This window comes from Gavia stellata, chromosome 5, assembly GCF_030936135.1.
Source record: "Gavia stellata isolate bGavSte3 chromosome 5, bGavSte3.hap2, whole genome shotgun sequence".
In the NCBI taxonomy this organism is placed as follows: domain Eukaryota; kingdom Metazoa; phylum Chordata; class Aves; order Gaviiformes; family Gaviidae; genus Gavia; species Gavia stellata.
In genome coordinates, this window is record NC_082598.1 from 16,316,528 (window position 1) to 16,388,616 (window position 72,089).

Consider the following 72,089-nt stretch of genomic DNA (forward strand, 5'->3'; position numbering starts at 1 on the left):
GTACACCTCTGTCTTAAATTTACTGCTAACTCTCAGCAGAGTTATGTTAGTGCCTGTGAACGCTCGATAAATAAAACCTAAGCAAAGCTAACAGCAAGCACAGAGGTGCCATTATAGCCACCAGTCGTAGCAAAGTACTTCTAATAATTTTTCAGTACTTGCTTTTCACTTCTACATTCTAGTCTGTGTTTGCTCTGCCCATCATATCCTGCATAAGTTTTTTACGTTGTACTAATAAAGATCTAGATCTCAGTGCTAGGCAGGGATCAGTAAAGTAACCCAGTCTGTCCTCCTGCATAGTTTAGGTCACTGGTTGCCTGTCTTGTCATTTCTACATCACACCCACACTGAGGTTGCAAGTTTCACAAGCGGTGGTTGTGAGATGTTGAAAAAAGTAGTACATCAAAAAGCCAGTAGCATCTCCCCCGTGCTGCTCCCACTGGGCCTTTCAAGTACCAGTATATGTTGCTGTCAACCCAAAACAAATACACAAAACAAACACACAAAACAAACAATAAAACCTCCTTGTTGGTCATGCTTTCTTTTTTCTCTATGACCTTTTTTAAAATAATCTTCACATAAGCTGTTTCCAGCATGGGAAAACTGAGCTGCCCTGACCTAGAATGTATCTCTAGAAAGCAGCAAAGGAAGAATTTCCATAATGTTGAGGACACAGAGAAACAGGGGCCTGTGATTATAAGAGGATTTACATTAATAATAATTACTATTGTGGTATCTTCCTTGGAGGTAGATACCTACTGGGTGTCACACCACCTCAGCAGGAATCCTGCACAGTGCCCAGGGAAGCAGCCAGACTCCTGGTGAGATGTCCGAGCTGGACAAACAACACTTCACAGTCTATTTTAACACGTAACTTGGGGTGGAAGGAGATGCCTCGTCCTGTTCAGGAGCCACAGACATGGAGCCTACCTTGGAATGAAAAGCCTAAGCATTTCTTTTTGACAAACGTTGAATGAGATGGTGGTACACATATGCCCCTAACATCCATTTCCTCAATATTCTGTGGAGTGGAACAGTCATCTGGAACGTGGACAGTGAGACTTGGTTCCTAGCTCCTGTTTCTGCAAACAGGACATGTACATGGGATGTGAAATACCTTAACAGGAGAGAAAGTAGTATCCCCCTTCGGATACCCTGCAGCCTTGCCTTCCTCAGACGTGTGGGTTCAAGTCTGCCCATGCTCTAACCACAGCACAAAAAAAGCCTTCTTCTTTCTGTCTTTGGAAGAAAGGCCAACAAAGGTCCATCCTTGGTGAAACCTAAGCAGAGGGTAGATACCATCTTCCAGCACTACAAGCTGTCCTTGAGGAGCTAATCCTAGATGTTTCCTACAGGCCAGTGCTGTCAGCTTCTAGGACAGCTTGCTCAGCTTTGTGGCTCGCATCTGAGGATCTAAGTCTCCTAATACAGGAAGCTTTGATGCTTCATTTGGATTCCTAAATTCTTCAGAGAGCCTGCTGGCTTAAATTCATATGTTTCAACATTAGATCCAGTTTAATCTTTGAGCACGACCTCAACCTTTACATCAGTTTTAGAAATGGGACTTCAGTTCCCAAAGAACCCTGAGAAATCTTGTCCCATGTCAGAATTTAAGGCATCCCACTAGGGGGGAACCCATTGCACCCCTGCAAGTCATTTCACTGTTAAAACTACCTGCCCTGCTGAGAAGTGACACAGCACTAGCATTAGACTAGCATTATAGCTAGTCTAAATTTGTCTGGCTTCACCTTTCAAAAACTGCATGATCTCTTCTTGGTACATGGTAGGCAGCAAGGATCCCTGACTAGTTGGATAATCCATGCTTCTTGCAAGAAGAAAAAAACCCCGCAAATTAGCTCACTGTCCATTTATACACCAATTACTTGATACAGAGGTACCATAAATGCATGTGAGAGCTAATCGTGCACCTGGATGACTGACTTAAGTGTAGCCAAATCCATGGTACAATGGAAGGGTGATTCCACATCCCCTCTTTGCCACATGGCCATCTTCTTTGCGTGGGCAGCAGTGTTCGCAGAGCCCCATCAACAGCTGGTTTAGTAAACTGACCACATAAAAAACTAATCTGCAGTTTGGTTTTGTAGAGGAAATTCCAGACTTTCTGGTCCAGCAGTCTGTGACTGTACAACTCAACGCTGGCATGGAGGAAGGCACTGGCCAAGGGGCAGAAGAAGAGGGAAGGTGAAAGGTGCCTTGCAGTCGCAGCCTCACCATGAAACCCCACCCTAGGCTAATTAATTGCACAGTCAGTGCCAAAAATCTATTCCTGCCCTACTAAGTTACAGCCGTTTCAAACCATATTTTTCTTCCCTGGTTGTTTGGCAAGAGTGTTATGTTCCTAGCTTTAAATACAGCTATCTAGGGACTCCCAGAGAGACATTTATTTTTATTACATTTTTCTTTTGGACTTTATTCACAAAGCCAGCAAGGATAAGAGCTAAAAAGCAGAGACTGGAAAGAGGAAGGGGGTTTAAATCAGAAATAGCCTTTCAAGGAATTTTGGTGAAACATCAGAATCTGGAAACAAAGACTACAATGTAGATAGAATTTCCTTGGTGTTTAAAGTTTCATGTTTTAGTAGAAAAAAAACACCCTGCTTGAAACAGACCCAGGATTTTTGAGAAGCTGATGGAAGTAATGGAGTGTGACGTACATAGCTGGGACAAGGAATCTACTGGAAGAAGCAAGCACAGTATCTTTAGGAAGTTGCCAAAACCTGCAGAAGGCTGACACGGACAATTTCCTCTGAACTGAAGCTACAAGCAAATGAAATAGATGGAAGGCTGTTGAAGCCGTGAAGATGAGAGTCTTCTGAGATGGTATATGAAATATATGACCGAGCGGGCAATGTTGAGAATACTTAAGTTATCAAGAGCTTGGAGTAAGTGTATGCTATATGAATGTGCAGTCACCATTGTTAAGATGTTAAAATTAAATCCTAAAACTGAAAACATTTTACATGGAATGACTTTAATGGGAAGAGAACAAAAATCTACTAGTTAAATTCGCTCTTTACAATATGAACAGGTACAGCTTCAAGGAAATCAAATGCTGCTTTGGAAGGACATGCAGAAGTCACTCAGTGTATCCCAGCTTCAGGGCAGCAATTCCCTTCAGACCAGTGCCTCTCAGCATCAGAGAAGTCCCACTACCTCTTCCATAAGCAAGGAATGACAGAAGTCTGTGGTGGCAAATGATCTTTTCCCAATGCAGATCTTGATACAGGTATCAGACTTTGACCAGTTTTAGTGTTGACACCTAAGCCTGTATTGGACTTGCATCATAGCGGACATCTGTTGACAGTCACTATGACCAGGAGCACTTGCTGCTCTTGGTTGCCAAGTTTTGTGGGACAAATTTTTACTGAGTTTCTGGACAGATGAAGGCAGCTCAGGATTGCAGCCTCTGAGGGATCAGGGCCAGAGGTTGTTCTGTACACGTGATGCTCTCAGAACATAGGCTGAGAAGGCAGAAACAGTGGACGTGTGTATTTGGGATGGATGTCCCAGACTCAAAAAAAAAAAACCAACAACTGAGAAGTAGATGTGTTACTAGAGAAGCTGTTGGAATAGAAAATTGAGGCATTCAGAGATCTGCCAGCATCAGCAAAAACTTTGCCCCAGCTGCTGACTGCACCTACTGACTTTAGATCAGGTTCTAGAGGGAAATTTCAACAGTTGCAAGAGTTACAAGCTTGCCATCAAAAAACGAAAACTGCAAATGAATGCTTACTGATGACGCTTTAGCTGGTTTAAAAAAAGACCCCCACAAAATAACCAACCAAGCAAAATCCATTTGTGTGACTTAAAATCTATATAGTAGATAACCTCCCCCCATAGTATTTTAGGTTGAAGACAGTAAGGAGATGTAAATACCTTTAAGTAGAATGCACTAGAAAATATGAAGAGGTACTGACAGCTAGCCAACAGCCAGCTGGTTAACACAGGCAGCTGAGGTATGGTAAGCAGGACTCAAGTTCTTGTGCTGTAAAACTCAGCAGGTGGACTTGAACTCATCTTCCACCAGGACATCTCTGGTTCGCTCAATATTTTAATATTCAGAGAAATGAAGCAGTTCCAAGAGAAGGAACTGGAAGAAAAATCAGCCATTGTAACATAAAAATATAGCCAAGTGGTTTAGAAGTTTATTTGGGTTGCAGGGTAGCCATGTTCTTGCACTAAAGGTGGCAACAAACTGCCTTGAGCAAACGTCTCCATGAAACCCTTCAGGACATTCTGTTTCACCACAGTGCAGTATTTTTTTCCTGTACTCTCTAAATTTGCATGGGGTAGGGAAGTATGGTTGCTTTATACATACGTCAAGGTTCAAGATGGACAAGCCTAACTTCTGAACAAGATAGATATGCCTCCTGCTGCAGCCAAGGGAAAACTGATTCCTCTGCCCCACCTCCTTCCTTGTGCTCAGGAAGGACTCTGGGAGACACAGTGTATGAAAGACTTAGAAACTGTAAACATTCAATGGCCAAGTTATGCTGAAATACAGCAGACCACTACTGTACCTGTAAAGTATAATACTAATTTAAATGACAGGCACTTTAAACAACTAAGCAAAAAAACCCAAACTTCCAAACATGGATTGACAGTGATGTGGCCTGGCAGAAATATCTATCTTGTTGACAAGGAATAAGAAACTGGTGTGCTCATACATGCATGCTTCACTTGCTGCATCGTAAATTAAAAGTTTGTGGAACTGACACTTTTTCTCCCACCCTTTAAGTAAAAGTGGCTCTCTTGCTGGAAGATAATTCCTTTAATGCATTCATATTATGGAATAATTTAACAAATGATCAAAGATACATTCCATAGACAAGAGGATTTTCCTCAATGTTACTCCTAAATGTTATCCATGGCTAAGGGGCAGGACAGTAGAAGACCTAGGAGGTTAGCTCTGAGAGACTGTCATAGACCTCAGGGTTGTGTTTCTCTACTGAGATCATTTGACAACAGTCTAGAGGATCTGACACAGTAGGAACTTTGTCAATCATTATAATCCATCAGAATAGATGTGCCTGTGAACCAGGTAAATATAAACTGTACTGTGGCAGGAGAGGTACTACCAGCAGAGAGAGAGAACAAATGATAATAACGTACAGTGCAGTGGGGGGGCTTCCTTAGGAACCTCCTGAGCAATCTCACTACTGAATTCAGGTGTGAGGAAACAAAACCAGAACAGATGCAGGGAAGGACTCCTAATACAATCAAAAGTCTAGGAAGCACTGACTGAAAAACAAACACTTCAGCTCGTTCAGCCTTACAGAGCAAAGGCTGAGAAGAAATCTACAATTTTGGTCTATGCATACTGCAGGGGGCAAAAGGGGAAAAAAGGAAAAAAGGAGAAGATTCAATTTATCCTACAACTGCGTATGACGAAGTGCAGTAACATTAGCGTTAGTAATATATAGGTATATATCAGCAGTATGTTAGCAAGGTATGTATTAGTATGGCAGCAGAGTTAAGGTAGAAATCAAAATGAGTTAATTATCAGAACAAAGAGGTTTTCTTTTTTTAGACTCAAGTTTGCTTAGGAAAAAAAATTATGTGTGCTCCTGCTTTTATAGCATACTAACCTGGGTAAATGGTTAGGTCCTTTCCCTGCTGTTTATATACCTAAAATATAAGGACCTGTAAACATTTAAAGACATTAATCAGGTAAAGCTTATGACTCCAACCAAATACATTCGTAAAAACAAATTCCACAGCAATACAATTAAAGGATAATAAAATATGGCAACTCAGATTTTTGGCAAACATTTTATAATTTTTTTATATAAAAATCTCAGTAAGAAACCAAGCAGAATATCTGACGGAAACATCTGCCTTACAACAAGTTCAAAAAAACCTCACAAAAAGAGAAAAAAAGAAAAAATGAAAAGTAAATTCCATCCCCCCCAAATCCTTTTTAATTATAAACCAGAATATCAACAAAACACTTAAAATAATCTCAGATTGTTTGGCAACTCATCACATCATAACAAGAGACACATTTGATCATAAGAAAAGTTTAACTTTATATACAACTTCACTTGAACGTTTGCTCTTACCAGAATTAATATACATTAAAAAAAGATTCTGGCAGTAATACCAGGTTCTATTTTTAATACCTGTGTATAAAATGTAACATAAAATGCTGAAGCTCTATAATTAGGAGAAGTAACATTTGATTTCAGTGGGTCCCTCTGTCGAAAAAGACAAATACTGAAAGAACAGGTGTTTAGTTGCAAAATAAAACTGTTTCATTTCAGGGTAGTGTTGGCTGACTATGAATAAATCTAACCTAATATTATTTATTTCTTGAGGTTGGTAAGTAAATTCACAAGTGAAAATATAATCAAGTAAGATTCCATTTTAAATTTTACACTTTGTCACAAATGTGAACAGAAAGGAGCCGAGTCCCTTTTACTATGCTAAGCTACTTTAATGCATGCGAGAAAAATACTTTACCAACTGTCTGAGCATATTTTAGAGAACTTCAGGTTTAAGACAGCCCTGGGGGAGTGGAGGGGAAGTTTCCTACTGACATCTGCATAGAATGTAAAATATATAATTAAAAAAACCTAAGGTATATACTAAAGTTTACAGACCAATGCTTTCCATATAATAAATAAAATGTCCATCATTGATTAGATTCATACACAGAGTAAAATACAACCTATTTTTACAAGTTTATATACAAAGTGTGTTAGTCGGCCCAGGGGTGCCTCATGGGTTGGAAGCATCTGCATTAGCATGTCACATTGGGAAACCCCAACTTTCCAAGTCAGTGATAAAATATATAACTACTTTGTTTTTCATTCAGATACAAAGTAAACTTATTTTTCATCTGAAATAAATGTACATAATATTCTGTATAAACAATAGTTTATAAAGCTGTTTAAAATGTAACTTAAAAGTACTGCATTGATTAACTTAGAGCTCTGAAACAAGCACGTGCAAAACCCTTTGCTTTAAAAAAAATAGAAGCACAGATGTGTTTTGTTTTTTTTTTTTTTTCTTTTGACTCTTCGATGAACAGTACTAGCTGGTAAAGATTATCGTTTTGCTTTCTTTACTGGCGTTTCCTCTATTTTCTGCTGGCCTTTTCTCCGTACCACTGTTGGGCTGTCTTCCCTTTTACGCTTGGTAGACTGCACCTTTAACCTGAAAAGCATTATTAACGATTATTTTAACAATGGTAGGACCTATAAAACAGAAAGGGTGGTCAGGCACAATCCTGTTTAGAGGATACAACTTAATTGTCTGTCTCTGATGAATTACCAGGACACATTATTTAAAAGCTTACTACTAAAACACAGACCATAGGGAGAACTTGCACACTCCCACCACATCTTAGCAGGATATCGCATACTAATTCTGTGTGTTGGAGAGCGCTTCGGATGTAGAATTTGGGGCTAAAACTCTCCTCCTTCTTCCTCTTTCTTTTGTAAAGATTTGTGGATTACAACAGAGTACCATGAACTACATTATCTTGTACCCTGTCTCACAAAGACAGAAGAATAGCAATAGTGGCTCAAGTCTTGCATACACAACAGGGAGTAAAGGGCAGACATCACATACCCTTATCTCTAAGCATCCCTATATAAGCCCACCACATTTCAGCTGCAACCAATTGTAAGTGTGGCTTAAACTCTTGGCCATTCATAACCATGCGAAGTAATTAACATGAGGTGAACTGTGACAGTGGATCAGTGCGTGTTCCTGAGGTTCAGTCTGAAGACATTGCCACATTTCAGAGTGGATGACAACTAAATGCATTTGGCATATAACTCATTTTACAGGAAAACTACAAGATGAATAGCAAATGTGCATCATATTTATTACTCCCTTGTGATTTTACACTGTGATCTCATCTTTAAAAATTAAAAAGTGTACCAGGGAAGGAGGGAAAGGGAAATATTTTCAGAACTTGATATCAAGACTCTCAGAGTTTCTCCTCTTTTATCAGCTGATCTTCGAAAGATCTTTGAAGCATTAGAACCATGTCATCATATGTTGCTTTAACCTGAACTACAGCTGCTCTTCCCCCCCATTCAGGAAAGAATCACAGCTCAAGTTAAAATACTGCGTAACAGCATTTTCAGATTCTCCCAAGAGGCTTCTGAGGACGGAAAGAAAAAAATTCTAGTCTTCCAAATGTTAGAGAAAGGAAAAAAAAAAAAAAGAAAAAATGTAAACAGAAGAAAATCCTTTAAAAGCTTTTATATATATCACAAGAGAACAGAACAGAGCAAAGCTAGACTGCTGTTCAGATTTTGAAGCAGTATATTACATATGAGGAAAGGATCAATGTAGTGGCTTCCAAAACAAATAATAGAAGTGGATTCAACTTTAATACTTACTGTGTCAATGGAGGAGATTTATTGATTTTTGTATCACTTGGAGATCTTTTTTTTGCTGCTAGGTTCTGTCGTTTTCTAGGAGAAACTGAACTTGGACTGCTGCCTTTAGAAGTTGCACGTGTGGTTGGCTTGCTGGGCTGCTTTCTGTAATACAAAAGAATGATGAATGTATATATAACAAAATACTTTTACCAAGTCACTTTCTTCTCACATTCCAAGTGCAGAAAATTAAGACTGTACAGTATTTGCAACAAGTAAATCAGAGTTGCCAAAAGAAACAGTGAAAAAAAACCATTTGCATGCTTCAAGACACAAACTGCAATGCCGAACTGTGTATTTTCACATGAAATGTAGAATCAAAAGGCTACTTTACTGACAATATTTAGTATTTAACTAAATAAAAATCCTAGTTCCAAATCGGCAATAATTCTGGTACATAAGTGTCCATGTTTAAAAAAATAGCTTGTAGTACCAGCAGAAAAACCAAAGAAGCAAAGGTGAACAGGCTGCAGAAGAAAAGAGAACTTGCTTATCCAATGTAAAGAAAGAACACATATTAGCTTCAGTATCCACCAGTTCAGACATGAAAAACTTGTTACTGGCAATCAGCTTCATAGTTTGGAAAGCAGGTTAATTAAGTCAGAAGAACTGATGACCCAGCAATGCTGAAGATGAACAAGCAGCCCCTTCCACAGAATTATTCCCAAATGCTACTTATAAAATGCAGACTGTTTGCAGCACCTTAAGATAGAGATGCTTTGTTACAGTCAGAGCTAGAAAGATAGCATTGGAAACCTGAGACACAAAACAAACCAACCTATAAATAAAGAAGTAGATTTACAACACAAGCGATTAGAATGAAAACGCTAATGCTTAAACTTTTATTACAATTTTAGAGTTAACAATTACATGAGACTACAGGAAGCCCCTTTGCCTTTACCAAAACTGTTGTTTACTAAGTGGAAGTGGTAAACCTTCACAGTTTTTATTTAAATGAAGACTACATAACTACTTTCTGATTCAGCTCTGAAATTATGAATTCAAGAGCATACTGTGAACAGTGCTTCAAATGAATCCCAAAGGCTAACATATAATATGATATCTTTAGGAATAAAGTAAATCTGGTGAATTTACAGAAGTCTCACCACGAACATGAAAAAAAAGCCTGGACTCCAATACTGTTCTGGAAGGGAGCAACAAAAATTACAACTTCCCAAAGCTGGTATCTTTCTTTGTTTCCACAACAAAGTCAAGAGGATGAGCTCTGCTATTATTCAGTTTGCCTACAAAAAGGCAGACCTATGCTAAGGGAGATGGAGAACAGCTTCTTGAAAACAGAACTCTTGCTACCATGCTAGTCTTTTGCAGTAAGATTGCTTTCTGAGCTTGCAGATCACCATACTAGAAATTAAATCCCCCAGTACTGCAGATTCATGTATTTAACTTGGATAATATTTGGAAAAAGAAACGGACATGGATAATTGTATTTTCACCTTGTTCCAACTCCAAATATCAAATGGCGAACTGCACAGTCAAGTCAGAGGTCCCTTGTTACCTACCAGAACTAAGAGCCCTTAGCCTCAACTTCTGAGACATCACTAGGATAAAGACTGCCAACAGGATCAATTCTTACTTTATGACATATTCAAGTATGTCTTTTGAGACCCTAACAGTTCCCCCACCTCCCCTTTTGTCTCTTCATCCCTCGAAGAGTAGTACTAGAATTAGAACCAAAATTGTTTGGGAAGCTCTCATCAATTAAAAAAAAAAAAAGGCAAAAAGGAAAAAAAAAGCAAGCAACAAAAATATCCCAAAAACAAACCCCACAACAACTGAGAACAATGTAGAAAAAAGCCTGCTATTGGTGTTTCTACACACAGTTACCTTTGAGCCTCTAATCTTGTGGCTGATCTAGTTGTGGCCCCGGAATGTGCTTCATCATCTTCCTCACCATCTTCTTCCTCATCTTCCTCCTGCTCTCTTAGTTCATCTTCAGAAGACGTTAATTTCCGACGTTTTCTTTCTGGCTCCAGTGTTTCTGTCCATGTAAAATTTTACACATGTGCTATAATTTTCCAAAAGCCCTCCAAAAGGATATGGACACTTAGTTTAGAAAAGGTATTCTATTCACAAATCCCATTTTAAGTAAGTAATTTTCCATTTCCTTTATGCTTCAACATTTTTAATTTACACTTGTTTGACTTAATCTTGCTAACATATTCACCATAGTTTACTTATGCAGCTCATAGCCAGAATTCATAGAAAATTCATGAGGCTTTATAGAAGCATCTGGCATGTAGCAATTCTGACACGAGATTACAGCAATTTACACATATTTACATAATATTTACACTAGCTGTAACTCAATGATTTTTCCTCAAGAAAGGAAAATTGAATAAAGCTTATCATGTTGCTATTAGTAAACAGAAAGGCACAGTAATATCTTCTCATTGTGTTAGGAGTAGCACAGTTTCATGTTTTTACCAGTTTCCTCTGATTGAACCAGAGAACGCCTAGGCTTTCTTCCCCTTTTACGCGAAATCATTTCTGCTTTCTCAGCTTCATCTTCCTGAAGAAATAAAATGGAAGCAAGTAAGGCAAGAACAATTTCATTTAAATAGACGACAGACATTTTTCATTACATACTGCTTATAAACTCACAAATTAAAATGGTTGCACTTACATTTGTTGCTTCTTTCTTATTAGATATGTCTGTACCTAAAAAGAAAAGAAAGAACAAAACTTAATCCTGAACTTCAAATCTTTTGCCAATCAGTTTAAAAAGTTCTTTCAAACTCTGTCAACTTTTCATAAACATCACAGAAACTCAGAAAACATTTAAAGTTTCTATCTAATTTAGAATATGGCTTTGTTGTATTTTGTTACACACAGAGACTGGGACAATGATTTTTTTTTTTTTTAAAGTAGTAAGGCTTTATATATATGACTGACATTATTTATTGCTTTGTTGCATATGCTGTTTCGTTTTAATGGAAAAGCGAAAGTTACTTACTCCTTTTAACTACTGTCAACCAATTACAGAATCACAGAAACAATTTAGCATGGAAGTGGCCTCTGGAGGTCATCTAGTCCAACCTCCTGTTCAGAGCATGGCTAAATTAATTGATCTGATCATACTGCTCAAGGTCTTGCTCAAGCCAATTTTGAAAGTCTCCAAGAACACGGTCCCTCCAGACAATCTGTTCCAGTACTTAACTATGCCCATAGTGAAGCACCAAGATGGCTGTAGCTCAAAAAGACAATATTTAAAACCTGTCTAATACCTGATATGCAGATTATGTGACTTTCTCTGTTGAAGTACTTCTTATTTCTAATTCAGTACTTCTTACAGACTGGCCTGTGCATGTTAAAATACATTTATAAACCTACAACCCATGACTCAACCTGGCCTCTCTCCGTGGTAGATGCTTACTTCTACACTGACTAACTCTATGATAGGAAAGAGATTATTTTATAAAGCTTTTGAACTTCGTCAAATGGAATTATCTGCAACACTGCAAGAATAAAAATCCTTAGCAACAGAAGGAGAGAAGCAATGTAAACAAAAGCAAGTTTTTATATGTTTTTTCCCTGCCATAAAATTGCTGCCTATTTTTGTTTTCTGAAAGCTACATAAAAGACAACACAACCTCCAAACCCATCACCAATTAGACTGATAGAACAAAAAGAAAAATGTCAATGCAACGGATCAAAATAGATCTCAAAGAGCAGAAACATATTCCAAAATTCACACACAAGTTTTTTTGGTGTTCCTTTGTTAAGGTTATGGGAGAAACTTCTACACAAAAGCAAATGAAATAAAATGCAAATATGTTTAACTACTCAATAAGGAAATGCAAGAAACATAGGACTGTCCACTGTATTAAGTATTTTACACAAAATAAGTCTAAACATATAACCAACATTTACTAGTTCTGTTGTGTTCAAAAGACAGATACTTCAAAATTCTGGTACGTTTTGGAACATTTGTAGCAAAATAGTTTTTGATTGACGAATACTCCGTGTAAGTACAAGACACGCCTTTCTTAACAGACACAACCCTCTCTTTACAGAATCACAGAATCACTAAGGTTGGAAAAGACCTATAAGATCATCAAGTCCAACCATCAACCAACAAACACCACCGTGCCCATTAAACCATGTCCCACAACGCCTCATCCACACGTTCCTTGAACACCTCCAGTGATGGTGACTCCACCACTTCCCTGGGCAGCTTATTCCAATGTCTCACCACTCTCAGTAAAGAATTTTTCCTCATATCCAGTCTAAACCTCCCCTGGCGCAACTTGAGGCCATTTCCTCTTGTCCTGTCACTCGTCACTTGGGAGAAAGAGAAGTATAAAAATGATAAACTATAGTATTTAAAAATCTTACTAACTTTACAGCAGCAACCACTGGTTAGCACAAGATAATTTTAGCTTCCAGTTCAGTGTCAGTGCTATGGGAGGATGCTGCCTTCAGAAACTAGATGTCTCTTAACTGCATGAGTTGTACTGACTGAAAAGAAACTCTCTGCTTCCCACTCTATATGCCAGTCTGTCCCTATTGTAAACCTTTGTGCAGAACACCCAGAAATTACCAGAATAAGTGAACTGCACAGAGGGATTCCACTTGGTTTTCTTCTCACTGCCAGGGGTTTTCAACCCCTTTTCTCATATGAACGCTAACATATGATGAAAAGTTTAACAGGCTATTTCATCCACTTTATACACTCCTCTTAATATCGCTGTGACATCAACAGCCTTTTACCTGGAAAACAAAATGTTACTTAACACACTAAATTAAGCTTTAAGTACACAGTCAGGCGTCTGTCCTTTTGATGTAAAAGCAAACCAGAAAGCACTTTTACACCTTTCTCGCATTCTTGTCTGTTCTCTTTGCAGTTGATAGAAACCAAGTACCACACAACCAGCTAACCTTCCAGAGACAATTCTGAAGCATACGGATTAAAGCTGACATTTTAACAAATGTGGAGAATATAGGAAATAGTCCATATGTGCAGCCAGATTAATATCTCTGTAGAAACCTAAACTTTTGGAAATTCCAGAAGATTTGTTTTGAAGACTTGTTTTCTCAGATTTGTTGCATGAATGTTTGTATTTATTTACACACCATTTTTTAACCTGCCTTTCAGATTCGTCTGCTTCCCAAATGGATTTTAAAGTCTATTTTATGAATGGCCATAATTAAAAAGACACATTTAAATAACCAGTGCAGTTCAGACTCCATACATACGAAAAATTAACTATGCCATCTAAAATTCACCAAAGTTTGACCTCTTACAAATCACAAATGTTTGAACAGGAAAGAGAAATAGAAAAGTATCTCACTTTATTTGACTTTAGTTTGAAGCACTAAAAGTACATTTCTGAGTAAAGTTAAGCAATCATATTCTAAAGATCTTGCAGCAGTTGTGAAAGGGAAAAGAAATATCCCCTCAAGCTACCACTAAGCTCTTTACACACATATCCGCAGATAATCCAATTAACTGAACAAAATTTGAAATTTAAGAAGTTAATGTAGTAAGTGTGATTGATAGTCGCTCTATGAAAGAAAATAAGCAGAAATGGGAAACAGTCACCAACAACCAGTTTGATGGGGTACCTCTGGAGCTCTGCCATGTGCCTACCCACACAAACAGATTATTTGGTATATTCTGCAATGCATTATTCAGTACTTAACAGTGCTGCTGTATCTTTGACATAAGTTCTTATCAAGCTGCTCTTTTTTAAAATTAAAAACTCAGTAGGAATTTGGGACAGGTTTTCACTGTTCTGTTTACTCGGATGTTTTCAGTCGTTGATAATACTGACTGCCAGACATTATGTTTAGGAAGGACCCATGTGATTTTCTTGAAAACCCTCTTCTATTTCTTCCACCTTTTGTTTTATTTGTTAAAGCAGATATAATTTGCTTACCGGTTTGAGGTGCTTTTCCTCTACTTGCAAAGATAGGAAACTGCAGCTGAAATTAAAAAAAAAAAGTGGGTTTCTTAATTTAAAGAAAATCAGAAAAATCCAGGATTGTATTACATAAACACAGAAACTTGCTCCATTCATAGTAGAACATATCTGCAAATCTAAAAAACGAACATTCTAATGAGCATACAGGAAGTTTGTACTGAGTTTAACAGTAGCATGCATTTTTCCATTTATGATAAAGATTTGAAACGAGTCATATCAGCCCAGAAACAAAAGAAATCATAGCAGTTTCAGTAACCTAACCAACACTAAAGTCATTGCAATAAAAGGTACAAAGTTAAAAGCAGTTTCAGTCAAATAGATTTCTGAAAACGTAATTATCAACAATACAAAAAAGTTTAGTGCGGTCACTTTACATAATCACGCACACAGATTTGCAGAATCATTAAGTCACCAGAATTTTCTATTTATTCAGAATGCAGAAAGAGCTATGTATAATTACATAATTTCTTATGATGACTGTACAAAAAAATCCAGTTGCTTTCATCACCAAACGACTACATTAGGGTGTTTACACTTCCTTTGAAGTAGCAACATGTTCTCAAAGCAGCCTAGGGAAAACTGTCATGCAAAGATAATATGTCACCCTACAGAACCATTATCTCAGATGGGGGGCAGATATTGCTCCTCCTGCAGCCAGCCTGTAACTGACTGACACACCAATCAGTCATCACTAAAAGGTGCAAGACCTTCAAAATAGTAGAACTAGAACAAGATGATTCTGTTCTAGTACTGAAGCTGCCAATGCATATCTATTTATGAGGGGAGTAATTTTAAAACTAGTTTTAATTCTTATTTAAAAAAACCCCAACAACAAAACCCCCCCAAAACACAAACAAAAAACAAACACCCAAACAAACAAAAAAAAACAACAAAGAAAAACCAAACCAGAAAACCCAGAACACCAAAAAACACACCAGTTCGAATTACATTTCATTAAATTAATATAAGGGAAAAATAAAAATCGATTAGGAAAGATTAGGAATTCTGAAACAAAACTCCACCAGCAGACCTGTAGAAGGGCTCAAAAGGACTGCCTGAAATGCTGCAGGGACAGAACAAGCAGGGACAAGAACTCCTAACATCTACAGCCTAGGTAAATTCCCAAGACTTCTGACACCCATGCCAACTGGTGCCTTACCAGGCAAGCAGGCAGAAAACACAAGTTTCAATACAACACTGTTTTTAAAATCACCTCTTTTCTATGCAATAATGTTGATTCTGACATACAGGCATTCCCAAGAGAGGAGCCTTCCACCAGAATAAATCCAACCAGCTGTACTCCACAAATATGCCTGATCCACTACTACCCTGTGCTGTAATCCAACCGGATTGCTGAAACACTCCCAACAGAATACTTTCTTAGCAGTGAATGTACTTCACAGGGGTTAAGAAATAAAGTATTGCTGAGCTTTAAAAGACAGAGGCATGTTTAATGAGCTCTTAAGTTACTAACTAGCATGTCTCTCTCTTTTGAGCAAACTGTACACATTGTAATATAGGTAATACAACTGCATTACACAGTACTTTATTTTACAGATATTAAGAGTTACTATGAGTTATTATGATAGGTTCAGTAGAGAAAAAAAATCTCAAGTTTTCAAAACAAAGTCAACCTTGATCTTCAGGGCAAAATTACTCTCAGCACAAATTAAAAGACACGTGCACACGATCAGAATTTCACCCTGCGCACAAGTATATTGCTAGCCAGTGTAACACTTAGATTTCTATTACGTATGTTGTACTAAGTTTCATCCTGTTAGGTTATTTGTTGTGTTCCAACATAATAGTATATTTTGCTTACAAAGTTCAGTTATATTAGGAAATACTATTAATAGTTTTTATTTGCTTAGGTTGATCTCAATTATCAAGTTTTCCACAAGATGTTTCTGAAATACTGTTAACTGTTAAACAGATAAATGGCTCTTGAATTACTGTGTTTAAATGCACCCAAACAAAATAAAGGCACTTACATTCCCAGTGCTCATATCAGCTTTTGACTCCCCACCTGAGGGAAAAAATATGAATTCAGAATTTGAATGTCACTATTTTCTTTGTTTCTCCACAGAGGTATTATGAACTACTTACCACCAGGCTGTACAGCTTCAAGAGGGTATTTACGAGGCCTTCCCCTTTTCCGTTTCACTATTACAGGCTGATTTTCCTATTAAAAGTAATGGACAAAGATATTTTAGTTACTGCAATTGACACTTAGCATTTGAGCAATATCATACAAAGATTGCTGCTAACTTCATAATGTGATAGTGGCAGAAGTAGCGCTCCTCAGTTTAAAAATGTAGATGAGGCAGGTTTCATAGGAAGAGACGCTGCTTGTTATGAAATCCATTGATATAGTTGAAAAGAAACAAGACAACTCCCAATTATACAAAATGCTCTGTGGCTGGCCTCAGGCACAATGCATGCCTTAGAACACAGTGCCTTCTGCCCCCTTCCCCCCCAACAACTCTATCACTTGGTCTCACAAATGCTGCTGGCTTACCCTATATATCCCGCCACATCTTTTCAGTCTTACGAGAACTCCAAACTTCATATCTTGTGAGCCCCTTTTCCCAATGCCATATAGCACAGGCTACATCTTAAAACAGTTGAGCAAGTCCTATTAAACAGTCAATACTCTAGTTATCCCAATATACAGATTGGTGATGTTCTCTATATAAACAGGGCCTTTAGTAAAAAAGGTCCCTTACTTTGAAGCTTAAGCTTTGAAAGACAACTTTAAGCAATTAATATGGTCAGATCACAAAGATCCTCAATCTCAGATCATAAAATCCCCAATAACGGACTTTCTCTTATTTACAAGGAAAGAAGGTTAAGTGCCTCATTCAGCATTTACTGAAGTCTAGCAATGTCTCCCCCCACAATGGATCTTAGTGACTCAAGCCTTGAGTGAACAAATCTAACAATTTATTCTTCAAATTTTCTTCCGCTTCCAAATCAGAGGCAAAAAAAGCAAATGACAAAACCCAACAACTTTACGAGAACTGTGTCCATTTTTAGGGGCCAGCAACAATTTTAATCTCTAGGGTTCAGACATTTGCTTACAAGCACCACTGTAAAATATCACAAGTATATGCCTAAGAGATAACATAGAGTGTTTTAAAATTGTTGAGTGATAATATTTTTGTAAATCCAAGTCATATTTGCTAGTGATTAACCTGTCCACATCTCAATTACAAGGTTTTCAGAAAACATGATTTCTAAAGAACTCTATAGAATAGCTTTCTATACAATTTATAAGTACTATTAAATGTAGGAAGGGAGTTACTTCTACTTCAATAATCAGCCACTGATGTCTTATGGTCTGTGAGCTTGTACTTTGTGACACAGAACTACATGAGTCTTTGGTACTTTACAGTACCAAACATAAATTTTCACAGCTATTTCTGTGTTGGGGAAATCAAAGTTTTAATACTGCTGTCAACAAAATACAAAGACAAAGTACTTATTTTCAGTGTGAACCTGCATTATCTCAGTTAGTTAACATGAATAAGACCACTCACCTCTGGAGAATTTTCATTTGATTCTAGACCATGCTTTTCCTTTTCAGACATTTCCTGTTCGATGGTAAATTCATCTTCACACATACAAAAAAAATCAAGAGGAGAGAAACTGTACACCTTTGTTTTATTAGGCAAAGAAAAAGGTACAAGCCACAACCTCTGCATGAAAAGCATTATTTCATTCTGTAGCCCAAAATTCCCTAAAAACACCCATCAGAAATTAACACCATTTGCCATGTAGCAACAATATATTGGTCTGCCAGAATGCTTCCCTAACACTAGATGAGTTAGACAGGTCTTCTAATTTAAGGTAAAAACAAAAGCTCAAGAGTGTGACACACTGTAAAATGGTAAGATAAATACAAGCCACTATTCAATTTTCTCCCACATTCCATGGAACAGGAAGCTGAGGATACAAGCTCACTGCAGAACAGCTTCAGACTTGTCAACATGCTCACTGGAGAGACAAAACTATTCATAGGTCAAACTAACATTAGGGAAGATAGTCACACTGTTCACACAAAGACAGACTAGAGTTACGTCAAAGCCAATATTAATACCATGGACAAGCCATCTTTTATTATTTATTTTAGTGCAATTAATAAGTCAACTGCAACAGTGCAACTTGTGCGCTCTTTCCTGGTTGGTTTCTCTACAGAAACAAACAGGACTGATTTTGATGGTGAATATGCCATGTTTTTTTTTCATGGAAGTACACCTCTCACTTGTGGTCAGTTAGGAGAAGTTGTTCTTGTCATATACCCCATTCCCTATCCACCTGTTTATTTGCAATTAGCTTTCCCACCCAAGGTACATACTGAAGCAGAAACGGAGTGGATGGGTGATAACACAACAGAAACATCAAATCTGCTCTTACCATTAAAGGAACTAGGATTAACACATTATTTGATAGCAGTAATAGAACAGACAGCAACTAGAGAATATATGCAAGTATTTGCTGGGATCAAAGTTGCTGGGATCAAACTGGGATCAAGTTCCTAGTTTCTCTCAGAATCATTCAAATGAAAAGAAATTAGCATTCTGTACGGGTTCAGAAAATTGCCCAGAATGGGCAGTTTCATTACCTCTTTCTTCCACAGTACTTTTAGGAGGTGTATGCTTTACATCAATTTCTTTGGACACTTCTGCTGTATCACCTGAAATAACTTCCTACATTATTTTGAAACAACAAAGAAAAGAGCATCTTACTACAAATTAAAAGGTCATTGTCAGTTACTTACACTAAAAAAACCACATCCCAATACATGAGTAGTTATTTTATTCACCAAGATTTTGTAATGTCTCTTAAGAACTTTGATGCTGAGAAGCTTCATCAAAATCAATGGGTGAGATAGTCCCAATTATTTTGCATGTACTCTTAAAAGGAACATCTATTTTGTCCTAAATTCCTGTTTTGACTTTGAAGGTATCAGTGCAAACCCAGAACTCGGGTAAAGTCTGACACCCTCTTGCAGATCTCAGATCAGTATGACTGTGAAGATGCTGAACTGACTGGACAGCTGGGATCTAGCAATGCTCCATCTGATCCCAAGCTCCTAACGATTGTGCAAATCGGTCCACCACATGTCAAAGTGATTCAGGTGCTGTGCACAACACCACAGACCCCTGCCATTTTTTTTTTTTTTTAAATTGTCTCCCCCTTGAAAAATGACTATCATTCTACAGTCAGTTATTCTGTATTCAAGACAATGCAAAGTAGTTTACAGTTAATAATTAAAATACCTCCCAAAATAAACCGCTATAGAAATAAAAACTTAAGACTTCCATCTTATTTACATTACAATTGCAGAACATTTTTTTTAATGTTCTTGAAAATACCTTGATGTTATCAGGTCTCGTTTTGTAACACTGACTTTGTTCATCATCTTTTCTCACATCCTGAGCAATCAGTCGGTTGCCTGCAAAAACAAGCAACAGCTTAAGTGTTAAAAAAGCAGCTCCTGCATTTGTCAGATTTTGATGCCACTTTTATACCAGCTCATCATTAGTGTGATTCCAAAGATTCTGAAAAGCAGCATCTTATTTACAAAAATATTAATAGAAAGTTATGCTAAGCCCTCTTTGAAAAGGGAAGACAAAACAATAACAAAAAAGAATTCCACGTTTGTTGTATGTTATGGGTGGGGTTTGGGGGTTTTTTTTGTTTGTTTGTTTTTAAAGATAAGCTCAAAATTGAAATTTAACAGGTACCACACCAAGAAATAAAACATCAACCTTAACTTCAACTCACTCAGAGACAGAGAAAGCAGTTAATGCATGGCTTCTAATTACTCACTTCATAAAATCAAAATTCTCATGAGCAGAATAAAAACTGTTATCAAAAATGACATTATTAATTATCCTGTTTTTTTAAAAAAATTGTTCCAATGCTGAAAAGACAAAAGCACTTGAGGACAGAGCTTGAGTAGATATTACATAGTCAGTCTCATAATTATTATGTCAACAAAATGCCTAACTTTTTTCTAAATTAATTTTATCTCACTTTAACTTAGAAATGTTTATGTCATTCAATGGAATTACTTCCTTCTCACTTTTTGCCTCTAGACAGATAAAAGGTTACACTAAAACTTAGTTCTTTCCAATCTAACAGAAGGAAGCATCCAGCCTCACAAAGTCTACTGAATGGCTAGATTGTCCTCTGATGATCAGCTTTCCTCAGCTTTGTATTCCTTCCCTGTTTTTTATTTAAAAAGGATAAAATTAGTAATTATTTTAAAGACTAAACAAAAAGTTTGTTCACTTACAATTGAAAAGCTACAATACTACTCTTCCGTGCAGTATTAAATTTGTTACCATACTTTTATCAAAAATATTTAAGTGTAATATTAAAGTTATTTTGGGAAGAACAATTGCTTTGGAGTTTGGAATTCCCCATATTCCATTCTTTCCTCCAAAGTACCATTTTATGGCCTAATTGCAGCAGAACTTTGTTTTGCAACAGAAAAGCTTTACACAAATTCATGTAGTTCTGTATCACTTACATTTTTCTTTATCCATTGTTCCTGAAGATTTACATTGCATTCCTCTAGATCTATGCTCTTCAGGTATCTGGGTATCCAAGTTTTCCACCTACACATAAAACACAAAGAAAGATAACGCCTTACCTTCTTTTTTCCATGAAGTTTATAAACACAGAAAGGAGAAAGTTTTTCCTACTTGCTACTTTCAAGTACAACATGCATTAAAATGGAAAGTAGCAGTATTACAAAAGCAATTTATTCCTAGAGCTCAAGTAATGTTACTACTATAGGATAGCATCGTGAAAGAACTACTGACTTGTAGTCTTTCAGAATTTCTAGTTGATATTTTTAATGAAAAAAGTCTCAGTTTTAATTAAGCACCCTACTATGTGCTTTAAAAGCAGATTATCACGGCAATTCACATAAAATATTTTGGATTTAGCGGTACACTCTCCGACATGCAGGAACAGAAGTAGTATTTCACTAGCACCAGAAATGTGGCCAACCAGCATTACAATATAGTCATAAATAAATTTACTACTAAAGTTTAAGAAACCACAAACACATTTTTTAGCTTGTCATCTGTGTTAAATGTCTTGTTTCTGCTCCATAAGAAACACTTTACATTCGCAAGTTTCCCAGTCATCCCTTTTATACTTAATAAGCTCCAAGTTCTTGTGAAATCACAGTAGACTGCATTAAAATAACACGTTTCTAGTCCTGATCCATAGCCCCAAGAATAATCCCAATTTTTGTCCTCTGTTCTCAAGGAGGACAATCAAGCTTCTCTTTTCTGCCAGTTAACGACAGTCCTGAAATAGTCATAGACTGTGGAACTATACAGGAAGATTTATTTACTGGCAAATTTGAAAGAATAATTAGACATCAACCTACACAGCTGCACAGTCTCAATATACATAGGCTCTGAATATACAAAAATAGTATTTTCCTTTAGAGAATATTTAATGTAAATAGAAGTAAATGCAAGCAAGAAATAAAAGCAGCACAGACTTAGAGAGTAAATTTAAAACCCAAGAACTTACCTGAAAAGTTTCTCTTTCTAAAGCAATATTCCTTTGCAGCAAATCTATTAAAAATAATTACAAAAATAATCAGAAAAGCTAAGCAAGAGCAAAGTAACATAGTATCTTCTACTTCACCTCTCTGAAAGGGTTCCAGAGTACCTGATGCTACATAAAACTTATTTTCAATGTTGGAAATAAGAGGCATCCAATCTTCTCTTTAACAATATTTGAACAAAAAAAACCCCCCAAAGAATACCAATTTCTAAACGTAGGGTAACTGAGAATCGTTTTATGGCTAAAATACAGGCAAACACAGCACTGTCACCTTTGAAATATGTGGTAACTGACATTTCAAATATAGTTTAGCATTTGAATGAATCACAATTTTATCTGTCACAACCTTAGATGCTGGATCATGGGATGAAGTAAAATGTGATGAAAACTATGCTGTAACATCATGCTTCCAGAGAACTAAAGTTTGCATAACTGTACTAGTGAGACCTGTAGCTGATACAGTTCACACAAGGGAATTGTCCAATTGCCAGATTCTATTGTACTCTAACTCTGTTAAGTAGAGCCTTAGCCTTGCATATCACAAAAGCGTAGAAAATAATTATGAATTATGGGAGCTGATGAGTGCTCTGCACTTTTGAAGAAACTCCATCACTTTCAAAGCCATTTCATATAGACACATAGAGAATCAAAGAAGCTGCTCCATTGAGCATTCTACAAAACCCCTGTCTGATTCATAAAGGCCCTGAATTAATATTTTAATAAAAAAAAGCTGCTAAAACATTCCAAGCAGTTTTTCTTCCAGCTACTTTAAGAACATAAACCTGTGATCCAATAAAACCACTCTGTTCTACATACAATTTTATATAATTTGTAGCTCATTTCTTAAATCTACATGTTTTAGCAATAATTTTTCCACAGCTATACTGTTAAGTTGCACAACATCTTTCAATTTTTAAAGCAGTGTCAAATTAAGAGCTAGATCCTATCCACTCAAACAGCAATGATTTGTTTACATTCCAAGGAATCCTGGACTACTAAACCACTGTGTCTGCTGTTCATACTCATGACAGGACACACATTTGTCTTTTAAACAACTTCCTTTTACGTACGTTGAGCTGTATGTACATATGCATATATATATTATTGCGTGGTGGGGGAGAAAAAGAAAAAACTGTACCAAGAGCTAGAAAGCATTATTCTTCAGTGCATGTCATATCCAACACAATTTACACAACAAATGGATTTTTGTTAAACATTTTACATGGAACAAGATTATCACAGCTAGCTCAATCTGCACATTTTAAAGTACTGTCTGTCTGGGTGACTGAGTGATGTGAAGTGGCACAGTTTTTCAGGTACTTCAAAGAAACCTCACAGTACAGAAATACTGGTTCAAGTTTTGGATCTGCTGTTCTGAAGACAACATTCTTCTAACCCATTCTTATGGTTTACATTTTCTTTCTTGTGAGCAGAGCATGTCTCTTATCACTTAGATGAATATACACCACCATTAAACCAGGTATGTGAATTTGACCTCCCCCAAGAATAAAAAGGAATCCAAAGTTTTATACCAAAGCTCCTATCTCGCCTTACTCCTATTTTTGTTTTCCATATGGTAAATGGTTATTTTGGTATGCATGTCTAAAAATTTAGAAGTGAGCTTAACAGTGGGTCCTTTCATAGCATTTAGGCTTTCAGCTGCAACTTTCCATAAGAGGAAATGCATCTTTAACCTCTTTAGACTCTATATGCAGCAGTATCACTGTTACCTCTTGGAATTCACTTTAGTTTTGTTTGTTACTCCATTAACTGAGGATTAACTCTCAGCTGGTAGTGTTGTAAACATCTTTGTAATGCATCTGGAGCAGAAAATCCATCAAAATGGGAACAAAGTAGGGGTTTGTTTCTGCTTTAATAGGAAAGCCAAACAACTGCAACACATTTTAAAATAATGTGGTTTTGGGAAACAGGGATTTTTTTTTTTTGTCCTATTGAAGATTAATTTAATACATGGAAAAGAAATTACTGAGCACAGATCCAAGTTGACTAATTGAGATTTCTAGCTAGGTGATTACCTACTTATAAGTGCTCTTCAAATTTCAGTGGATGGTCAGAAATATTTTAATCTTCTGGAGAGCAAGAAAGAAAAAAAAATTGAAAATTCTTTCTGTAAAGTCTCTGTGACTTAAGTCATACAGTACTTACTCATGTCATATCCTCACAGGGCCTGTCACAACACCCAAAACAAGGATGTTCTAAGTTTGTAAGGAAGAAAGCCATTCTTTGGGGAATTTTCTGTATCTTCCCTGCGCAAACGTTTTTCTGTATTTATTGATTTTAAATAGAATGTTAGCAGTCTACTTTTTTTAAAATCCTAAATGCTTTCCACCTTTCTTTCAGCATAATATATTGGAAGAAAAGGCTGACTCTCCTTCTTTCCCACAAAACAAATGCAAAGCCACATGAGCTCCTAGAAACATTTCAGGAAGATTTCTGCAGACTTTGCTTCAATCCCCCTACATATAGTATATATGAAATCTACAACCCTCCCATCACAAGTAATAGTCAAATCACTATGAAAAGCAAGTTGCTATCAGTATAAAAATCACCTTTTTGAAACTCTTTAGTGTGAAGATCCACATATCCCTCTTCACTTCTTGGACTTTCAGGCTGTTGTGGCTAAACACAAAATCAAAAGAAACAAAAATATTGCAGATGTCCAGAACAAGTATGTCTCACTCCCCTCCCTCATGTCATGATGCACATTGTCTTATCATGATCTATAAAAGTCTTCAAAAGCTTTCTTATTAAGACAGCAGTACCAATATTAATAAGGAACACAGGCAGAGCTAAGTCACATTACTGTTGAACAGTACAGTGACTAACCTTGACCTTAGAGTTAACACTGGTACCACAGATTAGTTTAAAAAAAAAAAAGGAGATCTCAAGAGAAACCTCAGGAAGTCAAGGTGCAATGCCTGCTCTTAAGATGAGTTCCAAATATGAGCAATATTCTAGAAATGTTCACATATATAGAAAAATATGTATCTGCAACGTATAACAAGGTACAGAGGTACAGTGAAGTCTTTTCAACTCATGCGGTTTTGGGGTTTTTTTTTGTTTGTTTGTTTTCTAGTTTTTTGGTTTGTGGCTTTTTTTTTAATTCAAGTTGCACATCAGCTATACGTTACTGATGCACAGATAATGCTATATGGAGCTAAGTGTACTTAAGTCAGATCTGGACATTGTGAACTCAGATACAGTGCCATGTGAACATGGACTTTGGGACCATCTTATGCTGGCAAACAGTACAGCAGTTTGCAGGTGGAACTCAACTCAAATCAATAAACATCACCAGACTGAAGCTGACTTGGATTTTCCTGAAGTGCATCCCAGGCACCAAAACCATGGTTCAGAAATATTCAACTGGTCTGCCCTAGAGCTGCAGCCAGTAGCCCTGTGCAGATCCACCCTTTCATAGATGCCTGGCAGTCTCTGAACCATGTTCTTCCTCAAAATGCTTATTATCAGAGTTTGGCAAGATATGAATCCAGTCCTGCATCTCAATGAAGAATTAACCCATCTGTAATCCTGGCTAGTATGGATCACAGCACAGACATACAAACAGACAGGCTCAACTTTGGTCTTATACAAGCTATAGGTGACCATGAGCCCCAAGACCCTGGCTTATCCAGGATGCCCTACTCTTCTATTACAGCAGATAATGGGCTGTAGTTCTCACAGGACAGAACAGCAGCAAGTGTTCCTCAAACGCAGAGAACAGGTAAGCCTAAAGACTGGCAAGGAAGTGATACAACGAAATTAACAGCAGTATGTGTTCACTATTTCAAAGCACTAAACTAACAATTGCCAACTCTAAGTGTCAAGGCATGTATGACTATTTTACAAGTACTATCACAAGCAACATGCATACAGTATGACCAATTCTAAAAAAAAAAATAAACAAAAAAATAAACTTGGATGTCATGGTCACAGAAGGAGCATGGCTGAGGGAGGGAATTGGTTCTACCACAGAATAACATAACATGGACAGCCCACAATTTAAATGCCAGCTGCTTAGAAAAGTACAGCTGAATAATCTGAAAAATGACCCTTCCAAAGTTTTGAAGTTCAAATGCCATTTTTGTTGCACAAAAATAAAAATGTATAGTAAGAAACCCTACCAAGATGTATAATTATATGAGAAACAGTATTGTCAAAATTTTCAAAATAACATAAATACCTCGTCAGTTTTCAAGTTACTTTCAAATTCTAGATCTTCTGCCAACTTTGGTAAAGCTGCATTATTGCCTAATGAAATACAAATATGTTAAAATTATTAGATTACATTACACTGTATTTATCTCATGCCACAGTAGGATGCTATTTCTCAGTACCACCTCATGAACACAGCACATGAATTTAATCCCTTCCTGTAGGCAACGGAAACAACAGCAATTCTGTCTGCAGCAAACCAGCTCAAAAAAACCCAACTTGGCATCTGCAAGAACAGAAATACTTCTATGTTTTCCTTAAATACAAAAGGATTGGAAAATATGGGCCATCAGGATTCATCACAGCTTATTTATGAATTCTGACTTTGTTTTTTTTCCTTGCTTTTCCTTTAAAAAAAACAAAAAAACCAATCACCAACAGATTTTCAGACCAAGTTCCAAACAGCAAATTACCTCTGTATTAATGAATGCAGAGCTAAGAATTAATACTGAGGATAATATTTTTCTTCAAGTGACAATTTGCTCTAAATCCATAAGCTCTAGAAGCATAACCACTGAAATGATCCAATTTCCATAGAGACTGAAAGCTCAGTAGTTCCTGTTAGTGTCAATGTAATTTCAGAAAATCTTAACCCCACCCTTTTCATTCCCCATGGGAACGGCTGTATGCTTCTAACATCTGAAAAACAGGCCATGCAGACAGCATCTTCATATGACTTCTACAGCCTTTTTGGACACCTATTTCAGAAGCCTGTTTATACAGCTTTTCCTAAACAAATAGTTATAACATGGTAATTCATCAGTGATGCATGTGAAGTGATTAAATTGTGGTTGCGGTCCACAGACTAAGACTACCATTACCACTGGTACTTACAGAGGCTACATCAATGGACAACAAGGATTGAGCAAAGCACCAAGACAGAAATACCTTAGTGTAGCAGTTTACATTTTCATGGCTCATGTTTGTCTCTTGTGTAAATACTGAATAATATTTTTCAAGTTCACCATGGTTGGTATTTAAAGTCACTTTAAGATAGCATCTTTCCTTGACAAATTCCTAAGATCCCAAAATCTGCAGAATGAGCTTTCTCACCCCAAATATGAATATAACTAGAGAATAAAGTCAACCTTTGAGGAACTGGACGTAAACTCACATTATAAAATGTTTTTTGAAATAATAGCAAAGACAGACATGAGAAGGAAAAGGTTTTAAAAGTAGTACTTGATTGGCATCATTCCACTTCCTTTGGTATAAAGGAAGATAAGCAGATTTCTCTACTATTTTTCTACAGTTTAATTTATCCAAAATTTATAATGAAGTCATAATCTTGACATCATTATAGCATCTACAGAACTTATTAATTTTCATAAACTTGGTGCTTCAGTTACTCTGGAGGGTCAAAGAGGAGAAAGGCTGAAAATACCAAGATGTTCACTACATGGTATTTTAGGAACTAGCAACCATGCAAGTTAATTTCAAATGTTAGCTTCCAGAAAAACAGATCTGGAAATAAAATATTATATCCTTAATGTCATATACTCTAACAACTTAAGTTTTCTATTTAAAATAGACACCTATCATCATTGCTCGCTTAAAATATTCATTTATTTAGGATGACTGTCTGATTCCTTTCTAACACAAAGGAGGACCATTTCAAGTGTATTCACAACACAAAATTCAGCACAAGAGTGTGAATCTGAATATGACCATTAAATAACTATCCAGAGAAAATCTGCAGTTGTGATTACGGATGGCCACTCTTAACCTTCAAGATTACGAAGAAGTTACCTTTATAAAATGTTGAACATATGTCTAAATGAAATGCATCCTCTTTCCTATAAAAGCATTTTTAAATTTCAAAACACATTAATAACAAAACCCATCTGTAGCTCCACGATAATTACCCCTTGCAAACCACTTAATATATTAGCTCACAATTTTAAGTCAATTTTAATACCTTTTTTGCACTCTAGTAACATTTAATTCTTTTCCAACATACCTCAGATAATCATGTTCAGACACTCCTATACTCCCAGAATCATGCTTATTGAAGTATTTGTCACCAATTCTTAAACATATTATTAATAGTTATTTTGCAACCAACAAAGAAATCAAGTATATTTGGACAGTATAAGTTATTTCTAACTGTAATAATGGTAAACCACATCTATTTATGACAGCTTATAAAATGAAGAGTTAAAAAAAGAAAAAATAAATCCTCACCTGAATTAAAGGTCGCGTTACTTTTCTGAAAAGTAACTTCAATTCCAGTATCATCTATTTTGACCAAGTTCGTTTTGTCATCACTGCCGTATAGCTCTTCTACATGCAACACAGGGAAGTCACTTTTTTCCCCTAATTCTGCTTCTATTGTCACTTCACCATGGTTGGTATTTAAAGTCACTTCATTTGCAGAAACTAAGGAAAGAGCCTGTGCCCTAGGCAGGGGAGTCCTTATTTCAGAAAAGTCACTTTCTAAAAGCAAGTTTGAGTTAAACTTATAGTTTACATTCCTTAGAGTTTCACTCTCTACCGCTGCTTCTGAAATCATGCAAGAGAGTTCTGATGTAACATCCTCATGCAAAACATCTTCAGCTTGCTCATCATCCTCACTTGCCTCTGAGGAAGGACTTGGACTCACAGCAGTTTCCGTACTAATCTCCACGCAAAGGGCTTCATCTACACTCATGAGGTTCACTGAATTTTCATCTGTTTCTGCGATTTCACCATCTACTGTGGTCTGAGATGCTGCTGATTCTCCCCTCACACCATTCTCATGGGGCTCGTTCTCTCTACCAATGACAAGCAAAGAATTACTGCTTTTTTCTGGGCCTGTAGTCGATAGGATGCATTCAATCTGGTTAGCAGTATTAAAAATTTCCTCACTTTTGTCTTTTACTTCTGTACTCTCAGCAGCAAGTTGACTTTCTTCTATGACTGTAAAGGTGAAGAGACTATCACATTCTTCCATTGTACTCAGAGTGATCACTGCCCCCTCCTCCTTATCTCCTAGACTTGAAGCAGCATGTTGATCTTCACTGTTGGTGGCAACCCTCAGCACAGGAGCTCCGCACTCTCCGACAAAAATCACAGAACCTTTGCTTTTTGCATCTGCATTGAAAGCAGCTAGTCCAAACTGTTCATCTACAGATGCAGTAGTCTCCACAATCTTACAGTCCTCTGATGCATTTGGAGAGATAATGGCATCTTCATCTCCTTCTGCTACAATGAGCTGACTTTCGGCTTGTGGTGCTGCACTGATCAGGACTATTTCACATTCTTCTGTCATGCTTGTAGTGATCATGGCAGCTTCATATCTTCCTTCTGTTTCTGAAGCAGTGAGTTTGTTCTCATCTTGCATAGCTACACTAGACATAGGAGCTTCAAAACATTCTGCTGTACTTGTAGAGATCATTACCGTTTCATTTTTTGACTCTGTGTCTGACACATGTTGAATCGCCTCTTCTGTGACTTCACCTGACATTAGGATTACTTGTTCTTCCACAACACTTGTGGAAATCATAGCACACTCATCTTTTTCTTCCTTACCGCTAGCAGTTGGGTGACTTTCGTCATCGTTATCATCTCCTCCTGCACTGGATTCACTAGGCATGGGAACCTCATATATTTCCATATCTATAGAAACTATAGCATTCTCATTTATTTCTTCTGTTTTCACAGAGGGGAGCTGACTGTCATATTCAATAGCTGCACTTGACATAGGAGCCTCAAATTCTTCCACAATACTGGTAGAAATCATAGTGCACTCATCTTTCTCCTGCTTACTGCTAAAAGTATGCACACACTCTTTAAACTCTGTAGCTGTACTGGGCATAGGCACCTCTGTGTCTTCAGTGTCTATTAAGATCACAGAGCTTTCTCCACTTTCATTTGCTCTTGCAACAGCAAGTGGACCTTCCTCAGCATCCATGGCTGAATGTAAGGGAGCATCACTTTCTTCCACTGTACTGGTAGAGATGATATCACCTTTTACTTTTTCTTCTCTGTCAGCAGGAATAAGAGAATTCTCATCTTCCTTTCGAACTGCACTACTTATAGAGGCATCAAGTTCTCTGCTGTCAAAGGAAGTCATGGCATTCTCATGTTTGTCTTCAGCACCAGACTGACTCTTATCCTGCACTGCCATAGCACTAGTCATGGGACCTTCACATTCCTCGGCGTCTAAGGGAATCGAAGTACCTTCATGCTTTCCTACATGTGCAGTCAAGGCACTCTCATCTGGAGCACTTGCACTGGTTACACTGCTTTCAACAATCCCTTTAGCATTTTTGCAGTTTGTGCCAGAATTAGCTTCTTTCTCTGCACTGGTCATGCTGTCAACAGTAAGCTTATTTATATTTGTGCCAGCCACTCCTGATTCAGCTTCCATTTGTTCAGAAACTATGCAGATAATGGAACTTTCACCTTCTTCTGCGCCTATACAAATTAGTGCATTTTCACCTTCCATTCCTGTACAAGTAGAAGCATGCTCATTTTCTTCATTTCCTCTTCCTGTACTGGTGACAATGCCCTCACCTTCTTCATCCTCTTCTTTTGAGCCTGTACTAGTCACAAAACCTTCATCATCACATGGACCTACACTGACCGTAGTGATACTGGCTTCTTCCTTTGACCTTGTACTGTCCATTAGACTTTCACATTTTTCAGCTTCTAAACAAACTGCAAACCCCTCATTGCTGTCTTCTAGTCCTGTGCAGACTACTGAAATTTCAGCATCATCTTCTGGAGTTATGCCTGTGCTGGTCACTGTGCTTTCACCATTTACAGTATCCTCAGATTTGTCACCACTAGTTCCAGTTGTGGCACTGTTGTTTGTGACCATTGCAATACACGCACCAGTTACAGTGCTTTCTCCTTGGGCATCTGTACCAGTCACAGAGCAGATGATGAAGTTATGACCTCTTTCTTCTGCACCTGTGCAAGTCACAGTACCTTCGTGTTCTTTTACTTGGCCAGCTCTCACACTGCCCTGAAGTTCACCTGAACTGTCACCACTTGTCGACCCTTCACCTGTTTCTGTCCCTGCACTAGTTACAGCTCCGTCGCTCTCCACTTCACCTAAGCAGGATACAGAACTTTCAAATTTGCCTGTATCTACACAAGTTGAGGTCTTTCGCTTTTCTTCAGAGCCTGCACTAGTCACAGCATCATCTTTTTCTTCTGCCCCAGCACTATTCACACTGTCTTCAATTTCTACTCTACTTGCATTGACTGAATCCTTACTACATTCTTCTGCATCAACCATGGTACAGTCACCATTTTCTTCTTCTGTACTTGTTAGGAAACTTTCACTTTCTGCTAATCCTTCGGTGACAACACTGCTACCACCTTCTTCAGCTGCTGCAACAGTACACTCACCAATATCTGCTCCTGTGATGAAACTGCCACCCTCACTACTTTTTACCCATATGCCTGTTGTGAAACCTTCATCAGCTTCTATACTTGTGCAGATTACCGTCACCTCACTTTCTTCTTCCGAGCAAGTGGTTGTAGCATCACTGCCCTTTCCAGAATGTGATGGACCCTCAGCTCTTTCTTCTCCTGTACTAGTGGCCATTACAGTGCTCTCAGTGATCTTTTCTGTGCTGGTTCCTATCACAGTGGCTGGAGTTGTTTGTAGGCTGCTGTACAACAAACTAAATTTACTACTTCCTGCACTGGTACCTACTGCATTGCTTTCATTTTTATCTTCCATGCCAATCACACTATTCCCTTCTTGCCCACTAGCTATAACAGAGCCTTTGACTGTTTCCTCAGGAACTCTTTCAGGCACTAACACAGAGGAAGATTGTATGGTATCATCAATATCATGCACCTCATTCTTTTCCATATTATCAGACATTATGCTTCTTTCTCCCTTTGTGGAAGGATCGGTATTCGAGCACTCTCTTTCTTTTCTTTTTAGAAGTTCTTTTGTTGTTACATCTCCACAATCTTCAGTTATGTCAGTCATCAAGTCTTCCTCTTTTATTTTCAACTCGCTCCCCTGAGTACTTTCTAACTTTGCTGCTCCGTCATAATCTTCTTGACTAGGTACTCCAGCTGTACTGTCTTTCATTGCCTGTTCATCAGGCCAGGGCACCTCATTATCTTTTCCTACACTATTTGTTATAGTGGTGTTGTCACCATCATCTTTCATGATAGAACTCAGCACTGCACTATTGTGTTGTTCCATGTATACAACCTGTGCTGCATCATTCTTCAAAATGAAAGTATCTTCAAATAAAGAAGTTCCATCTGAATTACGGCATTCTTTAGACATACTACCCAAGGAATCTGTAAAATCTGAGATATCCATATCCACAGACTTTGCATCAGCAGCATCTCCTCTGGAAGAATTAATTGGTAAAGGAACATCATCTGAATTGGAATTTATCACAGTTTTTAAATTCTTTGGTCTTCTGCTATCTTCTGAAGCTTGATCCTTACTGGGAACGTTCAGTAAGATTCTACCACTTGTTTCATACACAACGCTTGTTTTATAAGCCCCTTGTTTATTGGGTCCTTGATCCATGGAAGCTTGTTTGGACAAAGTGTTTAAGGCACCAACTTGTTTATTAGGGATATCTTCTTGTTTAACACTTTTTCCAGCTGCAGGTAGAAACTGTGATTCACAAGCTTCAGAATCTGCCAAGCTGTGTTTTAATTCCTGATTTGAAATAGCAAGAGATATTTTTTCTTTTGCTGCATATTCAGCATCTGTGGCTTGGAGTGAGTTTTGAATGTTTTCTCCTTTGATGTTAGATGCTTCCTGTACTTTTGTTTGTTTCAAATCAAGTTCCATCAGCTCTTCCCCATGACAAGAATGCAAGTCTTCATTATTCATACTTGACTTTTGAGGGGCTGGAGCATGGCTGCTTTCAGTTGTGCTAGCAGATTGCTTTTCCTCTCCAAGTAAATCTTGATTTGATATACTGCCTTTTCTACTTTCAGAGGATACCTTCTTACTTTGTTTTTTATCCATTGGTACTGTGATGGTCATTACTTTTTCATGCCCACTATCCATTTCTTTAATATCTTTATCTTCCAACTTGATACTCTCTTCCTTCTTCTTTATTTCCTTGTTGCTGTGCTTTAAGTTTCTGCTTTTGTGACCTTCAGTAGAGAACCTTCTTTCTAGTTTGGAATTGCTTAGATCTTTATCACCTCTATATTTCTCTTTTACAGATCCTCTTTCTCCAGAATGTAACTTAACTCTGTGAGTAACGTCTTTTTGTGATCCCTGAGTTGATTGCGTGCCACTTACAAGCTCAAACTCAGCACCACTCTCCTCAAAAACTTTATCTTCATTCTTGGATTTGTGTTGCTTATCTGAATCATTCTCTTCCATGCTCTTATCTTTGTCTAGTTTCTGACCAGTCTCTTGTTTTGTTAAATTTTCCTGTAATTCTGATTCAGATGCTTTGAATTGTTTACTATGACTCTTTGACTTAGATTTTAACAAAATCTTGTCTTCTACAAGGCTCTTAGATCTTCGTCTATCTTTATGAACACCATCTTCTTGTTTCAAGTTACAATCAGAGTTAGTTGATTCTATTTCATGTTTATCTTCAGAGTAGCTTTCGCTCCTTCTGTGTGATGCAGAAGCAAGTTGCTTTGAGGCACTTAAGGAATCCTTTTGTGGCCTAGAATCACTCAGGGACCTTTTGGACTTGTATTCTGCTCTTGATTTTTCTGTTGAGAGATGTCTGTCTTTTTTATTTTCCTTACGCAGCAATTCTTCAGCTTTTAAGGTTGATTCAGAAATATTTTTTCCATCTTTTCCTGTTACCGATATTTTCCGTTCACTTCGGTGTTTACTTTTTCTTTCAGATTTGTCATCTGAGGAAACCTTTATTTGTTGATTATGTTTCTGACCACCATCTTCTCCTTTCAAACTTCTCTCAAATGAATGGAGTTCAACATCTTCACTTGATTTGTGAATACTGTCTCCTTTATATTTGTGCTTTAAAGAAAGTTTATCTTCTAAAGCAGTTCTTTCCTTTTCATTTTTATCTCTGTAAGATTTAGCTTCTTTTTTGGCAGCATTTCTCATATGTTGAATTTCTGTGTCACTATCTTTTTTGGGGTGTTTTTCATTTTTAAATACGGATTTCTGCTTCTGTAATTCTTCAGTATTGATTTCTGCTCTATCCAGTTGTCTTTTTGGATCCCTTGTTTCACTGTCCTGCTGGGCTCCTTCAGGCTGAAGGGAGGTGGAGGTTTTTCTTTTATGTTCTTTTTCTGCTTTAGAATCACTTTTGCTTTCCTCAGTTGAATGCACTGATTCTGAAAGTCTTCTAAGCTGTTTAGAGATTTCACTTTTCCCATGATTATGCTTCAATTCTTTGGAAGAATTTTTTTCACAAGTCTACAAAAGAAAGTTTTTATATACATAAGCAAATGTTACACAGTTCCTTCACTATATGACCGAACAGAATTGTTAAGGGCAAAGTCTCTATTAAAAACAATACACCAGAGAATACACTTAACACTGTAATAAAAATTCCCCTAAAATATAGTCAGTAAGAAAATGAAACTTGCCGTTTTCATTTCATTTCAACTATCTGCCATTGTGGGAAAATCCAAAGAAACAGAAGTTAATCTTAAGCACTCTGTTTGAACTTGAGTATCCTTTCTTTATAAAATTATTTTTCTTTCTAAAATTACTTAAATGGATTTTTAAATGGACAATCACAATTTCATGTACTCTGCAAGTTACTTTAAAGAGCCATTATGCTGTCTGTTTAGAAAAAAACAAAACCAAACAATACCCCAAAACCCACAAAAGATAAATCTAGACTTCCATGTGAACTTCCAACTATCACTTTTTTTTTGTTAATATGTTGTTGGTAAAAACTCTCACCATAAAAATTCCCTTTCCTTTAGTGTTTGACTACATTCAGCTTTCCTTTAACTTCCCAGTGAGAAGTTTAAATAGATCAAGCTCCTCAGATCTTTGCACAGAAGACACACTTTGCTCTTTTAAAAAACCCAACATGCTTCACAGAATAGGGCTTAAACTATATCTTGTGTTCTATTACAACACGCATCAGCACCGAATACATAGACTGGATATTCTAGTGGCTACTGGAATTCAGAAAACATTACTACAGCAATGTCAAATCACTAACATGATTGAAAGAACTAGCATGAAAAAACTAATTCATAAGAACAAATGCAATATTAAGCAGTTTGGTATGGACGTATGAACAAGTATTATTACAATTAAAAAGGAAGATCATAAGGTTTATACTTAAGAGACACATACCTCATTTGTCTTTTGCATTTCTTTAGAATCTTCTTCAGATGGCTCATATTTCTTTTTGCAACCATCTTCAGCATGCCTGAAACAGGTATTTGGACAATTAAAAAAAGAAAAATCGGTGTCAGCCTAACATTAGTTTGTAAACTTTCTGCTTTTAAAGCTGAAGCAGAGAGAGAAATACACACTAAAAATACTGAAATAGAACATGATCACACAACTTTTGACTAGCCAATTTGTCCAAGCTTTTTTCTCTTGGAAAATTATGTGTACCAATTTCAAAGATATCCCCTGGACATCAGTGCTTTAAAGCAGAGAATATTACCATGACAATATTAGTACTACTGTTGTTCCTGTAAAATAGATAAGAGATCTCCTTGCCCCATATGTACCTGTATGTAGACAGATATGTACATGTGTCCTTATCTATGTAAAACATCAATTTAAAGATCAAGCCAAGTTGACCAACAGACGCACAAACATGTAAAAGCTCTCCATTATCATGCCTTTATTACCATTCTGTGTGTGAAAAGCCACATAAAGGCTGCTACTGCAGTCTGAGCTGCAATATATTTAAGCAGCTATAATTTGATTTTCTGCCTGAACTTCATGCTTATTAGTAACAAAATTATGTGAATATTTTAAGAGAAAATTGTTAAAATGGGTAAGGCTAACTGCAAAGTTGAAGAAAACCTTTTCCATCTGCAAAAATGAATATTCAAAAACTTAATTCCTTTTGAGAAAATACATGAATACCTTGAATCTCTTTTTCTTTTTCTGCTCAAGGCTACTTTTTTTTCTAAAAATTTCTGTTCTTTAAGCACATCCTTAATGCTGGTACCAGTAGCTTTTGACTCAAGACTTCTTGATGAAGGTTCTTCTAAGTTCAAGCCACTTTTTCCTAAAATAATGCACAAATGGTGAAATACATAAGCATGTCATTATATTACTGTTTCAACTATAAACGTGACTGAAAGCAGTAGAGAGTACTAATGTGTAGCAGAGAATACTAATGTATATAGACATGAATTGTGTTTAAGCAATGTAATGATACATGAAAGGATATATGAAAAAGTGAAGACATGGAATTTTCTATTAATAATTTGCAGTATACATTTTTCTGTTACATCAATGTTGAAATGTTGGGTTTTTAAGGGAAACGACTAGAAACCTATTACCAACATTTTAAGCTGAATGTTTTTTTCCCCAGAGAGTGAGCGAGTGAGAGCAGGGCGCCGGGGGCTAATGTTATACTTCTCATACCTTTAGCATTATGATTTCCAGTTTTTAGGGATTTTGTTTTTTCTGCAGCCTTCTGTTTACGTTTTTCTTCAAGTCTCTCTCTGTTAATTTGTCTTCTTAGGAGTCTCTCTTCTTTTTCTTTGGCCTGGAGATACAAAACCAAAGAAAACAATTTGTCATCAGGTCAAAGAGTATTCTTTGACTACAAATGTATGTCTAAAACCCACAGAAAGCAGAACATTGTAGCTTGAGGCAAACTAAAAAATAAATAGTCCTTAGAAATCGTTATATGAAAGTTAATGGAACCTTGTGATACTTCCCGTGAAGTGAAACTAGCTGAGTTCCAGAGTTTCATTGCCGCTCAACACCGCAGACTGAGGCTATGAGACCTTGTCAAGGAATATATCTTACTTTTTATTTTATTTATATATACATAACATGCATATATAAATAATACATTATATACAACTATATATAAAAAAAATTATATTTAGCCAAAGGAAAAAGATCTAAAAGAATTGTTGCTCCCTCTTCTGTGTGCTGGTCCTTCTTCCACAGAACATAGTGAACATGCTTAAACCTCTGTTTCCAATCTCAATGGCTGCAAACATGCTACAAACTACCAACTTCATGGACAACAAGAACTACATTTGTAAAGAGATGATGTAATGAAGTAGCCTGCAGTAGTCAACACAAACCTGAACTACACAAAACCCCATTGAAGGCAGGCTGCAGGTAGAGATGGGCTACTTTTTCCACCCAAATTGTCATTATATGCATTAAATCTAGTGAAGACCAGGTTTTTCACATGTGCAGCAGTTCTTACTCTCCCTATCAAATCACTCAGTTCACAAAGAATCCACTTCTTGCCGTGATTCTGTGAAGACATTGCATGTAATTGGTAAATCCTCTGTCAACACCAAAAGACTGTTCATTTTAGAGCAGGGGAAAAAGATGGAAAAGTGTGTCATTGCTTTCACCACCAGAAGCCTTCAAACTATAACCAGCAGAGTGCTTTGCTGGAGAGCAGATCATGCAATATTGGTGAAAGTCTGAAGAAGGAGTAGTTGTAACACAAGGATAAAAAAAAAAAAAATTAAGTGAGAAGAAACAGAAGACTCCCCCTCACAAACCACCACCAAATAAGAAGTGGAACTTCTGTGCTGAAAAGATTAAGGAGCTAGAATGCGAGCAGTAACTTACAATGGACTGACGGCGTTGTTCTACAGTTCGTTCATCATCAGAATCACTGAAGTATTTGGAGTACAAGAAAGGCTTGCGAACATAAGCATGACGAACAGGCTTGGCCTTCCCATCACTCAGCTCATTAGCATGAGGCTTTGTTTTACTTTGACTGTTTTTCTCCTCTTCATCTGAAGAAAGGTTAGTGAAGTGTAGAGATACATTGTTAAATTAGGGCAGTGCTTTCAATGTAACTTTGGAGGAGGCAATGCTACTCAAAATGTATTAACAATTATTCTAAAAACATAAACAGTTAAAAAAATTAAACCCTTTAACATCAAAGTAACACTAGATTATGAGAACCTGAAAGGTATATTCATATGTGTCTGTGCACACCATTCAGCCAAAAAATCGCAAGATACAAACCCCAGAATAAACTGGGATACAACAATTGGGCTTACCCTCTTGCCTGTAATCACGCTGCCTTTTTATATTTAGTAGTTAACACCTAAGAAGTCAGAACATAATTTCTGCTATATATTAAGTTAAGCTTCTTCCCTACACCAAAAAAATTTGTACAATATTTGAGTATGTAAAAACTAGATAGGCTTACTGAAATATATACACAAAACACATTGTTGCTTATACTCATGTAAGTATTATTCAAGTAAAAATAAATAAAGCTATTTCAGTTTTACCAGGATTATTAGAAATAGAGCAAAAACATTTGTGCTCCATACTGTACAAGTTATTTGTATCCCTGAAATATACTTAAGGCTTATTTTCACTTCACAAATATTTAGTCATAACTGAATGCGATCTGTCATGTTTAAAGGTAACACCAAAGCCAGAGAATATGCAAGTAATTCAGTGCTTCTAAATAATATTTTTAGAGCAGAAAAGATAAGCTCACAGCATACTAGAGACAACTCATTCAGGTAATAAGGCACTCCGTATTATGAAGTGGAAAGTCTTATTAACTGCAAAAGCCACGTATTTGCAGAAATCAGTCTGAGGTCTGCTCTAGACATGCAGAACACAAAAAGGTAACCCAGTCAATGAAAAGATTTGGTGTTTCCAAACTCTTAAAGGTAGATCCATTCCTGCTCCTTCTACTGTGGCCAGGTAGAATTTGGAAATTCCTGCAATCCTAAAGCTCTAAAACCAACCTGATCTGCAAAGTCAGCTACAACCACTACCCTGGGGTCAACAAACAAAGCACTCCAATGTTATACCAAAATCATGGCGGAAGGGAGGCGAAAAAAACCCATAGAAAAGTGACATATCCATGACCATTAAGTGTTTTTACCGCCTATGAAATACTGTAGCACAAATGAGATTTACAATGTTCAGAATATATCAAGCTATTAAAAAAAATATTCAAAGTACGTGCACTATTCATCTTTCGTAAATTCACAGAAACTATCCATTCCATATTTAAATTCTTTCTCATAAAAAAGTACAATAAAACATACTGCAAAACCTCAAATTTATGATATGATGCACTCAATGAAAGCGTTGCATATTCTTTCTTGCTACTTAACAATCTAATAATTTTACCGTCTGATGTGATCTCCCCCTCTTCAGTACTGTCAGAAATTACAGTCTCCTCTTCACTCTCCTCTTCAAAGGAAGAAAGGTCACTGGTATGGACAGAGCTGACAGTGATGTCACTGAGTACATCCATATCTGAATCTACTGACGTATTTTCTTGCAAAGGAAAAAATAGAAAGAAAGGGCTGTAATGCAGCACACTGTATTTGAGAAACTTTTCTTACCAAAAGAGTGATTTTGCCATTGAAAACAAAATTATCTTCAGAACAAGAAATAGGAAAAAAAAAAAATATTTGTAACACCTTAATGAAATGTTATTAGCCTAACTCTGGTTTACTCAAAATAAATATCACCCTGAGGTACAACTAGAAACTTTAAATGCAGACTGGCATCGTTGAGGAAACTTGCCCAAGTAAGGCAGAAGACCAATCACACACTTGAATCAAAACTCCTCTGATTCCTAATGTGGGTACCTCAGTTAAGGGACATGAACCAAGACTGAGCTGTGGCTAACTAGACAAACTTGCTAGATCTAGCAGAGAACCTACATTCCAAATATATTTCTGATTCAGCTCCTGAATACACTTAAAAACCCCCCATATCCATATTTTAAGTAAGAGCATTGCCCACACCATACCTTCTTTAGTTTCTTTAGTGCTTTCAGTTGTTTTATGTTTATTGCTATTTTTTTCTGGAACTAACTGTTTCACTGGTTCCAACTCTCTTCCTTGCTTTTCATCTTTTGACTTCATAGTATCATCACTTTTCTTTGAATGGTCAGACTTCTTGTCAAGTTTTTCCTTCTTTTCTTTTCTTCTTTCACCTTTCTCACTGCTGTCTGGTTTCTTGTCACATTTATCTAATAATTTACTCTTTTGATCTTCACTTTCCTGTTGAATTTCTTTACTTGTAAATGTCAAATTATTAGTATCCTTTGCTGAATTTTTTATTTCTTCGCTTTGGCAAGGAAGCTCATTTAAATCTTCACACTTTGCAAATGTTTCAGCCCCTTCTCCAGAAAGATCACAAATTGCTTTCTCCCTGTCTGGCAAGTCCTCTGCATTTCTCTCTCTGTCAGTGCTACCATCCACACTCTGCTGAGATGAGAGTCTTTTTGCAACTTTGTCATTGTTCTTGGGATTTGAGTTCTCTGTTGAAGCCCTGGCAGCACTTGCTTCTTGGTTAAGAGATGTTATTGTTTCCAAAATGGACATTGCATCACTAGCTACATTGCCACTAGGAGCTGTAGCAGAGACACCTTGAATAGTAAGAGAGAAGATAGTTTTAGTTCATCTTAGTTTCTGTAATTCCGTTCAGATAGAATGTTAAGCAAGTGAAAGGAAAAATAATAATTACTCTATTTAAAATAAGTAAAATTAACTAAAAGTTTTGACTAATTTTGCATTTAGAGATTTTGGTTTAAAAAAAGAAAAAAGAACAAGAAGTTGCATTTCTGCAGCAATTATGATCTAATTACCAGAGATTCATTTTGCTCTGTGACCTACCGCTGTTCCTGAAATCAGCTAAAGAAAGCAGGGGTTGTCTATGGGAAGGATGTTCTGAACACAATCCTTGTTCAACTTTACCACCATCCCAAGGGGGATGATGACGACTCTGGAGAAGCACAATATAGAATACTGCAGCAGAAAGTCTGTATTTCATACGTCTGGTATCTCCATAAACGACATGGAAAATGGACTCAGCATATTGATTATATAACAATAGGACTATCAGAAATACTTTATCACTTTCCCATCCTCTTAGAAGCAACTCTGAAGATGGATGAGAAAGGGTTAACTGGACTAGCACTAAGAGCTGCAGCTGGCTTGTTAACCCACTTACTTTAAAGGAAGTGGGCCTCACAGGAAAAGGGCTAGGATTTAAATAAAGGGTCTGGTTACAAATAGATGGACTGCTGTGGAGTCTCTTAGGAAGGGAAAGAATGGACAATTACCTGCAGGATTTAGAAGTTGATACCAGGCAACACAAATGAAAACCTTAAAGAAAAAGTGCTGTGTTTATAAACAAACTAAAGATTGGCTGATATACAGCAGAATTTAAGCTCCTGAGAGGACCTTAGCCATTCAATTTTACTGCACACAGCAACTGCATTAAGACAGGTAACTGTCTCATAGATAACTTTTTTTTCCAATCTATCAATGCATAAAAAACCGAATCTTTCTTCTCTTACAGCTATGCCTTATCTGATCCTATAATACTTAGAGGGCCAAACCCTGAGACCAACTTTTTTCCCTATAGTAAACTGATTCCTTGTAATCTCAAGCAGAAGTGACAGAGTGACATGGTGGTATATGGCGACATCTCTCTGGCCTTCTACCTTTATACACACAGTAAGAGACAAGTAGTATGGTACGCTACCTGGAGCTCAGCTTGTTAATACTGATGGCTAACAATTCTGTGCTAGCAGCAAACCTAGTTAATGTTTCTGCTTCCTCCAGAAACAAACTTTTGTTAATAGACTTCTCAGAGAAATGGTAGAATACCTTGTACTGTAATAGAAGCATCTGTTTTCTCCTCACTTGGAGATGTACTAGGGCCTGCCTCCTCTTTGTGATTCAATGTGGCTAAAAATTCATGGACAGCTTTTTCCACCTGCGGTCTGAATGTGTGGTTGATCTTTGGGTCCACAACCTGAGAAATAATTCTGTCAATTCCAGATTCCAACATTCCAGACCTGGAACAAAAAGTTACATGAATACTTAATAAGAGAATTGACTTTTCAAGAACATCTTAATGAAATATACTCATTTAGGTGCGACGTAAACACTCTTAAGAACCTCCAATGAAGCACTAACATTTTCTGAGCATCACTGCAGCTACGTATTTAGCCAGCTGCCTGTACTTCAACCGCTCTCTCTGTGCCTTATGAACGAAGAGAAAAAAATGCTACAGAAACAAAGCAATCCAACTGCATGGAATTAACACAACAAACAGCCTGTTGTTATATCATTACTGGTTATGCCTACAAATGTTATCTAACTGTAAAAGCGACATTTGTGGAAAAAATTAAGAAGAAACCTAATGTTATCAATTCCCATGGCATAAAACTGAGGATTTACAGAAGGCATGAGGAACAAACAACTACCAGACCAGTCATCACCACCCTAAGTTACTTTCTGCACAATACAGTGCGACACCTCAGAGTTCTGCAGCTGTATGGAACACCCTTAATCTTCAGTAAAATAAAATAAATGGCAACAGAGAGCTTTATATCTATGGGTTTTCTCTAGACCCCTGTAATCATTTGTGGAACATATATTGCCCCTTGTGTGCATTGCTTCTTTAAAAAGAACCCAAAACCCCCCAAACAACCACTTCCCTCCCCCCAAACAAAATAGCTCCTCAGTACCAGTTGTCAATGGTACCACTACAGCATAACGGAGACAGTTTGTTCCCAAAACTCTTGTTTGACCCTATTTAGTGACCAAACACATGCTACTTTGAAGAAATTTCCTAACGTTTCTTATGACTTTAAGTTTTGAGAAGAAAAACTAGAGGAACCCTCATGAAATAATGTAACATTGGATAAGTGTTTGACATAATTTTGATGTAACAGCAGTTCTGAAAAACCTCTTCGCTGTCTACCTACTTTTTTTTGTTTTGCGAATTTAGGTTTGCACTCTGCAGAGCTTAGTTTGTCAAATCCTTCTAACTTTCCTTAGCTCAAAACTTGATGATAAGAGCAATCTTATTAATACCTCCCTTAAAAAGAAACAGTAAAGATAGACTTTAGCCAGGGCATTACACCCCAAGTCAAAACGAAGCTTTCCACCCCTGCATCCACTTGGATCAGACAAAATAATATTTGCAGTCTAATTCTGATGGCGAGCTGCTATCTGAAATAGTACCATATTTTAGACGCTAAAAAAACCCCAAACTTCTTCAGAAGTTTTGTCAAAGAAAGCAGACACTTTACAATTGACCTACAGCCTCCATCACACATGAGCATGTTCAAACAGAGAAACCCCAGAGCTGTCACTTACTTGAGAACCTGCTGCCTAATGTTATTTCTCAGCTGGTTCTTGTTGAGATGAGGACTCCAGGTATGAGTTGCCAAATGATTGGAAACAAAGTTGTCAACGCGCTGTCTCAAATTCTGGTAGGCAGGCTAGAAAGCAACCACAGAGAGGCGGGACAGTAAGGCTTTGATAAGCAGTTATTCTCCCGGAGGCCGGGCTGGAAGAGCTGGGAGCCCCGTCGGACCCCCCCAAACCACTGAAGGCGCAGCCGCTCCCTTGCGGCGATCGCAGCGTGTTAAACATGCCCGTATGGCTAGAAACACTCCACAAAACCAGGCGTGTTTGTATCGCCGGCCAGCCCACGCTCCCCTCCGAAAACAGGGGCTCCAGCTTCGCCCCCGGCGACGCAGAGAAGCGTCCTGGGGCCGAGGGCCGAGCCGGAGCCCCGCGCGGGCCCAGGCTGCCGCTCCCCACCCCCGAGCGCTGGGCGCACTCCCCCGCAATCCGCCGCCACCGCCGGGCCGGGCCCCGCCGCCCTCGGGCAGGCCCAGCCTGCCCCCGACGTGCCGGGGCTCGGGGAGAGCCACCGGCGGGGCGCCGGGCCCCCCCTCAGGCGCCGGCCGCCGGCCCCCCTCCCGCCCCCACCTTGGTGTCCACGTCGGCCAGGCAGTCGCGGCGGAACTGGTCGAAAAGCCCCTGGCTCTTGAGGTGGTTGACGATCATGGAGACCAGCTCGGGCTCGGCCGCACCGCCCCCCACGGCGGCCCCGGCCCCCGGCAGCGGCGGCGGCTGCTGAGGGGGCGGCGGCGGGGGCGGCGGCGGCGGGGGCTGCGGCTGGGGGTTGCTGGCCATGGGGGCGGCGGCGCGGCGCGGCCTGCGCGGGGCGCGGCGGCCGGCTCTCCCGGCCGGACCCCGGGACGGGGCTGGTTACCGAGCAGCGGCCGCGGCAGCGCTGACCCCGGAAGCGAAAGGGAACGGAGGGAGGAAGCGGCAGGCGACGGGAAGGGAAGCAGGGACGCTGCCGCCGAGAGCGGCGCCATCGGCGCGGGGCGAGCACTGGCGGAACCGCGCGCAGCAGCCGCGGGCCCTTTAAGGGGACGGAGGGGGCGGAGCCGCTCGCGGCCCGCTCCAGTGGGGCCCCGAGCCCGTAGCGGCGGGGGAAGGGGGGCGGCCGCCACGGCGGCCCGCGGCCCCCGCCCGCCTCGCCGGCAGCCCCCCGCGCCGCGCGGCCGCGGCTGGGCGCTGCGGGCAGCGCAGGCGCGCCCGCCGCCCCGGCCGCCCGCCGCCCGGCGCCGCGCTGCTGCCGCGCTCCCCGGCGGTGCCCCCGCAGCTCCGCCCCGCGCCCCGCCCCTTCCTGCGCTGGCCGCCATCATGGTGGGGGCAGCGCCGCGCGCTTCCTCCCCGAGGCGCGGGGCGGGGCCAGAGCGCTGCGACGTCGCAGGCGGGAGGGCGGGGCGGGGCCTCCGCCCGAGGGGGCGGGGCCGCGGGGCGGGCCGAGGCCACGGCCTGTCAGCGGCTGCGCCCGGCGCCGCCGGGGCGGGGCAGGCGGGTCACGGGCGTGGAGGCGGTGCCGGCGGGGCTGCGGGGGGGCGGGGGGTCTCCCCTCAGGGCGCCCGGGGGCTGTTGCTGGCTGATAACGGAGCCTTGCCCCCGGTCTTCCCTCCTCTGCTTCAGGCGACGCTGCTGCCGTCCCCCCAAGGATAACTGAAGGCTTAGGTCTTTACATGGGATCCTGTATCTTGCGTTTCCTCAGGCTCTCTGGGGCTGTGAGAGGCCGGCGTGAGGCAGCTGGGTGACGGCATTTAAAATACTTGCGTTGAAGCATGTTTCCGTTAGATTTCAGTGCGTTCCCATGTGCTTTTCTAATACAAATGTTTTCAGGCCATCTCTTCTTTGCCACTGACTTTGTTATGCCTGCTTTCATTTGTCTCAGTGTTAGGGTCACAACTGTTTAATATGCTGTCCTGAAGTCTCGCTGGCGGCTCAAACTGCTCCGTCGCTCTTCTGAGTATCTTATGTTTCCACAGTCTTTGAATTCAGTGCAGACTGCTGGCTGGTAATTCCCAGGCTGACCTGTTATGACTAAAACAGGATGCCGGAGGCAGTAAACAAAATCTGGAAACAGAGGAGTTAATTTCATTATACTTGGGACAACAACTGAGGGACAGTGCTGTCTTACTGGGTGTGCTTTGGCTCTCCAGTCTCCTCCTGCCCAGGTGGCTGAGCTCCTGTCCTAACCAAGATGGGTAAGGATGAAAGGAGGTATAAAAATAGAAAGAGTGACTGGCATACAGCAAAAGAAAAGGGACTTGGCAGCAATAGTGTTTTGGTTACACAAATTTTGTGGCGAAATGAGTGGAGATCTTGTCCAACTACAAATGCTAGGAATTGCTCTCTGCAGTAATTGTTAAAAATCAGTTTGATTTTAAAGGCAAGAGTGGTAGGATTGTTATTGCAGACTTAAAAGCAGGTCAGATGTGTAACACCTGCCCCTAGTTTTCCCACTGTAAACTAAGTACTCCTAGACTATTTAGAACTCCTCAGAAGGAAACAATTCTGACAGGTATTTAAAAGTGTTGTGAGATTTTTATCTCTGGATACCAGAGTGATTTTAACATCTGGCCTCTATTTGTGTAGCTTCATATTTTCTACACGGACGTCCAGAAGGATTAAAGCACCAAAGTTTAAGAGGGGTGGGGAATCTGCAGCTCGGAGCCTGGTACAGCCCCTACTGGTATAACCAAATATGTGATCTACTGACTCTCTTACTCTTCTCAATAACAAAAAGTTTCTTCACTGCTGACTAAAGATCATGTAGCAGTAAGCAAGAAAGGGCAGAAGTGAAGGGTTTAATTTTAGTAAATGCATCTACTCATTTTAGAAATAGTGTGTGACTTACTGTGATAGTAAAAGAAAATTTCAGACTTTACTGGGAAGTTAATGTTTTCAGAATTGTGTGTTAGGAAAAGGCACTGCAAGTGCCTGGGTTTTTTTTTTTTTTTGGTAGGTTTTTTTTTTGTTTTGGTGTCTGGTTGTGTTCCCCCTGCCCCTGCCCTGGGTGGTGCAGAAAATGAGAAAAAAATTTCTTCTTTATTTTACCAGAACAAGCAAGATAACTGCCTTGCAGAACGGTATACCATTCACACACAAGATGTCACGGACAACCTGGAATATCTGTGGCCTTTGTCTTGGACTGTGTCAATGAGTGCGCTGTGAAGGATACATACTAGGGAGCAGGAGTCCATTAATGAGATTTGGGAATTTAAGGGCTATCAGGGATCAGTTATGCCCAGTGGTCCGAAACTATTACAACAAGCAGACCATACTGTAATTGATTCAACAGCTGAATGTAAAAGATTGTTCTGTGCTCTGAGTTATGTACCATCCCATGTTTCGTGCAACTTACTAAGTGTTGCAGGCTTGTCGGATATCTTATTTATCAAGTAATATATCTTTATCCTAAATGCTGGCTGAAAATGGCTTTTTTGTTGTCGGGGTCCAACTGTACATTGTCCTACAGGAAGGTGCTGCAAAGGAGACTGGAAGCCTCCTGAAAATAAACAAAACATGAATTTGAATTAAACCAAAATCAGCCCTTTGTTGTCTGTTTGTTTTAAGGATGCTTTGCAGTCTTATATTAGCTGAGATATGGTTACATGAAGTTTTGTATGCTAATAAAAAGATACATTATTTGTTGGTTGTACTGTAGTATAGTTAGACAAAGAATTATGAATGTATGACTAAATGTTAAGCCATCTTGCTATTTTCAGTGAGCTCACAAATGAACTTATGTATTTAAGTGTAACTGTTTCAATTGTTCCAGAACTATTCAGTACTTGTAGTTGTTTTACTTTTTCCATATTCACCCCATTCCTCAATTTTCACTTACGTAAACAGCTGGATTACATATAGTGTCTGTTTGGCTTATGTCTCTCACTGCGAATTTTGTGTACATTGAGTTATACTCTTTCTAAAGTAATTAGGAATATTTCTGGTGTTAACACCTGTGATCCTTAATCACAGTGTGAGAATCTTCATTTTATACTCTGGGTTCTGACTGTAGTGCATTTTACTTTATCTGGAACTTCTAGTGAAATGTTTTTGTTTTAAAATAATCGTGTTACTGTTATTTGTTCATTTTTTCATATCCTGCAACTTGCAGCCTGTGCTATGGGTATTTACAAACTGATAATGACTACAGTTGCTTTTGCATTCTTTTTTAGGGGAACAGTCTCATTTTAAAATATTTTTGACATACTTTTAATATTAAGAAACTTGCTGGGACTTGTCATATCTTCTTACTTAATAAAGTAGGTAACAGATATTTCTTAGTTCCAGCTGCAGTTCTTAAAGTTCAGGCAACATCTAAATTGCTGAAGAAGTACTAAGGTATGAGACAGAAAGGAGGTGCGTATGATACTGTGGGAACAAAAAGTTCATATGGCTGCAAGAGGAGACTGGAGAAGTACTTGAAAGTCACGAAATTCAGGGAAAGTGCTTCTGGCTCAGAATGTACCTGCAGTGTGTGCTACTGGGGCTGGTAGAGTTACTTCATTCTCTTTCTAGTTCTAGGCTTGCTTTTGGTCTCCCAGAATCAGACACAGGACTGTAAGGCCAGACAGACCCATTTTAGCCATTGCTGTTATGGCAGCAAGCCACGCAACTTGTGATTTCAGGTTAACATCTTTTTGTCTCAGGTTATGGTTGAGTAACTGGGGACATAAATGGAATAATTATGCCACCTCTGAAGCAGAAAATATGCTCCTAAATAGTAATAAAATAATATGTTGCATTTGGAAATACTCTTACTACTAGTAGCGCAAGTCAAAATAAAGCACCTGCGATAGCTCTTTCTTTTTTACACAGTGTTGCAGAAACCTTATTCTGTGAATACCTATCACAAGCATCAAATTCAGAGTGGCCAACATCCCCAACTGATTTCATGGGTGTTAATAAAATTAAACTCTCCTGAAGTCAGTTCATACCATAGCTGATAAAAGTGGTAACAGAACTTGGCAGGTTAGCTGATGTTTTCTGTTTTTTCCAGTAAAACACTTTTTTTGTGCAATTTTTTCCTCTATCTCGAAAGCTTTGTTTATGCAGTGTATGCTGATAACGAATCTAAATTTATGAAGTATCTGAAATCCAGGTGACTGCTAGGTTAAGAAGGTAAAAATTCTTCACTTTGCATAGGAGTGAAGTACCAATCTGAACAAGTTTGGTTTTGAAAAGAGATGACCTTTCTCCATGATGAACTCTATCTTGCAAAGTTCTGCACTTTCTGTAAATAAAGTGTTGCTGGCAGCATTGAGCTTACAAAGTTACAAGTTGCCTTTTACAAATGAGGGTACACAGAAAGGGGACATGTTTAGAAGCAGTTTGAGTTTTCTAGGAAAAAGTAATGACTTTTCACCAGGAATGACTGAAATGCTTGAGCAGATTCTTGGATAGTAAAAGGTTTAAAACTACCCAACACCAGCTAGAGGTCTGCCCCAGATGAATTGCTCACTTCTTCCTGAACATACAGGGTAACAAGTCTGTGCCTTGCACCATCTGTGTTACCGCTGTTGCTCCATTCTCTGAGGCTTATTTTCTTTTGGTGTGTAGCTTACGTATTGTTTATTGTGGTACAATAAAACCCAGATCTCTCAGTGATGAATTGATTTGTTGTATAATCGTGCCTCTCCTGATGCATATTTCACATTTGCTTCTCCTTGTGCATAAACAGCATATTTTATGATCATCTCTAGTTAAAGAAAATCTCAGATTTTCTGATGCTTGCTGATACGGGTTTTTTTCCAAAAAAGGCAAAATTATTATGCCTGGGAGCAACAGCAGAAATCACAGTCTAGTCCACACTGCTTTGAAACAGCAGAGAAAAGGTGCCAGCATAGCTGAAGTTTTATGCTTCGTCATAACAGGAAATGTGGCTTCAGCTGAGCTGTGGCATGAAATGCTCTAGTTGCAAGACTAAAATGTAGCCAAGTCACAGACTATACCTTTAGCTGTGATGTGATCAGAGTGATGTCCATATCCTTACATGGTAGTAGTCATGGTGGGTGAAATGCTCTTGGACTTCCAAGACTGGTGGATATGATTTTGTAATCTTTTCTGGATAAATAAAGAACATTTGGATAAACTGTTTTTTAATAGAGCATGCTTGAGTGCTCTTTCTGGCTTTACAACCATGTTTCTTTCCAGGTGTTACTAGTGTTACTTGTTCAAGCACGTATATACATACATATATATTGTTTTCATTTGGCACTGCCAAGCATCACCTATGTAAAAGGTGATGCTTGGTGGCTTAAGTGTATTATCCAGTGGAATGGCAAATGTATTTTGATTCAGTAGGAGGCTGCCTGTCCTAAGTGTTTTCCACAGGCAAGCCTTCTGCAAGCAGAAGACTTGGAAGAAATGAACACAGTGACTGGACAACTTGTTTTAAAGTGATGAAAGGAAAGCTTTTATTTAAACTAGCCTGTCATGATCTTGTGCTGGTACCTCTCATACTTTTCAGTCACTTCTAAAGAGATTCCTTGAGCAAAACTAGAACTACTGTGAGATCCTGGGCCTCCCACTGGAGCTGAGCAGGGTGGTTATTGTCAGTGACGCTTTAGTTCAATGTAGACAGCACGTGGTGGCTAGTCAAATAGATAGACTGAAGTGTTCTTTAAAAATACTAAGGTTTTCAAGTTCACTAGCTAATGCTTTTGGTTGTATTTGCTGGGAAGATTGACTGGTTTAAGTTTGAAAAAAAACCCTTCTAAAGTCTTCTAAGTCACATTTCAACAAACCGCATTTTCTAATACTTCTTCATTGATGTGCAGAGAAATGAACTCACCTTTATTTATCTAGTTTTTACATGTAAAAGTGATTTAAAGATACACTTCTTAGTGTAACTTTATCTGAAAGGTTAGGATTATTTTTTCCAGTTCCAGAAATTCAATGTGACACCCAGTTTGCAGATGATGCTTTTAAAGTACATTATTTTGAAAGTACAACTACGCCTCTTCTCCTCTGTTGCCTTTGTCTCATTTTACGTCTCTGTCAAGGCCAAAGAATGAGTTCCTGGATCCCCAAGTTTTGTGAGACGAGTAGAGCCTGCTTAGTGGATGACATTTGAGAGCAAAAAAAGATTACTGCCACAAATAGCTTTAATCCACAGACTTACTTGAATTTTTTTTCTGCAGCCAGAAAGAAATCTTCAGCGGCAGATGGAGCCTTGACCTGCCCACGAGAGGAAAGCCCATCCATGTGGCCACGGCTGCAACTCGTGATACGGCTCTTTGTGCTGCACTCTTCCATGGCAATGAGGGAAGGGAGAGAGGCACTAAGGCTTTCTTACCTCTTCGCAAGCAATCAATGACTAATTGATGCAATATGGTTGGGATTGTTATTGGCATCTAAGGGACCGGACATGTAATTCCTGCTAACGTGATTGATGATCTCAGCATATCTTTTTTTTTTTTTTCTTTTTTGAACTGTAGGTTCCTGCCTGCTGGAGAAATACCACTTTATTTCTCCATTCAGATGAAAAATGTTAGAATGAGTGATTGTGCTCCCTTTAATAGACTTTTTACTTTGCTGTTTGTTTTTGACTGGAAAATACATGTTTTTGCTATTTGCGTACAGGGAGATGGAGAAAAACTTAATGGAGGCTCATTCTCCAGAGAGCGCACAAGAGATTATACACTCTTTCACTTTTGCCTAAATGTAATTTTAATGGTAAGGTAAAATGGTACAGCTTAAAACATGAAAGACTGAGTGGATACATGAAAGCACGACACCTTTTATATCAGCATTCTTTGCTGGCTGCAGCAAGGTGAAATCAAGGTGGAGGCATTGCTTAAATGGGATGCGTGAAGCCTAAAGTAGAGCTGATGGACTGAGTTTTGCTTTAATTTATACCTAGTGTAGTTCCATTGAAGTCAGCAGGGAGATGGATCAAAGCAGGGCTTTGCTGCTAAATAATAGGGTGCTCAAAATTGCTCATGCCATCATTTTTGCAATCTTGGTTGTAATCCTCAAGGAAAAATTAGAGTTATTCTATCTCCTACAAAAATAGTATTTTCCATGGAAAATTTTGAAAATTCTGTTTAGGAAAATAAAATTTAAAAAAAGGAAAAAAAATAATTTTGGCTTTTGACTTGTTCTTTTGTGTTGGGGGTGCCATACGTTCAGAGGAAAAGGGACGGTGAGTCACCTTCCAGCAGCGTTCTTTTAGGGGACATGGGGTGGAGGGAGGGAGCGAGATGGGTCATTTTGTTGCTGTTGACCTACTTTCCGTGCTTGGTTCCCCATACAGCTGGGCAATTAAGAGAGCTCTGTCAGAAGTCATTGGTAAGGCAGGAGCCTGCAGAGAAAGGGCTGGTGTGAAGGAGGTGTAGGTGGAACACACCACCCTGCTGGGTCCATCTGCAAATCGAGGCTGTGGGTGGGGTGCAGTCAAGGGTGTTCCTCCATTCCCAGTCCACTGCAGATCCCACTGGATACCCTGGCAGCATGCCTGGCATCCTTGCCTGGCTGTCCGTCAAGCGGGGAGAGAGGAGGAGAGTGTTGCCTGCCTGAGGCTGGTTCCACTGTAAATTTGGCATGCCTAAATGGGAGCCCAGAGATTTCCTGCCTACCCAGAGGAGTACCCCAAGCTATTGCAGTTCAAGGCCAAGGGCAGCCCTCAGGACTCGTTCGGAAGAAGGTGGGACACGGGGGAAAAAATCTTCAGTGAAGCAGCAGAAATAATAATGCTTGTTCAAAATCTTTCCTCCTCACCTATTGATTTGCACAAAGATGATAGGAATTTAATGTCTTTAAGATTTGTGCTTTTCTGCCAGATTTCATTAAAATTGGCCAACCGTTTCAAAAGTTATGGGGCAGGGGTTGGAGAAAGACTGACAAATAGCTAAATAATGGTTTCCTGGTCAAAAAAAAAAGAATAGAAGCCTGGATCTGCTAGGATAGCTTGTATATGGAGATAACCAGCTCTGAATATATTCAGAGACCAGCTGCTTTCTGAATAGGAACTGATGAAGGAGTAAGACAAGGGGAAACAATCCAGAGTAGTGTGCCTGCTCACTCATGCTGGGGAGTGTGAGAAATGCAAGGTTTTCTATTTCATTTGTTTAACTGGAGGAAAAAGGAAAGTCAGGGAAAAATATTACTGATGCCAATCCCAAACATTCAAGTATCCCAAGTTTGATCCTACAGTAGGAAGAAAGCATGTTTAAAAGTGCACGAGAGTAAGAAATCTGAATGTATTGGTATTTTTAGCTTTTATTTGCTCCTAGCAAGGTTTGAAACCTTACTGAAATGTAGAAGTGAGATGTTTGCTCCAACAATGGGATTTGTAAAAACACCATTGAACATTTTTTGTCCTCAGTAAAAAGGAGTTACTGAGGCTGTAAAGGAGGAAAACAACTTTGCAAGAGCCTTTTTCTCCTGTTTTAAGAGTATGCTGGCTGGAAGGAGAACGGGCAGCTGAAGCACAGCACTACCGTCACAAAGCTGCTGGATCCAGCCAGCTTCTCTGCAGCCCTGTCTGAGCACAGAGGGCAAGACTGCTTTGTCTGCAGCCTCTTCTGCAGACATTGCCTCAGGTATCACTAACCTGTCCTTTTTTATTTTACCCCATGGTCTTTGTTGCTGTGTCTTGATGTTCATCACCTGACTGGCTTTGTTAATGTCATACAGCTTGTTTTGTAAGAGTAATTCTTAAGAGAGCAGCGTCGCACTTTAGCGGATTTATTTAGAAATGTCTTAAAGCTATCTCCATTTGCTGCAGGCTCTTTTAACCAGCTGTATGGTATGTTTTACATAAAGACAGTTTTAATTTCTTTCTCATTATACACTGACTTAAAAGGCATATTCTTCACTTTTATCAGTAAGGTGCTGGGAAAATTTTGGGCAACGTCCCTCTTTCCCTTATGTTGTTACGTGACGATGGATCAATGAAAGGAAACCTGATCATCCTTGCTCAGGATTCTCCAAAATGTCTTAGCAGTTCAAACTTCAAGAAAGGCAGGGTTAGAAAAACAACAAGAAGTTTAGAGAATTAAAATGAAAACTGTATGCCAGTAACCCTCTGCCCTCCCCTGCTGCCTAAGCTCTACTTGCTCCTGTGTTCTAAGGGCTCTTGGGCAAGAACCTGCTGTCCATATCTCTGTCTTCCACCACTGCAGTAACACCAGTGTCTCCAGCTAGTGCCAGTAGATGTTTTTGTAGAGGTGAGGAGGCACTTCTGCATGCTGCAGGGGCTCAAGGTGTTTTTTAGCCTGCTGAAAACATGTGTGTCAGGTTCAGAGGCTGGTGGCTGGGGCACATAGCCTGAGAAATGAGGAAAACTCTCCTTGGACCTCAGACTGCTCTGCTGCCCTCAAGTGATACACGCAGTGGGATATTTTGCAGTGTTCATCACTGATAACAAAATATTCCGGTCCTGCCAAGGCTGCTGGCATCAAAGAAATAGATGATCTAAAGTGGTTATGATTTTCTCAGTCTGAACGTCGAGTATGGATGGAAATTTATTTCTTTGACTCCCTGTAAGTCTGAAGTTCTTTCCCAGGACTGTTTGATTTCTCTTGTGAGAAAACAGAGGCTGAAGTTTTCCAGAGTTTTGATTGTATCTGCCTCTGTCCATTAATGAAAAAAGCACCAGCTTCCAACTCTCCCTCCACTGAGACAGAATGAGTAATTGCCCACATTGGACAAGGATGCTTTAGTCTCCTTTTTCTTGCTTTCTAAAATAAAAAAGGAGGGAGACCATGAAGCTGTGTAGCCATTGAGAGTGCTAAAGGGGAAAGGAACTTCTCAGGCCTGGTGCTACAAAGTCCTGCCTCCAAGTCTGTCTCTTAGACTGTCCCACTGTCTGTCTACTCTGTGTGTCTCTCCTGGCATGAGCTTGGGAGGTATTTTTTTCAGCTTTGATCACTGAGTGATTGTTAAAATCAGCTTTATTTAAAAACTAATACAAAGATGTCCCTGGCAAGATCTGTAAATTTTTTTTGTCATTTAAAATAACCTTCTGTACTTGCTTGTTTCAGCCAAATTCGTGATTTACTGCTTTTTGAAAAGGGTCCGAAGAGAAAAGATGATCACAAATATGATGTACACACACTCCCTATAAACTAAAATCCTATACAGCATAACAGAACTTTCTTTACAAGCCTGCAATAAAATATCTGAAGAGAGGCAGGGGGTCATGAGAGAGATACATGAACTTTCGGAACTCAATAAAGGCTGGTAATAGTGAAAGTTTGTGAAATCTCCCATTCCCGAAAAACATCTATAGCACTAGGTTATGCTTTGACTTTTCCTGCCGCAGTTCTGTTAATTGTAGTGGTAGAGTACTGCATGTAAATCAGAGTGGGATTTTACCTTATATATAGCAGAGGAGGGAAGGACAGAGTTGCCATATGCCAAATTTCTCAGTTTGCCTGAGGGATGGATTAAAATAACTTATTAGACAAGTAATCCAAACCTCTGGGGCAGGTGAAAGTATTTCTAGATTCTCCTGGGTTGTATATTATAGATTACTCCTCTGATATTAAAACACTCAGAGTAAATGGGGGGTGGGGTGGGGGGGCTCCCACGTCTGTTTCCTCTGTAGGGCTACTCTCAAATTCTCTTCCTGCCACAAAACAGCAAAGAGAGAGTCTTCTGACTAATAATTTCAAAGACACTTCCTTCCTTCCTTCCTTCCTTCCTTCCTTCCTTCCTTCCTTCCTTCCTTCCTTCCTTCCTTCCTTCCTTCCTTCCCTCCATTCCTTCCTTTCTCCCTCCCTCCCTCCCTCCCTCTCTCCCTCCGTCCCTTCCTTCCTTCCTTCTCTCCCTCCTTCCTTCCCTCCTTCCTTCCCTCCTTCCCTCCTTCCTCCCTCCCTCCTTCCCCCTTTCTCTCTCTCCTCCCTTATCTTTTTTAACTCCAGTTTAACTGCAGTTAGAACTTGCTTCTCACAATTACATTTTATTGAAATACTGCTCTGTGTAATTGTGATGCTATTTGGGATGGCTATTTGCACTAGCATATGAGCAAGCTAGGAAAATGTAAATAGTGCATTAAATGAACAGGGATTTTGGATAATTTAAAAATATTAATTTTATGCTTTTTTGGATCCTTTTGCTCATGGGCAGACAAAGGAAACTTAAATTATGGATACTAAAATTATTCCATATACTCATCTAGACTTATTCTTCCATTCTTCAAACCCGCTCCCCACAGACACATTTGTATAAACAGAAGCATGCTAATTAAAATTGCCAGGGAGACATGATCTATTTAAATTCTCAAAGCACAATTTTACTTTTAGGCTTCATATTGTGATAGTGTAAAAGAGCAAAGTTTCTCTTCAAGGTTTAAATATAATGAAGTGACAATTTTCGTTAAATATGTGCTATTTGACTGCATGCTGCTCTTATCTCTGCTAACATGCACCTGATTTCCTTTTCTATCTTGCCTTTGTTCGTTGTTAAATCTCCAGCGGTCTTTCATGTTCTTTAAAGGACTGCAAAACTCATTAAAACTTTGCAATTGTTTATTTCCTTGTGCTTTCTCATTTAACCCTCCTTTCACAGTTCCCTCAGTTTGACATAAAGTAACAAACTTTAAACAGTTCAGATACACTACTGTCTCTACTGAGAGGATTTATATGTCTATTTATTATAAGTCTATTTCTTTCTTCTGCCAACACATAGGCTTGGATCTGATGGATTTTTTTTTTTTCAGTCTAATATCTTAATTTTGCAAACAAGGACCATATAATTCCATTTCTTCTGGTCCTTAACAGTGGTCATCACTTCTTTTTCCATGCTGACAGTTCCTCTATGGTTTTTCTCCTTATGTCTTCTCCAAGATCCTGCATCAAAGTCTTTGCTTGGGGACACTTGTGTAACTCAATAGCTACGTGTATTTGAACCTAATTTCTTAGGTCTTCGGAGAAAGAAGCTTGCCAGTATTTATATAAGGGGCACATTCCCTCCTGTAGCCTGAATATTTTGAGCCAGAAAACTTAAATTTGTTGCTGGGAAGTGTTCCCATATTCCCTGTAACAAGAGGCAGGCAGTAATCCACAGAGCTCATCCAACCTTCCTCAGCCCCAAATTCACCTCCAAGACAAAGCTCTCTGTTTGTGCAGTGGTGTGTGACTTACACATTTTGGCTAGACTCTCTAAAATGGGCAGAATTTTTAGGCCATCCTCAAAAACACATATAATAGCCAATTTGGGATTTGTGTGCCACTTGCTGCAAAATGGCAATTCCGAGACAAGCAGCAACAGCTTCTTCAGTGGGTGATAAGTCTGTTGGCTGGATGGGCAGGAGGAAGCAAGAGAGTAGATGAATGAATGGCTACTACATACCTATCCAAAATAACTAACTTGCTTAAAAGTCATGAACACAAGTTGGTGGTGGGAGACCTGTAGGTTCAGTGCATATGCTTGCGCCTGCAGGACAGGAAAGTTCTTTTCACTTGGTGCATTATTGCAGCAATTTTTTTTTTACGAGAATAAATTGTTTTCTGACAACTTGGGAACCCCTGGCTTTGCTTAACATGCATGTGAAGCTCATGGTATTGCAATGCCTAGTTCACTTCCCTTTGGATTTGAGATGTGTATTTTAATGTAACTGATACGAACTTGATCCAGTTTACTTCATATGCAGTCTAAAAGCATTTTGCTGAAAGAATTGGTTAGTAGCCTCTACCTCAGTGCACTCCTGACTGAAGTCTGGGTCAAATCTATTGGTGTTGCTCCAGGTTATTGGTCACCATCCACAACTTTTTTATCCTGTAGTTCCATGATACTCTGACTTCGACACTGAAGCTGACTTAAGGAATTTAAGGAATCCCTGCTACCGCAGGTTGTTTGTTCCTACATCTGCATCACTCTTGTACCTGCCATCACATAACTGTTAGCGGGTCTTTGGTACAGGCCAAATCACTGAACTGAGCCAGATTAAAAAAATCTTCCCCCTCTCTGCAGAAAAGCCTGGATCAGGTTGTTGATTCAGTTTATGGTATGGATCTGCACCAGGCAAAACTGCATTGTGCTGCCGGCACAGGGGTAGGAACATATGGCTGAGAGGTGGGAGAAAGGGAGGGACTCCTTAGGACAGTTAGGAGTTCGGCGTAGTTCCTGCAGCACAGTTTAGGTGCTAATGACATGGTACTAGTCCCACACAAGGTCTTTTGTGGCTGTACAAAAAATAATCTCTCTCCAGACGTGCTCTAACTTTCTTTGTGTGGCTTTAGCTATGTGCTAGGAGCCAGGCAAGCTCCTATGGCCCCGGTCTTGTGTCCAGGAGCCTCTTGCAATAATCCCTGAGTACATCAGGCTGGATTTTCAGTTTTGTGGAAAGCTGTGACACTTTGCTTTCAATTCAAACCTGAATAAAAAATACATTTCCAAAATCTGAAAAAAAGAGCATGCTGAAATTTATATTTTCGGGTTTATATTTTTACATGTCTCTAGTAGTGCATGCCATGCATGTCTTGTTGAAATAGACTATTGTGTTTCAGAAAGAAAACAAAGCAAATATTTCTTTGATTATTTATTCTGTCCTGTCAGTATGGAAAGGAATTAGCACTATAACATAATGATGCCTGATGTCCCTGGTAGAGTAAGAAGTTGTTGTCATGCACTACTTGGATATAGTCTGCTTTCCTATAGAGTTATCCAGAAATTATTAGCTTTGGTGTTTAAGAAGATATGAGGTCTGGTTTGAAGCTTCTTCTGTGGTTGAGGCATATAAAAGGTCCCCATTCTATGTAGCACCCTGTCCCCTCTCTTGCCCACTGTTCATTGGGAAATGAGGTGCAGTCCAGGCCTTGCATTTCCGGGAGGCTATGGCCACGCCAGGTGCGTTTGCAGCCCTCTTTCTGCTGTGGTGAGGAGCCTCCACGCTTGCCTGAGATGGAGCAGTGGTGTGCTCCTGGCTGCAGTCCAGCACTGCCTCCTGTCTCCACCAGCCACCTCATATGGGGCCCTCACGTAGCTGTGGGACCCCATTGATCAGATGTTCCCTCTCACTCGATCAATCGGTGAATAAAAATTTGGACATGAGCTGGCAATGTGCGCTTGCAACCCAGATAGCCATGTAACCTGGGCTGCATAAAAAGAAGCATAGTCAGCAGGTCAAGGGAGGTGATTCTCACCCTCCACTCTCATGAGACCCCACCTGGAGTATTGTGTCCAGCTTTGGGGTCCCCAGCACAAGAAAGACATGGGCCTGTTCGAGAGGTCCAGCGAAGGGCCATGAAAATGGTCAGAGGGCTGGAACACCTCTCCTGTGAAGAAAGGCTAAGAGTGTTAGGGTTGTTCAGCCTTGAGAAGAGAAGGCTCTGGGAGACCTTATTATGGCTTTTCAATATATAAAGGGAGCTTGTAAGAAAGATGGAGAAAGACTTTTTACTAAGGCCTGTAGTGACAGGACAAGGGGCAACAATTTTAAACTGAAGGAGGATAGGTTTAGATTGGACATGAGGAAGAAATTCTTCACCATGAGGGTGGTGAGGCACTGGAACAGGTTGCCCAGAGAAGTTGTGGATGCCCCATCCCTGGAAGTGTTCAAGGTCAGGTTGGACGGGGCTTTGAGCAACCTGGTCTAGTGGAAGATGTCCCTGTCCATGGCAGGGGGGTTGGAGCTAAATGATCTTTAAAGGTCCCTTCCAACCTAAACCATTCTATGATTCCATGACTCTATGACAATATGAGCTCATCAGCTGAAGCCCACAGAACCGGAGACCTGCTGGCTGAGTATGTTCCTTGCTCTGTCAGCTGTTTTCCTCCGTAGATAAAGTAGAAGCTTTGGGACTTTATCTTTTATCTAACACGCCTTGGTTTGGCTGGCGAGGCAGGTTAAGAGCAAGGGTGGGATCCGGACTCTGCTGAGGTCAGCGGCAAAATGCCCGTTGATTTCGGCAGAACCTGGATTTCACTGCAAGTGCTTCTTTTTCTCATCCCCGTTGCTACCCTGCGTTTTGTCAGCAGGTGGCAATCTCTACTTTTCGTCTGAACTTCAGAAGAGTGCGGTGTGCGCAACACAAACTCTTCTTTTTATTCCAATAGCTGCTTCTGCTTTGCGTCGGGTATTCTGACTGGGAGCTGGGCGAGATCTTATGCCAAATCTCTCTTAACATTTAAACGCTTACTTAGTCATCAAAGTATTTTTAAAAGCAGAACTTAGAAAGCCTATTGCTTTACAAGTCATAGTTGTTCCTTTCCCATCCCCAGCTCTCAATTACAGACAGAAACCCCCACAACTCCAAACTGAGCTGTATAAATTGAGTTGTGTGTATCATATCTTTTACTGTGAACCACAGACATTAATTAATATGCCAGTACTCAGACCTCATAAACGTGCATGTTCTAGCATCCGGACTTAATGTCACTTATTAATATTTCAAATGAATCTTGTAAACAGATGATGGAATGAGAAAAAAATGCAGATATTTCCATGCCCGTTGTTAAGTGTTTGCCTCACTTATTAGGTTCAGCAATCTAATGTCCTGTCCTTGTGGAACAATTGGCCAATAACATACCCAAGGTCAGCAAGTCCTTGAGCTCTCTGCTGTGTAAGTGCCAGTCTTGCAAAGCAGCTCTATCTAAGGCTATTTCAGTATTGATATCCCCTCTCCCTGCCCCATTCCGAGACCTCTTTTGCATACCAAAATGTACAGCGGTTCATGGTTTCATATGAAAATGAATGAATACTGATTTGGTTGCCTAAGCTTTGTGGGAAACTTGAATTTCTCTTTGAAATCGCGAGAGACCTGTATAAGTCTTTTCACAACAGGTATTTTGATTTTAGTCTTACTGTCTGAGAGACACAAGGAAGCCAAAATATCTTGTTGGTTGCTTGTCTATTAGCAGTGGCAAGAAAAAATAAGTTTTTCACTGTCTAACTGCCATTTGCTCTGGACTATTAATACCTAGAATCTGCTATTTAAATATGGTCTGTATTCTGACAGCTTGAGGAAATTTGATGAGGATTATTAGGAAATTAAGTTAAGTTGCAGCAAAGTTAAACAATTATGCTAAGGGCATGCAGTCCACCAGAACAAATGAACCTGCACAGATTCATTATGTCTGTTGGTTGAAAACAGAGTATGCAACATCATTTTTGTTCAGTTTAAGAAGTACAGTGATGGTTTTGTGGAATTTGTGTAGTTACAGTAACAGATAAAGAAAAAAGTGCAGGTCATTACATTTTCACGCGTAACCTCTCAAAGAGAGTTGCTATTTTTAAGAACCTCATCGACTTTGTTTATGACCTGCCTCCTTGTTCTGCCTATGGCCGGGTGTATTTCTGCGCTGCTCACAATGATACCCGAGCATCTGCTGACAGCTCGGGAAGTGCCGTCCGCTTTCACTGCGGGCGGGCAGCTGGAGGTTTCACGCCGGAGTGGAGTCACCCAGGTTTAGGGTGAAATAAGAGTGTGCCGTTCGCCCCTGGCAGCCTGCAGATGCACTGGGCATTGCCTTGCCCTTGAGTCCCCTTAGCTGTGCTGGGAGCTGCCTTGCAATTTCCATACTGTCCCTTAGGTTATTGTTCCAGGTGCTTGGATGCCATGGTGACGACTTCTGTCAAGACAGATAAGTAGGAACGGTTGCTGACTTAAAACCAGTGGTATATTCAGGCCTGGAAAAACTGCTGTTCTGAGGCAGCACTTGAACAACAGATGTTTCAAAATACACATTTTGGCTGGAGAGGTTCTGCAGTTTCCATCCTCACAGGTTTTCAAGACCCAACTAGATAAAGCCCTGAGCAACCTGGTCTGATCTCGCAGCTGACCCAGCTTTGATAAGGAGGTTGGACCAGAGCCCTCTGGAGGTCCCGTCCAGCCTGAGTGGCTGTGATCATGCACACGGACTGCTGCATTGCCTCAAGGCTTGAACCTGGTCCAGCCCTGTTTTGCCTCTACAAGTCCTGGCAGTAAGAGTTACACCTCTGCAAGTACTATTCATTTCCAAGGTGTGCTTCAAACAACAGTTAACCTTCAGTAGTTCTGTGAGCTGTTTTCTCATATAACTCATGGGGAAACCATGGAAAAGGCGACCCTGGCTGAAGCCCCAGGGAGGCCTCCACAAGGGTGGAGATCAGGATTTGGTAATGCAGCTGGAGAAGGAACTGTTTTCCCACCCCAAATTCCTTTCCTGTTTTGTACTAGGGTGAAACCAGGACATTTCAAAGGAAAGGTAAGGAGAAAGACCTTTTTTTCAGAGTCAAGAATAACTGGGAAAGGCACTTATGGGACATATAAGAGACAAGATTAACATCTTTGGGCCAATGAGGCATACCACAGATCTTTTGACCTTTAGGTATTCTGGAGTTGCCTAGTCTTTTCCTAGTGGTTCCAGAAGTTTTTACAGCTTCTACAAACTTCTTTGGGTTTCTCCCCCCAAAAGAATATAGTCCTATTAAAATTTTCCCTTGTTGTTAATCTGGCTTTTTATCAGAACATGCCTTTTATTAAATTCCATAACCTCATCTAGTTGGGAAACACCAGCTCCTAATCATGAGCTGAAGGCATTAGACAACATTGTCTCTTTCTTTTGGGAATGGCATTGTCTGAACTGAGTGGTTGATGTAGGTGGAAATCACAGTTCACTCGAACCAGCAACTCCAGTTATCAGTGAATGAAATCCAGACAGCACAGAGTCTGGCAGAGTTTTCATTCAGTTGAATTACCATCCCTTAAACTTAAGTCTTGCTCTATTTCTAGTTCGCCTACAGACATTTAATGCTGTAATCATTTCCTCTAAGAGTAAAAAGACAAAACATCCCTTTTCTTGTTGGAACAATTTGCCTGTAATGCAAAGCAGAACAACCCCAAAACAACCGCCCTTTTCTTTTACATTTTTTCTTTCTTTTTTTTTTTTTTTTTAATATATTTTCCTTTTGAATGTACTCCTTGGTGCAAGAACATTCCCTCCAAAAGTTAAATAAAATAACAATTAAATAAAATAACAATAATCATCCAATCATCTTTTTCCAGCAATTTGTTCATGCGGTTATTCTGTCTAAGATTCAAAATCTAAGTAACTGCAGTGTTTCACTTCCGAGTCAGCGTCAGGTTCCACAAAGGTGTTTCATGATGTTGTGAGCTCCAACTAAATGTGCAATAAATGGCCACAGATTTTTCTCTGATACTTGGACCTAAGAAAGGCAAAGTGGGTATAATAAAACAGGCTCACAAATAATAGTTTCTGCTGGACTTTTCTGATGTCAGTCTTTGATAAGAGCAAACATTTGCTATGGTCCCAAAGTGGAAGCTGCTGGTGTAGAGGCTACCTGAGGAACTGGAAGGCAGACATGTCGTCAGTGCTGGGAAAAGAAGTATCAGAGAGAGAATCAAATACTGTTCATGGGGCTTTTCCTATTTCATACCTTCATTAATACTTTCTTTGAAACCAGGGGAGCATGCTGGCTGGCTGGAGGTGGGAGGCACTGTTCATACAGAAAAAGGCTGGGATGTAAGATGGAAATGAGGACTGGAGTAAGAGGAGTGGGATGAAATTCAGTAGTTCAAAATGCAATATTGTATAATTCTTTTGTACTCAGGGTAGTTATCATGAGGAAATGCCTGAGGAAGAGAAAGATCTAGGCATACTACCTGAATGGATCATGAATCCAGTCTTCTAATACGGTGAATCTGTGAAAGAGGTGCTTCCAGTGGAGATAGGGAATCCTCTAGAGGAATTAAAGCCTGGAAGGGAATATGATTGTTCTGTATAGCTTCATGGTTGTAATACTTCTGTGACTGGTTCAAAACACTGCTGTAGTTTTCCTTCAGAAACGATGCCATTGAGAACTCGAGCCCCATGTTTTTGCAGAAAGCTTAATAGATCCAGCTGCCTGTGAAAAGGGAACAGATTTGCTCCGTGACTTACTAACTATTCTTTTTTTTGGAGCAGGTTCAGGAAACTTTGCAAGATGAACCTTGCAGAGTTTCATGAAAATTTCTGTCCCACAGGAGAAGAGCAGTTTGGCTAAGCATGAGGTTCATTAACTTTTGGGTGACCTTTTCACAGTAGATACATGGCTGTTGCAGAAGCAGGTAATGAAATGCTGATAATTTTGCAAACCCCAGAAAACATTCCATAAATGTGGCTAGAGGCAACAATGTGAAATCTAAAGAAATAGGTTTCCTGCTTCTAACTTATAGTTAAAAAATAAAGCTGAATTCAAAGACAAATCAAATTATGCAAGATTATGAATGTGATTTAAAGAGAACCAGTGTTGTCGGAGGTTTTGTTTTGTTCTTAGCATGGAGACACAGTATTTTCATTAAATGGATGAATAATAAACGGATTAACCTGTCAGGGAGGAAAATGGCATACTATGCTCAAATTCTGCAACTATTTTGGGGAAGGTGACAAATGTGTGAATGGAGATTAGGCTGTTTTTCTTTTAACCCTTTCTTCCCCCTGTGGAAAATGCCCTCTAACTGCAAGCAAAAAAGGCAAGGCAGGTGCCTGCAGAAGGGTGGGGGTAACTGTAGATGTGTATATTTTTTTTAGTGGGAGCACTTGGTTCTAAGTAGGAGGTGAGATGTCATATCAAGTGACCTGGGATTGCAGGAGCAGAGGAATAGAGCTTGCAGTGCTATGGCACATCTGATTATGTCCTCCTTGAGAAGAGCCTCACAGATCTCATCTTTAGGTAGGGTTTGCCAATGATACGTGTCTAATAATGCACCCCAAAGGTTAGTTTTGTCCAAAACTCAAAAATCCAAAGGAATGTCTGTTAGTTTGTGTGACCAGCTATATGCAAAAATACCATCAGCAAAGTCCATCTGAGTCCAAATGAACAACAAATCATTAAAATATGCCAAATCTGATACAAAGTGTGTTTTTCTTAGTGCCACTGTTTTTGAGTAGAACGGTTATTACAAGTTGAAGACGTGAGACCTCCAGCCTATTTTTTGCTTGCAATGGCATTAGGAAAGGGCTGAGAAATTCCATTCTGACTCGAACATTTTTGTATACAGCTTCTTGGGAATTAAGGCAGAGAAATACATTTGTCATCCTCTAGTCCTATAACAAGAAGTTTTGAAGAGCTATCTTCCATCAGTGAAATTCCATTACAGGCATCGTAAGTAAGTGTGAAGGCTTTGTGGGTTGCGGGTTGGCCTGTAGAGTTCAGAGGTCTGCTCTGACATTCAGTGGAGAGATACACAAGTCCTTGGGCGATGGATCTTTCTCTGTAAATTCCACAGAATTATCATAATATAAGCTTAGTGTTTTCACTACCGTAAAATGAAATGCCGACAGCCTGATTATAATCATTCAAATGATTATCATCAAAACACTGATATTTCTACTTTAAAAAGTTAGTCTAAAATACGTAGCCAATAATCAGAGGTGGGGCTGAGCCGTTGTCCCTGACCTCTGGAGAGAATTGGGCTGAAGCTCTGTGGATCAGCCTCCTCAACAGATGTTTTCAAGCCTGAAAACAATGCATTTAAGATGGGGGAGAGAGGAAAAGGGATTATGAAAATTCCAGTGAACCATCCTAGCTTTCACATTAGTTTATTTGGTTTACTTTTCCTGAGTGTTTCTGTGGCTCAGAATGACTCAGAAGCATTCCAGGTGTCATCTTTTGTGACCAGAGCATTTCTGGGTTTTAGCTGTAACCTGAATTAATTTTAGTATGTGTTATATAGCGATAATTGGCCCTTTATAACATTTTCCCTGACTTGCTACCCTCCCAGGAACATTTTGGGTTGAATTGGTTACAAAGTCTTAGCAGCCTTGCAGAGGGGAGCTTACAGCTTCCACTATCTCCTTCACAAGTGTTTTTCTTGTTATATTGAAGACTCATAAATTTTATAACCTCCTAATTCAGAGTTCTAAATTGCCATCTCAGAATATTGAAAACAAACTGAACCACATCCAGTCTCTGTGTAAATGCCCTCAGCCACAATTTAAGTGACTTGAATTTTCTTGGTGAGGTACAGCAAGGGCAAGTCTATATAGATAAATTCAATAAATCTGAGCCTCTCTGCCCTCACAAGTGGGCTGTGTGGCAATGTTAGTAGCCTGGACATTGATTGCAGTGCTTTAATCTTTGTCAAGATGCTCTGTAGATCACAGATAGTTCATGTTCACACAATTCAAAGCTTTGCCAGTGAATTTCAGGGACTGTAAGGTAAACATGGGCCAAGAACTTACTTTGGGCTGTGTTTGTACCATAGTTAAGTGTTAATTCTCAGTTTGGGCTCTGGACTTCGGTCCAGCAACAGTGTTGAAACACTGTTATTGCATCCTGAGATACAGGTCTCAGCTGGGAAGGAATAGGTACTTAACATATATGATGCAGATGTCGCTTTTAATATACAAGAAAACCGGCTCTATACTGATTGTTGATGCACATTTATAGATCTGAAATTTGTTGATTGCATTTGTTTTTTTTTCCTTCTTTACGCCAAAAAACAATTCTGCATTGCAGCCAAGGAGAGTATTTAATGAAACTAAACTGAATTCTGTCTGTCAGAAGAGTCACTTGCCAGATTAGACCCCAGGGCAAGGACATTGTCTCTAGTACAACGATAGGTAGGTGTTCAACTTTTTTTTTAGTGCTCTGACTGTTTTATAAAAATAATGCCCAGTTACTACCAGAATGAGATCCTTTAGGAATACACATTGTTAAACATCTTCCTTAAAATTTAAGAAAAAGTTGTACAGGAGATGTTAATATGATTAGTGCTATAAGTGTATTTTATAAATGCTTTGTGATGACATATCAAATGTTATTTGTGCGTGGTGGCAGACACTGTCTCCTTCATTCTTAGGAGACACCTGGAGATGATCACAACCCCCTTGATGTGCCAGAGCAGGGAAGTGGAATAGAACTAGGAGTAGGCAAGTGAATGGACAATAGAAACTCATCAAATGCTGTGATGTCCTAATGAACAGGAGTTGGAGAAAACAGAAGAAAGCAGTGGGTAACTGTAAAAAAATAAATCGTAGTTGGAAAAGGATTGTGGAGCTCTGCCTTGTGTAAAGGGTGGGGGGGAGGCTTTTACAGGTATTGATTTATAGCAAAGAATGAGGGGAATTTTCTTTCTATCATCCCATTACTCATGTAAGGAACAGAGAAAGTAATTTTCCTTTTGGAAGTTGTCTCTTCACAGCTGAGAATCCATCCTATGGCTCCCTTTTTTTTTGCCGTGCCCTCTGATTCTCGTGCTCCAGATTGCAGCCTAGTTGCCTGGCTGAAACTGGAATTAGTCCTCTAACCACAAAAAATGTCAGAGAGAATGAGGTTTTGCAGTGTAGTAAACTTACACAGGTGGTGCCAGATGGCTTTTACAGTCCAGTTTGGCCCATGAGCGTTTGCTCGTGTGAGTGCATGTGTGTATTTAAAAAAACAAACCCAAAATCTAGTAGCTGCTGGTAACTGGACCATCTGGTAGCTGTTCCATCCAGTATAATGTCATTTGCTTTTTTTGCTTTTCAAGCAGGTCTGTTTTTAAATGGCTTATTTTAATCACCAGAAACCACATATGTGCCAGTCAGTCGTCTAGTAGTTCCCAGCACTCTTCCCTCCATGCAGCCTCCTTCTGTCAGCTGGGGTTTTCCCCAAGATGCCACTCACACTGGTATCAACTTTGTCTTTTCCCCTAGGCATCTTCCAGTTTTGCATATGTGGTGCATTTTTTCCAGCAGAAAGCAGTTTCTGTCTCTATCATTTCCTCTTTGTAAAGAAGTCTATTCTTCCTAAATACTCATATCTTATAGCAACCATTGTTTGGTCTTGTTCGTTCTTTGGATGAGATCTGATCTCACCTACCCCAATGAATGCTTTAAAAATTTAAACAATGAAACCCAAGTTTCTTAGAGCCTTCCCCCTGTGCAGCTGAACTGGTTACAGAGCTGCATAAGTCCCCAAAGCAGGTGCATGGAAAATCATGCCGAACTGCATGAATCAGTGGGGAAAAACTTTTCAGTAAGTAGATCAGGAGGAAGGCATAAATGGCAGTTGGCTAGATAGTTCTCCCTTATCACCCTTGAGCAAGCTGAGCACCTGAGGCTTCAGTAAGTGCTATCATTTAACTATTTGTGCTCTTACCTAATGGGTTGAACAGGATTCAGGGTCATGCAAGAATAGCTAAACTCAGTATGCTTTCCTATCTAACCAAACTATTTTCTCTAGCTTCTTCACATCTGATATGTGCATTTAGTGTCCCTGAGATAGTGTTGTGACATACTTCCTTCTGGTGGAAAAAGCTTCCAAAATGGGGCTTCTACTGTGAACACTTATGTTTGTCTTTCCCAGACACAGGTAGGGAAAAGGACTCTCAAATTAGCTACCTGCTGTATGTGTGCAGATGCCTTAGCTCTTTCTCCTTATCTTTAAAAAGCACAGCAGATTTCAGATTCTGCTTACCCTTGAAAAAGCACGCTGATGTAGGAAATTTTGTTGATATGGCACAGGGTAATCTGTATTTTCTTTTTCCTTTCCATCTATCTGTAATTTTTATTAGTGAAGTACTGTGAGGGGCTTGTAAACGGGGCTGCACCTTTGGTGTGCTCTCACCCTGCAGTATCCCTGCAGTCACGGCACTGGGCTGTGTGATGCAGAGGTTGTAATGCGCAGTGTTGCTCGTAAGATCTGCTCTCTTGATTTAACAACTCTGCATTACTAGCTCACCCATAGGCATGTGCGGGCTGTATCTGCCACCCCAGCATAGCTTTCTCATACTATATGATTTCTAAAAGTGAACAGGGTGGATGATGGGTTGAAGTAGAAAAACAAGAAAATGGAAGCCTTCATTTTTAGACAGTCTCTGTAGGATAGCAGGTAATAATAATCTGAATTTGATACTCTGCTAATACTTTTTCCATAGTAATCTATATAGTTTCATTTTAATATATTAAATGAGTTCTTTAGCTCAGTCAAGGAGTGAAACTGTGTGCCATTTTGACACAGATTCACATGAAATGCACTTCATAACACGCATTTTTAATTTGTGCTTCCTCTCAAAAGCTGGCATGACTGTGTATACTCTAGCATTGCAAGCAAAACTAAAATACATGGTTGCATTTCCACTTTTTATTTTAAACTGTGTAATATTGTATCTTTTCATATGAAGACAAAGTTCATGTTGAATGAATGCACGATTAGATAATTATGACGTGAAGAACATATCCTAGGATGGAGCTGTATGAAAGTCAGTTTTATAAGCAGGATTCTCAGTAACAATCTTCACTGTCATTAAAGTACCATGGCATCACTATGAAATGGAAATGCTTTGTTTTCTTACTACTCACAGCATTGTCCAAGACAGTCAACTGTGATCAAGAAATTGGATTGGCAACATATTGTATCTATCACACTGTACCACTATTGAGGCTGAAAATTATAGCTGATTGATTTACAGACAGGATTCATAGGTATTTTCATTTATGAAAAATACCATAACAGTAAGTCTAAGAAAAATAACACATAGACTGGTGCATTTGCTGGCATCTGGAAGAAATCTATGGGCACAGGTTCATTGCTTTGTACACGTGTGAGCTCTTGTCTAGCAATCGCATATGTACATCCCTTTCATCAGAATTTAGTCCCAGTTTTAGAAGAGAAAACCAGTGGTGTGAGAAGCCACCAGTTTAAAAATGTGCTTCTCCTGTTTTTGTGGTATTCATGAGCAAAATACCAGTGGTGTGTGGCCTTAACATATGGTCAATAACAGTTTCAACAAATGAAACCAAACGTTCAACATCCACTTTAACAGAGAGAACTTAAAGGGGAAGGATGAGGTTTTCACTATCTCTTTTTGCAAAACATGGTTGCATGCAGAAAAAAAGCAGAGTCAAATATGGACCTTAAATACACTCTTACATAAGCTTGCAGCTCTCAAATGAAATAAAAGCTCCTGAACTAATAATCATATCAATATTTGTTCATCAAATGCAACTTCTTCCAGAACTCGGAGAAGAAAACAATATTTGGCTGATATATCTGTTGCTTCCTTGGTGCTGGTGGTTTCATTTACATACAGGCACTCCAGAACAAATGCAGCACTGTGTAGCAGGATGTTATCTCTGAGAAATATGTAGGAAGCATTATAGTGACACCAATTGCCAAAGAGGGATAATAAACTGTATATGTTTCAGTCCTCCTTAAAAAACCTCAGAGTGTGGGCATGTATTGTGTACAGAATTTAACAGCATAAGCCCTGAGGGCTATATCTGACACCTGTCAGTGTTCCCCATGACACTCTTTCACTTGTAGAGTCCCTGAAGGATTAATTGGTTTTTTCTGCCTTATTTAACTTGTATTTGTAACCACCAGACAAGAGGTTACACAATAGGCACCCAAGTGCCAGCCAAATATATAGATTTCAAACAAGCTCTTGCATAGCAGTATAGTGGTATATAATGCTTTCTACCATCTCCAGCTATCCTGAGGAGCCTACCTCAGCCTCAGAAACATCAACACATTCCCTGTGACTCTGTTTTCCTGCAGGCAATGGCAATCCCCTAAACCTGCATGGAAAGGCTTGGCATTCCGGCCGTTCCAGCAAGTGCAGAAAACAACAACATGAGCCCACACGACCTATATCTTTTCTCTTCCCGAAACCAACCTGCAGAGCCCCAAAGAAAACTCAAGGCTTTGGACCACATGCTTCAGACCTCCAATGGCTGGGGTTCAGTTTACGTATAGTGTTAGCTAAAGCTTTGTGATAAAGATTGTGCTCAAGGTTTCTCTGTCTCCAGCATAACAGAACTTTCTACAGATAAAGGTTACATTTGACTGTGTTGGGAATAGAGATTTCTTGACAACCTGTCTAAGATTAGACCGAACACCCACAGGAAATGAGGATAATCCCAAACCTACTATCTTCCTCCACAAGTGCAAGTATTTGCACTTTTCTAAGTGGCATACTAACATTTAGAGATAATATATAAAGTCCTACCAAGACTGAACATATATACATGTATGCGTATACAGTATTTCAGGCGATGTGTGACTGCTGTCCGTCGTGTCACCCAGGACACTTCTGGTTGGACCTTATCTAGAACAGCTGGAGCAATACTGGCACAGCCCAGCTGGAAGCAGGACTAGAGGGGGTTAGCAAAGAACACTGTGAGTAATAAACAGCATAAGAAAAATCTCTAAAGAGAGAGATTGTAGGAACTGACTGTACTTACCTTTAAAAATAAGAAAAGATATTAAGAGAACAATGCATGGTCTAGAAAAGAATACAGAGCAAGTGAGGCGGAAAACTCACCTGCATTCCCCAGGAAGTTCTTGTTTCTTCCTCACAACAGACCAAACACCCACCATTCTGAAAAATACTTGTTGAATGTAATAAGAGCAGGGCCAGCAGAATACTCAGAAATAACAGTGGGGTATGCAAGGCAAACGTGTGGGCAGGTTAATAAAAACTTACCAGTGTGAAACAACAGTGGATATGACACCTGGAACTGCCCCTTTCAGTAATGACACTTGGTAGCTAAATTTTATTTTATTTTGCAAGCAGCTAATCCCCACGCTGCAGGTGTCCATTAGCATCGCAGTGTGTTGCTGGTGGATGTATCCCTGCTCTCTCCTGTACCCGTGGTGGACTCCTTTTCGTCTCAGACCTCCTACCCCTCTCAGATGCTTCATGCACAATGCCGTTTTCTCACTGAACTCCCGTGTTTGCACAGCTCCGTGTTTCCAGACTTGGCTTTCCTCCCCCAGGACCCCACGCTTATGCCTCTCTCTGCCGTCATCTTCCTCCCAGTCCAGCTCCCACTCTGCAGCCCCAGTGCTTCTGCTTCCCCCCTGCCATGCTTTACAATACCCCCTTGGCCCTCATTTCCTCTATGTCCCCAAACCAGAACCCTTCTTCTTTCCCTGTGCACCCTCCTTGAGGTGTGTGTCCCTGCAGAGCCTGCAGAAACCCAGGGTGTTGCTTATATCAGCAAATACATGAGAAGTACAATAAACTGCTGAAGGAAGAGGTAGAAAGTAGCACGCATTACCTGCTCCCCAGAGCTGCCCCGATGCAGGCTCTTGGCACACCCCCAGTATAGTGGTGATTTTAAGTTATTTTTTATTTACAGTGGGGTTTCTATCATAATACGTATTGCTAATCTGTTGTTAGCCTTCGCATAGAAGAGGTTTCATTTTCAGATGATAAAAAATGCTGGAACAACTTACGATATTTCCATAATTAGGTACCATTCTGTTCTACGTCCTGAGGCAGTTTGAAAGAGGCAGACTATCAATTCTCTTCTGGGAAAATCCTACAGATATTGGTTCAGGGGTTTGTGTAACCATTTTACATAGTCTTCTGAGATTTTTCCACTGCTGAATCCCTCTTTGCAGCTTCATGAGGACTGCGCTTTGCCCAGTTTGTGCCTTTCTGTAGTTTTTTCATTAGCATAAAGAAATGAAAAAAAAAACTAGCCCAAAAGAAATGTAAAAGGAAGCTTCCTTTATCCCTTTGTGTATAAAAAATACCATGCTTTAGAAATGTCTTAGTTTGAATCATGCAAGAAAGGGTTGTTCTACCCCAGTGGTCACATCCTTATTTCATCCATTCTGTGGATGGTTAGAACAAGGGGAGCTGAAATCAAGCATTTCTTCCAGTGAATTATGAAGAATGTCTGTTCTAAGCCAGCAAGCTATAAAAATGAGCAAAATGATATAAAAACCTATTAGAGGTAGCAAGAGATAATGATGATAATATCCATAATGTACTGTTTCTGCCACTTCATTCTGC

At 39.4% G+C, this 72,089-nt stretch overlaps 1 protein-coding gene across 1 annotated transcript; it reads right to left on the bottom strand.

Annotated features, from left to right (window-relative positions):
- Positions 1-5,759: 5,759 nt before the first annotated feature.
- Positions 5,760-44,232, bottom strand: BOD1L1 (biorientation of chromosomes in cell division 1 like 1). Its single transcript, XM_059817489.1, has 25 exons — positions 44,026-44,232; positions 43,405-43,529; positions 41,905-42,095; positions 40,038-40,658; positions 39,407-39,556; positions 37,868-38,037; positions 36,686-36,809; positions 36,179-36,323; positions 35,429-35,504; positions 28,381-34,528; positions 26,165-26,232; positions 24,531-24,600; positions 21,925-21,968; positions 20,903-20,990; positions 19,740-19,819; positions 18,986-19,070; positions 17,901-17,974; positions 16,468-16,543; positions 16,353-16,387; positions 14,317-14,362; positions 11,061-11,095; positions 10,862-10,946; positions 10,262-10,415; positions 8,378-8,521; positions 5,760-7,178 (listed from the first exon to the last, which is right to left on the bottom strand). Exons 1-25 carry the CDS (start codon positions 44,230-44,232, stop codon positions 7,070-7,072), a joined length of 9,150 nt encoding a protein of 3,049 aa, XP_059673472.1. The 3' UTR covers positions 5,760-7,069.
- Between the last annotated feature and the right edge of the window lie 27,857 nt (positions 44,233-72,089).

Bases quoted from the DNA above. Each gene is read 5' to 3' on its own strand.
- BOD1L1 (XM_059817489.1), bottom strand. From the start codon at position 44,232: ATGGCCAGCAACCCCCAGCCGCAGCCCCCGCCGCCGCCGCCCCCGCCG. The intron at 42,096-43,404 runs GTAAGTGACAGC...TTTTTGTTCCAG, and splicing joins ATTAGGCAGCAGGTTCTCAA to GTCTGGAATGTTGGAATCTG. The intron at 8,522-10,261 runs GTAACTGTGTGT...TTTGTATTACAG, and splicing joins ACAAGATTAGAGGCTCAAAG to AAAGCAGCCCAGCAAGCCAA.